Consider the following 72,089-nt stretch of genomic DNA (forward strand, 5'->3'; position numbering starts at 1 on the left):
ATCTCCAGAAGCCGCAAACATCCGAAATTCACCGCAGAGCGCGACTCAAGCACCCAGCCAGCCCTCACACCGTTTAACCGTGAGGTTGAGATGGCAGTGGACTTTGCGGCAGAGACCATGCCAGGTGAAGACACCGCAGGCATCTCAATCGTGCTCTGATCAAGTAGAGTTTTCCTCACCCAGCCCGAGAGCAGAGGCCTAGAAACTTCATTCCAGCCCTTTACTACCAGCTTTGAATGCCTAAAAATACAACAAAACCAAAGATGACGATGCACACATGGCAATGTACATAAACCTACTTCGAAGCGCTAAGCAGTGGTGCTGAGCCGTGGTCTCCTAAGAAGCGAGCTCCAAAATACGGAACGCTTCACGAATTTGCGTGTCATCCTTGCGCAGGGGCCATGCTAATCTTCTCTGTATCGTTCCAATTTTAGTATATGTGCTGCCGAAGCAAGCACAGCTAGTGGGGGCCGACTGGCCGTATAGGTGCCACGGCACCTGGGAGGTGTTCCCTTCCGTGGTGTGAGTTGTGTGTGGGAGGGTAATTTAAGCTATGTCTTCCGTATCAAACTTTTACCATCTGAATTCACTCTTCACGCCTTTGTCATAAGCAGCTGACTATTCAGAGTTGGTGGTGTTTGTCAAGGGCCGAATTTTTGAAAAGACATAGCTCTTGGTATGATGCAGAGGAGCACCCTGGGAAATGTCTGCGGCATCTGATTCAGCACACAGCCATTGGACGGCAAATGGCTAGGGACACAAAGAAGAAGGCGGGACTTCCCCTAAGCAAGCCAAGCTCTGAAAAAGGAGGGGGAAGGGAGCAAGTCACCGCTATGACCAAGGAACATAGAGTGACTGGCATAATGAAAGCCCTCTCGCAATTTACTTACATATGTTAATACATTTGTTTTAGGATTTTCTCCAATGTCTAACATTTTCTCTTTAAACACTTTTAATGGACCTTTAACAGTATGTCCGAATACAAGTTCTGCTTTACTAAAACCCAGAGATTCTTGTATAGATTCTCAGACCGCAAATAATATCAATGGAATGCCTTCATCCCAATCTTTTCCTGTTTCATAACAGTACTTTCTTAATATAGATTTCATTGTTTGATGAAATCTTTCAAGAGCTCCCTGACTTTCAGGATGGTATACACTTGACACCCGATGTATGATATCTAAAGACTGTAATACTTGTGCAAAAAGTCTAGATAAAAAATGTGTGCCTCGATCAGACTGTACTATTTTTGGTAAGCCAATCGTTGAAAAGAATTTAATGAGTGCCTTAACAACACTAGAAGCAGTAATTTTTCTAAGTGGAATTGCTTCTTGGAACCTTGTAGCAACACACATGATAGTTAACAAAAATTGATTTCCAGATTTAGATTTCGGTGATTTCCAACACAATCAACAATGACATGTTCAAAAGGTTCACCAATAACTGGAATTGGGTACAACGGAGCAGGTGGAATCACATGATTTGGTTTTCACAAAACTGAACAACGTCAGACTTCAAACCAGGCAAAAAGAAATGTCTAAGGATTCGATTGTATGTTTTCGTGATTCCCAAATGACCCAATAATTGGTGATCATGGGCGAGAGCAAGTATTTGTTTATGATAGCCTAATGATATCACTATCTGAAATACTACATTCCAGTCCAGGTCTACTGTAGTATTGGGACACCATTTTCGCATAAGCAACCCGTCTTCCATTAAATAAGCAGTTTTCTTCTCTTTAGCCTCCTCAAGTCTAATTACAGAAGAGAAACATTTAGCTAAAGAAGGATCCACTTTCTGAGCAGCTACTAACAGTTCCCGAGAATTTCCTCTTTATTTCATTATTCAGAACACGCAATCCTACATCTAGTCTTTTTGCTGGGGACTGTTTCTTGTCCTCATGTACTAAAAAAGATTCAGACAAATCTAAGTCACCTAGTTTCTTTGATTGAGCACGAGTAACTACACACGCGGGAAATGCATCAGGAAATTTTTCTACTAGTTCATCGTGAGCATGAGCTTCCGATTCATCCATTATTTCTAACAGTGGCTTAACCTTTCCACCAGCCAGGTCATTTCCCAGTATAAAGCTTACCCCTTTAAAGGGAAGCGAAGGACGTACCCCAACTCTAACAAATCCAGTAACTAAACCACATTGTAGATGTACATGGTGTAAAGGCACTTTCATAAAACCCATTGCGATGCCTTGAACTAATACACTCAAAACCACAAAAAGATTGATCAGACAAGGGCAGTGCATCCGCAACAATAAACGACTGGGCTGCTCCAGTATCTCTTTTAATATTTGTATTGGTTTCTGATCTATTTGTTTACCCGTTAGGGAAATGAATCCTTCCATAATAAATGGTTCATAACTAGGGTCAGGGAAATTGTTTTCGCTAGACAAAGGAATAGCAGAACGGGAAACAGTCTTAACAAACCCAGCACTCTTAGGATGTCGCTGTTGCTGCTGCTTACGTTTTAGGGCCAAACAGTCTGCAATTATATGACCTCTTTTGTGACAATAGAAACATTCACACTCCTCCTTAGGTCGTGAGGAACTAGTTTTTATTTGGGGAGACTGAGACTGGGAACTGGGAGTAGACAAAGTCTTCTCCGCACGCGCAGACATGAAAACGTTCTTGTGCGTGAGCACGAACTCATCTGCCAAAACAGCGGCTTGCACTAAAGTTGTTACGTTTTACTCATTCAAATACACAACAATGGGTTCAGGCAAACAGTTCTTAAATTCTTCTACGAGCATTAACTCACGCAATGAGTTAAAGTCACTCACTTTACTGGCTACAACCCATTTATCAAAGAGAGTGCCCTTCTCTCTCGCAAATTCAACAAATGTCTGGTCTGACACTTTACGATGATTTCGGAAGCGTTGTCTATAAGCCTCAGGAACTAATTCATAAGCCCGTAAGATAGCAGCTTTCACAGTATTGTAATTCAAACTTTCTTCTAAAGAAAGTGTAGAACAAACTTCCTGAGCTTTGCCCACTAATCTACACTGCAAAAGCAGTGACAAGACCTCCTTAGGCCAACGAAGTGATGTGGCAATTCGTTCGAATGGACCAAAGTACGAATCAACTTCCGTCTCCCTAAACAGGGGAACTAAAGCAATGTGCTTACTTACATCAAAGGTTGTAGAGAGTGGATCTTGCAAAGGAGACACACTAGAGGCCTCGGAGTGGGTCAGCTGCGCAACAGGAGCATTCTTTCGTGCTTTCCTTTTTGCTTCTAATTCAAGCTGACAGAGCTTTACTTCTTTCTCCGCCTCAATCTCCATCTTACGAATTGCAAGGCGCAATTCAAATTCTGCCTGGCGTACTTTGGCTTTTTCCTGCGCCTCCATGTGCAAGTGGGCCAACCGAACTTTCAGACGAGTATCGCTTTTTGACCCGGTGGAGACTGGAGAGAACGGTTCAAAGGGAGGCAGGGTGGCCTTGACCTCAGCCTCCCCCTGCACCTCGTCCTGTTCTTCTACAACCATAGCAGGTTTAGCACCAGCCCCAGGAGAACCGGCGTCCTTGCTCGCTAGTGCAAAGATCTCTAACTCCACCAACCTATCCATCACAGCTCTCTTGATGTCCCTTTTAAGAGCTTGGGTCGAAACCTGAATCCGGAAGTGATCTGCAATTTGGAACAATTTGTCCTTCCTACACCTATCCAGGTGCTCAAAGGAAGGTTCCTCCACAAACTTTCGCAAATCAAAAGTAGCCATAACTACAGTACCTTGCCAAAACACAATCCACAAATCAAAATCCTGTACCAGTCCTAAAATGCACAAAAGTTCTGCAACCAAACAATAATCTTTAGGACGGGAATTTGATATCAAATAATCATAAAGAAAATTAATGTTTTGTTCAACACCATATCTGTACTATAATTCCTTCAAGGAATTTTAAATTATGATGCGTTCCTAAAGGGTGGTTAACAGCTCATGATTGAAATGAGAAATAACAAAATACATTTTTATATGTAAAAGAGAGAAATGATATGATAATGTCTGAAACCTACAAACTGCTTTTAAGCATTTGTTTAACTAGTTATTTTTGGGTTTGTAAGGTTTGTAAGTTAAACTGTTGTGACTCATACTCAGATAATTGAAGGTGATGTTTACTATTTTATTTTACATAAAGGTTTAATCTTTATTTATGCTTCTCTATTCCTTCTCCTTCCCTGACCTTAGTCCCCTCTAGGTAAGAGGTCCAAAGTTCATCTTCTCCTTCATCTTTGCAGTAGAGTGTCAAATTCTTAAAAAACTTTAACTCTATCAGAGCAGAAGATTCAACTCACTTTCTTCACCTTTTTAGCTTTTGCTGGGATGTACTGTACTTACCCATTCCATGTGGTCTTGGAGATGAACATACTGTACTAAATACTATTCCTTCCCAAAATTTCTAGAACTGTATCATATTGTTATCACTGTTTGTCCTGCAAAAAATGTCAACAACAAAATTGACAGATCCACACTTTTTGAACCTTCTGAGATGCCTTACTTGGGTTCTATATTTGACCAGTTAAAATTAACTTGTAGCTCTCCATTATGTCCTTTTCCAAAAAGCTAGAAAATACTGCAGTAAGGCCCCATTCTGTCTTCTGTCTCATTCTGATTTAATTTCTCAGTGTCCCATCTCCCCATTTGCAGTTACCCCTTGAGAAGTCATTAGTTCTTCACTCTGCATGAGGGTCTTCATTCTATGGACAGTTGGTTGGCGCTCAGCCAAACAGGTTAAGCTTAGGTTCTCAATTAATATTGCTAAAGACATTTTATTATTAGGTGTTATTATTCCTTATTAATATGTTTTGTATTATGTAAATGTTTTGTGGGTTATCATTTGTGTTTGAAAGTTATTTATGGGGGGTTGCTTACATGGTACAGGGATGGAAACATTTATTTTGTTTGTACAGATGCAGCCATTCAAAAAGGGTGGGGTATTTCGCGGTTTACCGCTGTGGGCATGTCGCATCAAAACGCAGTATAACGCGGTGTATCGCGTCATTTGCCGTCATGCCGGAAAGTATCTGGAATCACCTTGTAAAATCGCCAGGAGGAGCCAATAAAGCTTAACCTCTCATGGACAGCATTTGAGTTTTTAAATTTAAACTGTGTATTACAGCATGTTAATCATCAGTCATTAAAAAGTTGGTATATTTTATGAAAGCAAGATTGCTCAGTTGGTAAAAGTACACAACCTACCTTTATCATAAATATTTTAATTATGCAGAAATATTTTATGCATCAAAGCCTTTACCAAAGATATTACCAATAGTATTAATAATGAATGACTTTGGACAAGCTGTAAACGCAAAGTATTATGCTGGTCCACATTCTTTCTAACCGTCATTTTAAATGAAAATACTTTTTTCTTTGACAAACACCACAGCATTTCGTTGATCTTAATAACGAGGACAGGACATTAGCTAGCCAATACGATAAAGGAATGACTTTTTTTGCTAATTTCTTTAGCACATTTGTACAAGCACTTGGAATCTGTCCAAGCCCTACTTTGTCAGGCATTTTCTTTTACTGTAATAGACATAAAAACTCCCTTGCTTTTAACAGAGCGTTTCATAATTTCTAACTACGAAAATTATTTAAACTGCGACACTTATCATTCAACCAGAGTTCAAAATATCACAAGGATCCTCAAGAGCACAGCAAAGACTGTATTAAAAGATACTTGTATCAGATACATGAGAATCCAAGCTTTTTTATCTACGCTTTCTTTTCTGTATACCAGATATTATGGTAGCACTTCAGAAGGGTGTCAGCCAGTAAGATTCCAGGAATCGGTACTTTAAAGAACAAATACACACCACTATTCCATTTCTCCCTAAACATTTTAAGCATTGAAGTCTTTAACTAACGTGAAATAGTGTGTAAAAAAGTGGTAAATTGATATCTTTGTCTTCTAAGTATCTTAATAAATTTTAAGCATAGCTTTCTCCCCGTTTAGATTTATTTTTCTTGGGATTTTGGAATCAAACGTGGAAAGATTAGATTGTAATCATTTTTATTTTTTAAATACATTTTAGAAAAGTGTAATCTATACTAAAAAGCTGTACACCACCTGCTATATAGATACATAGTGTAATACTTTCAGGTTCGGATAGGACGGACACAAGAACTCAGACTTGCGGAGTTAAAGCTGCCTTTATTTTTCTTCTCCGTCACCACCTGCCAGCCCGGCTGTCCCGCGCCCCCAACCAGAGACAGACAGCCCCTGCCCACCAACAGCGTGAGCAAACACACCGCCTGCGCGCTCGAGAGAGAGAGAGAGAGTAACACCCAGGTGTCCAGAAGCAGGATCCTCAAGAGATCAACAAAGACAACAGAAAAAGATATGGGTACTGTATAAGATACTGTCCATGGGAATCCAAGCTTTTTTATCCACGCTAAGTAGTCTTTAAAATTTCTACATTATACAGTGAAGTCAAAATTCCGGGATGTGCCTATATTAGTATGCTAGTCAAACGTTCAGAGGTAAAATTCTTCCAGCACGGGGGTACCTTTAAAGCGGAGACGACGGGACCGAAAATTTTTGGTGCTCCCTCTCTTTAAAGCCCTGGCCAAATATGAAGACAGTACGTACAGTTATAATTCAAACTGAATTAAAAACTACACATCCCAGTTACCATGGTGGTGCTTGTGATCATTGCGTTTAACAAACAAAACAGGGCGCAAAATCAGTCACATGACTTTGGGGCTGAGTTTCGAAAGCTTAACCTATCAGCAAGACAGCAAAGACATTTTTCCAAGAAAGTTTAGCCTTTGTCACTAATGAAACCACTAAATAAAGACATAAATATAGAAATGGACAATTAATTGACTTTTATATTTCTAAATATCACAACATGTTCGAATCCAAGTCATTTTTAATAACAATGGGTAAACTGGGTAAACTATTACAAAGCTTTAGAGAACTTAACATTTTTATTATAAACAAATTGTAAATACGACATTTACATTGGCGTTATTAATTTTTAACTTGAGTGTATGGAGGCTTGTGAGAGTAGACCCCCCCTCTTAGGCTGCGAAAACGATTTTTTACATTTTTATTAAGAAATGGAGGCTGTATGCGTTACAATATAAACATTTATTGTTAAACTTTAAATCAACAGTTGATTTAAAGACGATCTGTCAAAGTGCAATGAAATACAATATTGTTGTTGTTGTTATTGTTGTTTTTATCCTGTAAAGCGTTTTGAGAAGCCACCTTTAAAGGCGCTATATAAAGGCGCTGATTCTTATGGAATGTGTTTTCTTTCTTCTTTTTTTTCAGCATGGAATAAACCTATTACAGTACTTGATTCTTATGGATGCCCGGTTCCGCCGGGGATTCAAAATAAAACATGGAATCGCATGTCTAAGAAAATGGCAGTATAACTATATCCATGCACAAACAGTAGCATGTTACATTATTAATTTGGGTGTCTCTTCTTGCCAGAAAGCGCTAAATTGCATTTTGAGTGCGGTTTTTTACTTTTTTAAAATTACAACCCATACATAAGCTGATACTGTTTAGACTTTTAATTATTTAAAACTGTATTACAGCAGCACAATGTGCTTTATCATGAAACCTAGAGTAACGAAATGTCTTGCGTTGTACAGCTTTTCAGCTAAATATATTTATCGCTTACACCTGACACTTGAGGTGCCCGCTAAAAACCGGTTGAACAGCTCTGTTGGAGGTTTGCAGATCAGATCAGATTCCCTTCCCCCCACAGAAAGACAGACTTATTAGTCACTATTCACCGCGTGGCGAGCAGCTCCAATTTCAGGCGTAAGAGATAGATCCCAGTTTAACCGATCTTGTTACAACATATTACAGTTTACTATTATTAACCATATTAATTTTAAGTGCTTAATGCCATTTTTTGACCACGCACGAATATTCTTATGTCCATATCTTCGCAAGGGAATCAGTACGAATTGTAATACTAATTAAATGACTGCGGGCACTTTCCACCCCCTCTGACAGCAGGAACATAACCCATTCTCAGCTCAGCAGCTCATTACAATATAGGGTTTTCGAATCTTTTGCTGCCTTTTGCTGCTTCGCAAAGCTTTAGAGAACTTAACATTTCTATTATCAACAAATTGTAAATACGACGTTTACATTGGCATTATTAATTTTTCTCTTGAGTGTATGGAGGATTGTCAGCTGTCACTGAGAGCAGTTAATTAAATGTATTTTTTGATTCACAATCGGACAAATGCAACATAAATTGTTATCTTTGTCTTCTAAGTATCTTAATAAAGTTTCAGCATAGCTTTCTCCCAGTTTAGATTTATTTTTCTTGGGATTTTGGGATCAAACGTGGGAAGATTAGATTGTAATCGTTTTTATTTTTTAAATACATTTTAGAAAAGTGTAATCTATACTAAAAAGCTGTATTTATTTAATACCACTCGATACTTATATTAATGGAGTTTAGTTGATACTGTTTACATCCAATAATCAAAAATGACACAATAACCATAATAACCATAACAACCAACAAAAACAACCATATAAACATAATACCAACCAAAAACATAGATAACAACCACAATACATCAAATATATCAAACCATTAAAGCAAAACCTTCCTCCAATTATCAAAAAATCTCAATATGAATTACTTATCCAGTCTCTCAAAATAAAATTATTTTTCAAGCAATGTAACTAACGTCGGGCAATGTGTTTTTTTTTAATCCAACATTGACAGCCACATCTTAAATCTTGTCAGTCAGTTCTTTTTTCTCTATTTGAATTGTGGCAATTCAAACAACTTGGGATAACAAGTGGTCTCAAAGTCACCGAGCTCACAGAGCTTCAACAACAGATGACAACTTCCTTAGTCCTTTCTTAGTCTTCCTGAAATTGTCAGATTGAGTGAATAAAAGCATTTTATTAAAAACACATTTGCGTTTGTTTGGGAGCTACTGTATATTATGTATTTTTCATATGTAAGATATAATGATGTTTTCCTGCTTACACATCACACGACTCTAAAAGCTAGAAAAACAGGTTTCGATTCATGTCTTTTTCACATTATCTGGCTAGCCTTGTTTTGTCAAAGGACAGCACATACTTTGAAAAGACCGCAAATGTATTAGCAAGGGTTAATTGCACTATGGATCGCACAAAGAAATTTAAAATAGTCTTCTTTAGGCATGAGGGCAGGAGTGGATCGCAGCAGGCATAATCAGCAAATAACAAGAAAACAAAGAACAGGGCAGGTGAGACGAGTATTCAGACAGTGAGTGATCAGAAAAAGGAAACAATTTTTACGCCTGGGTTTTCGACGCAAATTTTTTTTAACTTGCTAATGCATCAGACACATTTCCTGGCGTTTTGTGTTTTAAATAAAATAGGAGTGTCTTTCCCTGGTATTAGCTCAACAGTATGGTGTAAGTTTTATCTGTACCATACTGTATACAGGTACAGACTTCAAGCTGCACCACTGTATCGCTTTGGTAAGGAGACGGACTATGGCCAAAATCACGAAGACTCTCTCACACCAAATAATGAAGATGAAAAGAAACGGGAAGTCAACATGAGACATTGTACAGCATTTGGCTTCGATGGACATCTTCGTTTGTGAAAGCACAGTGAGACGACATTATAAAGGGGAGAGGAGGCAAAGAGAATCTAAACCGAGGACAATTCAAAGGAAAATAACTTTCCAAAAATACTTTTCTTGCATGTAAATTCAACTACGCACATTGTTTTTAAAATAACTGTTGATCTCTTTTTTTTCAAGTCCTATTGTGCGAGCCATCGACAGACTGACGGATGAAAATGTTGTGCTACCGGCGATGCAAGTTCAAAGACGGCTATGGGCTGACCTCAGTGCGAGCTTTAGTCCGACATCGATAAGAAGAGTGCGCAGAAGGCTTGGATGGAGATACAGAAAAACCAACACAAAGAAAGAGGAAAGACTCAAACAAGTGCTCCAGTGGATTGAACAGGGGGAGGCATTTCATGATGTACTTTTCACCGACGAAACAACAGTGGCTCTGGAACAGTTTTCAACAATGTCATTTTGTAAAAAGGGGAGATATGTGGACAAGCCAAAGCCCAAACATCCACTGAAGGTTCACGTCTGGGGGGGTATATCTAGACGAGGCCCGGTTTAAAGACATTTAAATCTTTCTACGACAGACCAACGCACCACGAGTGCCCCTGTTGGTCAACCAATCACGTACCGCGATATTTTGCCTCATCGCGCGTCACAATGCACGAGGCCGTACGTAGCCAATTACCCCCGGTACGTGTCTGTGCTACGCACTTTGAATGGCTGCATCTATAAGTAATGCATCAAGATAGGCAGGATTGATTTCACTATATTAACAAAACATTGCCTCCTTTTCTTCTTTTTCTGTCGTTGGGGAAAGCTTCTCCTTTGATAGATGTGTTAATGTGAACATTAATAACAGATAAGACTATAATTAATTTGGCACATTTATTAGATGATGAGGTATAATTACAAAATGTTAAATGCTAAGAGACCATAAAGAGTATCATGCAGGTATGAAAGAGACTTCCAGGGCTTACAGAAGAGTTCTTAGTCTTTCACCTTGTGCTCTTATCTGAATTAGCATTACCTCAGCAGATGTACCTTTTACATTAATTCAAGCACAGTGAACACAAATGCTCTCTACTCTATAATTAATGATATGCATGATGACAGGAAGATTTTTTTCTCTTCAGTGCACTGTTTCTTTCAAAAGGCATGTGAAGCCACTAGAACTAGAAATAAAATACTGCATTAGGATTAGTATTAGGATTATATTTAATGTATTTTATATTTTCTAGTATTTATTTAAAGTGTTTTGCTTTATGAATACAGTATTTTATATATATAAATCTAGGAAAAAGTTTGTGTGTATGGAATTAAGTATAAATGAATGCTTATATTTTTAAAATACCTTCAGTTAATAAGTTTCTCCTTCTTATGTGCTGTTTGATTTATGTTTGATTTTAAAATGTTCTACTCTTACACAATATTTTCTTTCTATTGATTCATTTTTCCCCTTATGATCAGGCCACCTTAATGTCTGATTACTGAGACAGAAAAAATGTTTCAGAATGAGCTGTTAAGCTTTATATGATGTAACTGTTTCAATAACAAATGAACAGAAACCTCCCAAACATCTCTGTAAAGTGTATAAGGCAACAAAACTTAAGACCACAGACAGCGAATCATATGTGACCATAAGTAATACTGTAACTGAGATGGGGAGTATAACCATGGCAGGTAAAATGCCATAGTTTGTATCAATTAATGTAATGTTTAATGGTGATGTTAAAATGTATCCTGTGGTTATGCTTTTTAAAATCCAGAAAGTAAGTTGTGTAAAGTTTTGGATTTGGAAGAATTTATTATATGGTTTCCGTACTGGCAATGCTGGCAATGATACAATATGAGAGCAATATTGAGTTCAGTGTTTTGACACCAGAAATTGAATGCAAAGTTATGAGAGATTGGTAATAAAAAATATAACATTATTACATTCAATTCAAAGCCAATTTTTAGTTCTTATAGTACTTATAGCCAGCAGCCATATCACCCTGCAACTCACAACTGGCAACCCACTGAAGCTAAGCAGGTGTGAGCCTGGTCAGTACCTGGATGGGAGACCTCCTGGGAAAAACTAAGGTTGCTGCTGGAAGAGGTGTTAGTGGGGCCAGCGGGGGGCGCTCACCCTGCGGTCCATGTGGGTCCTAATGCCCCAGTATAGTGACGGGGACACTATACTGTAAACAGGCGCCGTCCTTCGGATGAGACGTAAAACCGAGGTCCTGACTCTCTGTGGTCATTAAAAATCCCAGGGCGCTTCTCGAAAAGAGTAGGGGTGTAACCCCGGTGTCCTGGCCAAATTTCCAATTGGCCCTTACTAATCATGGCCTCCTAATAATCCCCCTCTATGAATTGGCTACATTACTCTGCTCTCCTCCCCACTGATAGCTAATGTGTGGTGAGCGTTCTGGCGCACTATGGCTGCCGTCGCATCATCCAGGTGGATGCTGCACATTGGTGGTGGTGGAGGGGAGTCCCCATTACCTGTAAAGCGCTTTGAGTGGAGTGTCCAGAAAAGCGCTATATAAGTGTAAGCAATTATTATTATTATTATTATTATTTATCCACACATCAGTAATACGTTTTGCAAAATGCATCTTTTCATTCAGAAGAAAAAAGAGCAAAAAGTATGACATCCATCCATCCATCTTCCAACTGCTTCATCCAATTCCAGGGGAAAAGTACAACTGTGGAACACAAATTACCATTATATGTGTGCATTAACTACTATATTGCAAAGGATCTTAATATTAAAATACTATACTTTAGTTGGAATCAGTTGTGTCAAAGCACATTCTGTGTTCAGATTTAAATAAATTGTTTTCAGTATTTGTGGGGTTCCTGGAAGGGGTATGGGTTCCACAAGTAATTAAGCTTAGTAGTTACTTAGAATCCACCACCCACACACAAACACAAGCAACTTACATAATTAACCTTGGAACAACCAGCATAATTTGAAATTGTATAATTAGGAACACACAGAAATGCCTGGAGGTAAGAAGATCCCAGCTCATGAATAACTTTTTTAAGATACAGTAGCTAAATAACCATGCTGTATTTCTGAAAATTAACTCATAACCAATGAAGGGTTCTAAGTGGAATAGTGTGAGCACATAATCTAAGATTTGCATTCTGTTCAAGCAGGAGCATGTTAAGTTCACAAGATAACCAGGGAGTTTCAATAGTTCAGACAAGAGATCACAAAGGCAGTTACTGACATCTGTATGGAAGGGAAAAAAAATGTTTGCATGGATAAGTAACAGTAGGCGTTTTCTATCAGAACTTTCAAATAAAATGGTACATCCTTAGTTTGCATTTTGAATGTTTTGTTTTGTTTATGATGCATGCAGTATTAGTATTTAGTTCATAAAATAAAGTAACAAATGGGTGTGAAGAAAACTGTATAACATTTTATCATTTAGAGGACAATCTTTATGCTTATGTACTCTCCATAGTTTTCCATAGAAAACACTTGTTTAAATTTAAAACAGAATACCCCAAACAAAGAAGAATATAACAACATGCAGTGAAGGTGCAACAAAGTAGTAAAATGAAATGTTTATTTCTTAAGAGCATAAGAAATTATTGAAATTATTTCTGAAGAGTAATTCAGGCCTTGTTCCATGGAGTCCAAATAGATATATTTTTTATTGACCTGGAACCAGGCCCGAGATTTCAGCATGTGCAATAGGATTCATAGTGCAATGAGAGGGTAAATTAAATGCCATAAAGTAATGGTCTCAAAAGTTTTATTATATTAAAAATATATCAGGAAAAAAAAGTAAATATTAAAATGATTAAAAAACAGACTGTATTCATAGAAAGCATATAGAATGAATTGCAAGAACAAATAAAAGTCTATTTATAAATCCAGGAAGACACAGAAAGAAATATTACAAATAGTTGCTGAGAGTTTAGATGGTTGAGCCTAAACATGTCTCATATAATACTGTAAGTGAGATTATTATGGTGGTGTCAATTTCAAGCATTTTAAAATATGATGAGGAAATGACATTTTGAAGTACTGGTTTTGATGCTGCTTGAAGGTGCCTGACATGACAGTTTGAATCTTTGGTCTAAACACAAGAGCTGGTCTTGTTAGCCACCGTATGAGTTGAATTTACTCCCTGATTGAGGAAAGGTCATGCTGAAGAAGTGCATGAAATTGTTTTATAGCCAGACATAACAAACTGTATATACCACAGTAATTCAACTAAAGGGAGGTACAGTATTTATTTAGTTTGGGTGTATTTGTTACAATGGGTTTGGTAATCAAACTTTTGAGGATCAAAGATGGAAAATTAAGTGTGTTTCTAAATCAATGTATTTCAAGTATGTACAAAAAAGCATTCTTGAGTAAATATAGAGGGTAGATACAATGTTTAATGTAAGGCATACAGTATATACCGTACAGTATATCTAGGACCAGGTATGTATGACTTTGATAGTGTTTTTAAACCTTTTAAATACCTTGTAGTCTTCTTTGTTCAAAATGGATTAGTTATTTTAGCCTGTCGTTATTGGAAATTCCTTTAAGCCAAATATTTTATCTGGTTTATCTTGCCTGGATTAATTTCAGACCAGCAATATCTTTTTGTAATATGCTTACCAAAAGTGTATCTATACCAGTATTTTAAGATTCTTTTATCTATATATTTTTATTATTCCACATTCTGTCTATAAGTTGCACATGATATACCTGCATGAACACCTAGTATGTTTCCATAAGAAGCTTCTTCAGCTACCTTAGCAGTGTTTACTAATCATATGCTTTTGAAACATTTGCAATGTTCACTAGTTTAGTAAGTATATCAGATATACATATATACATATCCCAATATACTGTATAAATCTTTGTGATAGTCCATTAATTATGTGAACCCAATTTAAACATTCACCCCCACATCCATACTCTTTGATTCCTAACCTAATAAAATAGTGTGAGAGTAGAAAGTATCTGACAATGTAATGTGCAATGTAAAGTAGAAATCACCATTTCATGTCAGAAATCATTTATTTGACTTATGCTTAGAAAATATGAAAAGATACATTTACTGTATATGTATCGTGTACAAACACCTTTTAATGACTTCTTTCATGCAGTATTATAAATAATGATTTATTTTTACAGGTCCTTGGTGTTGATGTTGTTAATGATGCTAAAACTATTGTATGATGAGTCAATTCTAGTATCAATAAATACTCTAGAAAAAATATTATCTGGAAAAAACTTAAGTTTCATTAACATATTACAGTTAGTTCTTAATCTTTCTTATTTTATGTTATTTTTAATATAAACAGATTATGATTATATAAAGAAAATATTAAGAGAAGATTATCTTAAACTTACTTAATGACCTTCAAAAATTAATCTAAAATAAAAGTCATAATCTTTTACTCAGATTTTTATCACAATACAGTGCAATCTAGGTAAAGCTACTGCAGTCTCAATGGGTTTTTAAAATCAGTGAAAGCAGAGTATTTTTATTACCTAGACATAAGAATTTTTAGTGAGTAATTGGCTTCATTTAGAGAACCAAGTATTAAATCTGTGAGATGCTGTCATGAGCAAACACTACTTTATTGAACCAAGACTGATTTCTCAGATGAACCAATACTTCTTAATTTAGGCATTTCCATATCTTTACAGTCTTTACAGACTTTTGTGAAAGAAAGAGACATGAAATGGATGTTAAGTGTGTTGAGAGGACTCTTAAGCAGGACAATAATAGCTTTAACCTTCAAAGCAGTCATTACCACTAGTTAACAAGCAGAGTTCTAACTTTCAAACCACTAATTAACTGATTTAATTACTGCTTTAGGGGATATGGCAGCATTAGTCAAACCTCTCCTTAGAACATAACGTAACACCATGTTAAATGAAGGGGAAAAAATGTACTCTGTAATCGAGCTTAGTACTTTATATAAGAAGGGCAGAAAACAGGCATGTCCTCCGCAATGTACTGAGGTACAGTTTTACAAGCCTTTTAATTAAACAGCTGAGTTGTTTGTTCATCAGTTCTACTTATGCAATAAAGGGCCCTGTAGGTGTGCAGTTTGAAAAAAAGCTTGCATAATGCAGCACAAGCCTACGCATATCCTGTCCCTGATACATTTTGAATGTATGCAAATGTATATTTAATTCTTTTCAGAAAAGTAAAATATAATGTTCTGAAAGGTTACTTATTAGATGTATTTTATCTTGCCACTTTTGTATGAGGTTATGTCACAGAGTGAAAAAATGGGTGTGGGCCAACAGGTGTCAGGAGCTATGGTGACTTTAAGTTTGCTGAGAAAGGTCGGTGTCTTCATAACGATGGTGCATCTTTGTTGGATCTAGTACTACTACTTATGCCCCTACTAATTAAAGGTCCTTGCACAATTGCACAATAGGTAATTACCACACAGATCAGAAGACAACAGGGATTTTGAGACAGAACAAACTGGGGGATTATAGAACAGGGTGTGAATACCAAATACATTTTTACACCTGGCCAACTGCATACAACCAGCTGATCAATGACATCCAAGCAGTTATTTCTGCCCATGCCTGAGATTTCAATGGAACATTTTCACCTCTCTGAGAATGAGTCACGAGTGCTGGTTAAGGGAGGCAGTCATGAGAACTCATGAGCACACAGAGATAAAAGAAACTGGAGGAAACACAATTTGTACCACTGCACCCAGGAGAGTACCCAGAGCTGTGGAGAAAGGCTCCTTCTTAATCTCCCCTCCCAGCCAAAAGTAGACTCAGAGTCAAAGAGGTTGAGGGAGGAACATGAGGGACTGTTGCCTAAAAGTACACATTCTTCACTCATTTCTTCACTGTGGTGGAGGCACACCAGGTCACTGAGTAGAATTGGTTTTGGAGAATAATGCTTCTGGACCTTTCCTTTGGGATATTTGCTTTGGTAACTGGTGTCATCAGAGTTCTGGTGCTAATCTGGAAAACGTTTCCCTATGTGATAGATTTTTTGTCATGTGCCCTACAAGTTGTGTGGGCAGTCAGAAACATTATGTTATGGGATACTTTTGTGAGATTTGATGGGTAGATTGATAAACCTGTTGCGGGTCAAAAAGGGTCCTAGTATCCTTATCAATGTTAGGTGGCATACAAAACAAAACCAGTTCCTGCATTTAGGGGTAACATTATTTTTAGAAAAATGTTTTTTAAGAAACAGAAAACTACACACTATCTTTGGCTATGGAAAAAAGTAGAATAAAAGTGGAATGAATTGAAAACATACTTATGTGAAAGGGTATATTTCCTCCTGCTAACAAAGTGTTTTTTATTTCTCAAGATAGAGAAGTCCGACGGTGAATTTACTTTCAGTGTTGTAATTAGTGTTCTAAGAAGTGTTGTTTTCTTTTCCTTTTGACACTTCAACTTTCGCTGAATCAAGGAATTGGCAGTTTGTTGTAATGGAAGTACAATAGTAACATACTAATTCCCTGAAGGAAAAAAAAACTCTAAACACTGAACATTTTAGACAAAGGAACTAAACAACGGAACTGAGTAGAAATTCTTATGCCTATATTTGTCTAAAGCAACCAAAAATATCTAATGGATTCTGAGAATTGATATCAATTGATAATTGATATCTGGTTATTAATTAGCTCTTGCCATGTGTCATGAATCTTCCTCACGCAGGCAAGCGCTCCCACATTCCCACGAGCTCTCCCCGTACCAAACGTGCACGCGTCAATCAGTCCTCTACTTTAACCCACATCAGTCCCCCGTAAGTGCTCACGATTGAGATTCTCTCCCTGAGCTTACCTTCTATCTACGCCTTCGCCTTACTCTTGATTCTCCCCTGGACCTCGACCCTGCTTTTTCCGACTACCTCTTTGCCACTCGATTTTGTACCTTCGCCTCTAGAATGCTCTCTCTGATCCTGACCCCTGCCTGTCTCTTCGATTACGCCTCCGCCTTCCGAATCCACTCAGACGCCTCTTCTACACCTTCCCGGACTCCCACCCCTACCAGTCTCCTTGATTACACCTCCGCCTTCTGAATCCACTCCGATGCCTCTTCTACGCCTTCCCGGACTCCAACCCCAGCCTGCTTCCTCGATTGCGCCTACGCCTCTACTACGCCTTCCCGGACTCGGACCCCTGCCTGTTTACTCCAACTACGCCTACGTCTAGCGCCAACCCAACCTAGGGCACCGCATTGGATCCCTATCCTCCGCAGTCAGCCCCTGCGTGACACCATTTCACAATGCTTAACAGTAGAACTGTGTGAAAAGACTTCTATTATGAAGTCAAGTCCGGTACCAGTACAAAGAAAGTTGTATTGCCTTTATTAAAGCTCATATGTGACCAGTGAAATTGCAAAAGTATTCATCTTCCAATGATGTCCCATCTTTGTACATATATATATACAAGTGACTATATAAAAATGTATATGCACATGTGAATATTTTTTCATCAAAACTTCAATGCTCAACCTAAAAAGTTTTATGGGTACAATAAGCTGAATGTCAGCACATTTCCACTACCGAGAACAGGGAGAATTTATTTATACTTTAGACTTGCGAAAATATAGAAAAAGCCTAAAGCATAGAGAAAACAAGCCATGTTTTCAAAGCTGGCAACCTTTAAAGAAAAAGTTGAATGAAATACTGTACTTGGATTATTTAGCTGCTGTGAAAGATCCCTGATTCTGGTAGCCTACCTCCGGGATCTTTGCACATGAAAATATTCAACTTCTACACAGGTGTAAATAGGATATGGCTATATTCATACTTTTACAACAAAAAAGCCTGACACTTCATATTTCCCTATCATTATATCAGGGCAGCCAAGCTGCCTACCAGCTTTCCAAAAACAAAACTCTTTCCCTAAACAAACTTTTCTGAAAACTCACAATATAATGTTTATTGGCTCATTGACTGGTCACTTCTTTCTCTGCTCCCTTTTCCCCCTGATTCAAACACAAAACAGAGTAATGCAAGCGAAAACTATTCAACTTAAGATAATACAGTTGAAACAGTTTTGTCTTATAGTGCAAAAAGGACATATTGTAGGCATTCTCACACATCGCCTATGGGCCTGTGTCAGGCTATAAAAGTACAGGTGGGATGTCTCCCAGGAAATATTTTTTTTTTAGGAAATTCAGGTTGGTATTGACCTGGTGTCTCTCTTACTTGGCCTTCAAGTAGCCATATACTGTAAGCAATAACAATAAGAAAAGGTTCTACAATATGCTAACATTCTGTAAAAGGAAAAAGGACTCTGGCCTGTGGATCTCCGATGAGATGCCTAATATTGCGAGTATGCATAAGATTATACTGAAGTTTAATAAGGAGTATGTCCCTTTAGATCACTTAACTTGTCTATTACATTCAAAACTTAATGTCTTTTATAACGTGGGAAAACATTCTTAGCATACATTGGTCCAGACCTCCCGGCCATTTAGAAAGAGGATTGACACAATGGAATGACCTAACATGTTTGGATAATGTGTATGTCTGTCTCCGAAGGCCATGTACTGTATTCTGTATCTGTAAAAGAAACCCAAGTGTACTTTGTTTTTCTTTTTCTTCATTCCTTTTTTATATTGTGTATAAATAAATATGTTGTTATTAAGAAAAGAAAAGTAATAAACATAAACTGAAAAGAGTCACACTGTCTAATTTGTTGTTAAATCTTGGTGCTTTTTTTAATATGTGATTGTGGCATAATGCCAGGGCGTGTTCAGTGTGGAGGCGGAGCCCTGGATTAAGGGCATTGCATTGCCTTAGCAACCACAGCTGTCCTGGCTAATTAAGGGTGAGCCTCAGCAGTCGGGGCCCTTTAAGACATACTGAGCACTTCCCCAGAGGGATGAGTAACCCCCGCAAGGAGAGAACTTTCCAGTGACAGTCCTGGAGGGGATTGTAAAGTGATCTTAAGTACGTCGTTTTTGCATAGTTTTATTTTCTTTTCTTTTCTCCTGTCCTGCAGTGTATCTCCCACCGGGGCAGGTTGTGTTTTGGTTTTGCACTTCTTTTTTTCCAGACTGGACCCTGTTAGAGAGTGAAAGACCAGTCTGGATACTGCTGTGCAAACAGTACATTTTTCTTTTTCCCCTTTTTGTGTTTTTGTTTTTCCGATTTTCGCTAATCTCACAAACCTCACACTAGTGCTTCCGACTTAGATGGGGAGTCAACACTCTTGGATTGTTACATTTGGTGCCCAACATGGGGCAGAGATTGAAGACGTTAGCAAACCAACAATTTTTTGTTTATTTTCCCTCTCCACTGCCACTGAAGAATGTGGTAATAGCACTACAGCTGATGGCAATCACACCCAGCAAAAAAGCCCTCTCAATCTGGCTGTCCAGGGTTCAGACCTTTTTCTTTATTCCTGGTCCAGTCTGGATCCCTCTGTCAAAGGTGGTCCCCTCTTTTTCCACTGTCAGGTGCCTCCCCCTTTTCTGTCCAGTCTGGACAGGCTGTTAAAAGCAGCTTTTACTATTCTTTTTTGATTATTTTGGCCTGAACCCTGCAGTAAGGTGATGTTTGTTTGTTTTTTCTTTCTTTCCTTTTTCTGTCTAACATTTTTCTCCAAAAGGAGTATTGTTTTTTCTCATCACACACTCTCTCCCCTGGTTGTTGTTTGTCAGAAGGGGGAGTGGATTTGGAATTGTCCAGTGTTCGGTCAGCCGGTGGCCTCCCTCGTGAGGGGGTAGATATGTGGCGTAACGCGGGGGAGTGTTTATTGTGGAGGCGGAGCCCTGGACTATCGGCAACGTGTTACCTTAGCAAACACAGCTGTCCTGGCTAATTAAGGATGAGCAGCAGCTGTCGGGGCCCTTTAAGACACACTGAGCACTTCCCCAGAAGGACAAGCAACCCCCACAAGGGGAGAACCTGCGAGCAATAGTCCCAGAGGGGACTGTGACGAAAACATTGAGGTCTTTGTTATTCCTCTTTTTATTTTCTTTTTCGTTTCTCCTGTCCCATTATATATCTCCCACAGAGGCAGGCTAAACATTTCCTCCCCTGTTCCACCGTGTCCCACTGGGACAGGATGAGTTATTTTTTGTGTGTTTTTGCCTTGCACTCCTTTTCTTCCAGACAGGATTCTGTCAGATAAGGAAAGTCCAGTCTGGATATCGCTGTGCCAAGTGGTTCTTTTACTTAAGGCTGGATCCTGCTAAATACGGACAGTCCAGCCTGGATGACACTGTGCAAAACGGCACATTTTTCTTTTAGTTTTTCCCCTTTTCGTATTTTATTTTTTGTTTTTTGCTAACCTCACACCAATGCCTCCGCCTTCTTGATGGGGCATTGACTCTTACCAGTGTTGGCCATGGCTCATCCCACTCCCACATTGCTACAGATGTAATTAAGCATTTTAGTCATTCCTTTAACTAACTTGTAACCGCATTGCATGATCAGTGTTGCTGAGGTAATGTGAATGTTTTATTTTTCAACATTTGTTTCTTGTTTGAATTGAGACCATTAAATGGAATGTATTCATCTTCATTTCTCAGATAATCCTGAGATTTTCCCCACCTAAACATTATAAATATTATACATAATCCCCTTCTCTCTCTCACATACTTATTTTCCATCTCCCCTCCACCCCATCTCTGCTTCTGCAGCTAACTCTTGGTCACTCCTGCAAGAAACCTTTCAATAGGCTTAAGTCTTGGGTGATGTTTTGGGTGAGTTGGGTGAGTTGAATGCATTTAAAAAAAAGAGATGATAAAAATAAATGAATACCTATCTGACAAATCAAATTCTATTTAAAAAATAAAACTACATAAGTGGATACTATACAGTTTGAATCAATACATACAGTACATATGTAGATGATTGTTTGTTAATCAACCTGATGATCTAAGTTTTGAAAATCAGAAACTCTTTTCATGTCAAGGCCCATTTCCAAATATGAACATTTCCCATCAATAGTTTTGTTGTACAACAATGGGATGCCTTGAGAGGGTGTGCCCTCAATTTTCCCACTGCCAGTTTGTGAAGCAGAGCCAGAGACGCTCCTTACATAGCATCACAAAAATACTTTCTTTCCAAAGTACTGAGCGTAATCCCAGGAGTCCCACACCTGCCAGAATCAAAGCAGACTCCAAGCCTATACGGGCAGGGGGGATAAAATAGAGATGGTATTGTAGTATTTGATCTCCTGTCACAGCTTGAGGACAGATAGAGATCCAACAATAAAAATACAGATTTTATTATTATTATTATTTTTATTATTATTATTATTATTATTATTATTATTATTATTATTATTATTATTATTATTATTATTATTATTACAGCTTTAGGGAACTGAGAATGTCTCTTAGATTTTAGATAAAGTTTGTGACACTTGGCAGAAAAAATACTTCTCACTTCAAAGCAGAGAGGATGTTTGTTGAGATGTGGGGGTCCCTTGATCAGAAACCATTGTAAAGTCCAGTTTAGTTTACCTAGGTAAGTTGTGAGTTAATGATCGTCGATAAACAGTACAGAAACACACTATATAAGATCACATAAGGAGCCCGGAGAGTAAACAAGAAGAAGCAGGGATGAAGAGAGAGGAGAGGCAAGAGTCCAGTGGAGTTGGAACTTGAGGGTTGCGCCAGGAGAGAGCCAATACTTCATGATCATCCAAACACGACCTGACTTGAACTAAGTATATGAACCTTGTTAGAGAGAGCTTGTAAATCTGGATTTTTAGAGAACTTGGGTTTCCAGGGTACAAAAAAAACATTGTTTAAAAACATCTTTCCGGCTTAGGGTGCATCTTTAGATTAGGGAGATTCTCCCATTTATTTTGTGGCATCCAGGGTGCAGAGAGATTTAATGTTTTTAGAAGGCTGCTTATCTCTTATTTGGCCTATGTAGGCATTAATTAAGATGCCTTCATACTTAGTAGAAGTCTGGGGGGTTTTCTAGGTGGTTAGAATGCTAGCCCTCTGAAACACCTTGTCACTTAATACTGTACATAGAGTAAATTATGTCTTGTTGTGTTCTGTTGTGTTTAGAGTAGTTTGGGTTGTGTCATTGTATTTGTATTAGTACATATATTTGTATTTGGTTGGCCTAATAGATATTTAAAATACATAGCTGACATTTTGTCACTATATTTTAGAGTTTAAGCTAATTTAATATGTCTTAAATTATTATTATTGTTGTTGTTGTTAATGAATTTCATTAATAATATGTAATAATATGTAAGGTTTTGACATAAATGTCGACTAATTTATTTTTCTTATTATAATATATTTATTATTGTTTTGGAAACATTGTAAGTAATCAGTCATGTCATTAAAGCTTGCTGAATCTGAATTTGTATGTATGTAAACTGTTCCCTTATCTTATTTTGTCATCTGCTTAGTCATAGTTGCCAAGTGTTCCAGGTGTAACTCAGTCTAAAACCAATTGTTGTTCAAACATTAAGTCAGTCATTAAGTCTTAGTAGACCAATAGATGTGACAGCCTTCTTAAATGATATACAAACAGACATTCAAAAAATAGTGTAGAAAAGAAAAGACACAAGAGAGAAAATAAACTTTAGAACAGTACCTCTTTTGACTGACCAAGAGTCCAGAACTCATCCAGGTAATTTGAGCACTAAAAATAATGGACTTTGAAATTAAGTAAGGGACTGTTGTTTTATATTTGTTGGAGATACTGATTTTTAGCCACTAGGCTAAAAGAAATCTGATTGTTTAGTGATACATTAATTTTAAGACTAAAGAAGCTTCCCATTTTTAGCATCTGTTTAAGAGACATACAGTATATAGTCCTGAGTGGGATCTTTAATTTGATAAGATACATGTCCCTTCCCTTTTTTTTTCTCGTGTTGATTTTGTGTCTGAGATGCAGGGTAGGGTTTTGTGTTGTCAGAGTGTTTAAAAGGCAGGATTCTGATACTCACAGATATTGTATGTAAATATCTGTTAAAAATACTAACAAACATTGCTGGAGTATATTTTTTAAATTAATCATCTAAGTTTTATGCCTGGTTAGTACTTTGTAACCATGCTGTTCCAGAAAAACAAAGTGGTGGATAGCATTGCTGCCTCATAGCCATGGGGTCCAGGGTTCAATTCTAGGGTACTATCTTTGTGGAGTCTGTATGTGCTTTCTGTGTTTGTGTAGGTTTCCTCCATTTGCTCTGGTTATCTTCCATAGTCCAAAGACATACTCATACTGGAGATAACTTACCTACTGTATGTATGTTAATATGTATGTTTTTGTGCTTGTGTCTGCCCTGTGATGGACTGGTGTCCATTCGGGGAGTATCCTGCTGATAAAGTGATGGATTCAATGAAGTGGTTAAAAAAATGATTGATGGATAAAGGAGTTGTATACTTTTTACTTGTATTAATTTGTTTGCTTTGCAAGCTGGTATCTGGACTTGATCTTGATATATATTTTGTTCTGATTTGATTTTTTTTAAAGTTATGCATTACTCATTACAATACTTGTAGACAAGTGTTGCATATTAATTCACAGGAATGTCCCATTGCTCATGTTGCAAGTCAATTTACAGAATGAATACATTTGAGAGGAAGCTGTTTGCTCTACTTGCTGCACATTTAAAACTGCCTATTTTTTTGTAAGAATTTAAACATCTTACTTGCCATCAGAAAAACAGGTAAGAGTTTTTGGAGAATGGAATAAGCTACCCAGTCATTATGTTGATGTTGAAGTTGATACCTTGACTGGATGATATCTTTGGATCAATAAGCTACTAATTACTAAACAAGCTAGATGAATGAGTTCATTTAGTCTGCTATGTTCCCAAATGTTCAAATGCAGAAACAGAACATGTGATCATTCAGAGTGCAGGGTGGATCTAATAATCCTGATATTGTTGGTTTAAGCCTGAGCTATATTGCAACCATGTTACCCCAGAGAACAGGGCACAACTAGCTAACTCCCACTAAAACTTGGTGGGCTTGAACATAAGAACAGAAAAAGGTCATTTGAGTCATTTTTCACATTTGGCTGACATGTAACTTTCCAGGAGAGTATGAACTTTAACTGTTTTTACAGAGACCACTGTGTGGCCAACTCCATGTGTATTATAGGGTGCTTGGTACTATACATACATAATGATAAATGCTGGATTGCTTTGACACTGGAGTCCTAATGTGTGCTGGTACTGTATGAGGGTCACACTGGTGAATATGTGTTAATAATAACTAAACTGGAGGAATAAAAATAAAATTGGTGATTGCATCATTAAAAATTAATTTAAAATTGACAGATGTTTTTTTCTAAACCTGTATCTCTTACTTTCACAGCTATAATTGATATTCTTGTGCTTTGTAGCAGCTTAGTACTGCAGTACATACACAGCAAGAGCTATAAATCAAGCACAAGATCACATAAAAATGAATGCAGTCGAGACTGAAGTTTCAGTATCTCGTTATAAAGTAACATAAAAAGTAATGAGTCATAAGCTGTGAAAAATCAGTATACATATTGTCCTTTTTTGCTGCATGTTGTCAAGGTCCACATCCCAAATGCATGCTTCATGCCGGGGGGTAAGGTGACATAGTTGAATACAAGAAGAAATATTGGCTAGCGCTGCTCAGATAAAGTTTGAGTGTTGCAAATATATATTTACTACTTTGCCTCTCTCTCTTTAATGTCCATGGAAATATGCATTTTTTAAATGTGAATTATAAGCAACTGTTATTACATTAAGCATGGACTGGCTTTGCAGTAAAATTCTTAGATTAATAAATATAAATGCCACAGCCATGATATGAAAGAGGGTCTGATTATTCCTTTATAGCTTGTTATATCATGAAAAAGCATAGGAATTATTTTCAAGAGATACATACAAATTCAAGAGATATGTCTGCATTCATGCAGGATGCAGTTATTTTGTGATATGGCTCAGACTAGTATCAAACTAATTTTATGTTAAACATTTTGTGTTATGTTCTAGGTGCAAGTTCATAATGACAGCATGTTTTGTGAGAATATATGTGATGAAATTTCAGTAGTAGAAATATTAGAAATTCAGGGGAAGCTAATGTTGAATTAGTGGAACTCCAAAGATAATTTTATTAAATAAGGTGTTGAAAATAAATAAAAAATAATTCTAAAGTTATCTACAAACCCCAACGGTCTGAGAAACAGGCCACATATTTATTTTCATCTTCTATTTGGTGGTGTAGAAATAGACTAGTACTTAGGATAAATATGTATTAGAAAATCCTAAACCTACAAAACATAAACATTACGACTACAGTATGTATAATTATTTACAACACCAATGTGGTCTAGAGTCCAAAACCTTGTACTTTTCTTTTACTAGATCTTAATCACTCTTATACGCTCAGAAGAATACATGAAGTCTTTATAAAGGTAAACATGGCTGTTTTCATAAACCAATCAATTATCTACAGTTTAGCCCACCCTCTAAACTGGAGCTAAACAAGAGACACAAAAATATGGGCCTTTGGGCCCTAACATATACCCAATAAAATAGCAGACAAAATCAGCCTAATGGATTTCCAAAAGGAAACTGAAACAGGTCCACTAATATGAAAATACAGTACTTGGTTCTGATTTCACCTATATAACTGCTGTCTCTTTTTTAACACCTACTACTTAATTTCTTATCTGCTTAGTGATGTGCATTTGGTCTTCCCTAGATCAAGGTTTCTTTATCTTAGTAGGTAAGGAAAAGCTACTCAATACTAATACCCACACTCATCTGACACACTGGAGCCTGAAGTGGCAGGAAGGATGACCCCTTTCTTATATACTGTACAAGAAACTAATGAATAAAGAACTTTCAATAAAATAAAAAAAACAGGAATAAAATCAGGCATTATACTAATTTCCTCAGGATAATATGGCATAACACCTCTTACAACAGTGTTTATAAAAAAACAAGAACACATTATTGCTTTGATTAATTTAACAGGAATATGAATCTATAGTTAAGAGATGTTTTTATTATTACATACCCATCTGGTTAAATGTTAATGTATAATCAGGGTTGTCATGCTATACTATTTACAGAAAAACATTAACTCTGTGAGTTAGAGCAAAGAGATGCTGTAGATCCAAGAATATAGCCATGGCAATGGCTGTTTCTTTCTGACACTGCTAAATTGAGGGGAATAGCATGTCTTGTTAAAAACTGGAATGATTTTATCCATTTTTACTCAACCGTTATATGTATTTTCCTACTTGGTGCACAATGAGTTCTTAACAACTTCTGGGTTTACTTCTATAATGTCACACTTCATGACAATAATAACTGTGTTGCTATAGTAATCAGAAGTCACCACAGGAAGAAAATTTACACTGATGGCTAATTCTGCACTCCTGTGGTTTGAAAAAAAAATCAATTTCTGTCAGATAATGATAGTCCCTTTGTACGCAGTTGGCTGTTTCTTGTAAGCATAAAAGTGCATTTTTCTTTCAAGAAGCACACTGCTATTCTTATCTTTATAAATGTTGTAGTCACTCACTTTGAAACAAAATGTATTTATAAATGTTCTTTTTATTTTTTTAACAATTAAATGAAATGTTATTTTCACAATCTCCTTAATGTGTATATATTTTAAGTGACTTTTCCTAAACAGTTTAGATGAAGTAGAACTACTATGGAATATAAAGGTGAGTATTTATAGTGCTATTTCTTCTAATTATTTTGTTCATACTTTTATCAAATATTCCTTTTTATGCAATGAGAAGTCTGTGTCAAACTGTTCTTATGTAGAATAAAATATTCACGCTCTGTGTCTATTTAGTAATTCAGTAGAAACCATATCACCTATCTGAGTGTTCAGGAAACACAGATGATATAGGATTTTGAACTAAGTTTAGTTTGACAACGTTTATGCTTAAAAATACATTTTATACATTTGGATAATAATGGTGGTAATAATTATGTCTGGAACTATATGTGGATAATTGTATCTTGTCTTTGAGCAATTCAGCTTGTTGTGGTCCAATGACAGCTACCTGTACATTGATACATTAATTTTGTACTTCCTTTAGTTAACAATACCTTTGAGAACTTTTTCCAAACAGAAAACATGAAGATAAGTATTTTTTGGTTCTTACGTTGGTAAACAGCAATAGTATCTTGGTTACAGTGTTTTATTTTAAATGGACACACACCACACCACATAACATATAGTAATATATAGTACATCGATTGCAGTACACCAGTATTTGATGTACTTAGTTTGTGATGATTTTTACACTATACTATTTATCCATTCAGTGGGAGTGATCTGCATTGTAAAATGTGTTCTCCTCTTCCTGAACAAAGTTAGAAAAAAATGTTTACAATTGCTTTTAATTATTTCAATTCAGAGTTTCAATGAAATAATAATTTTGTGAGTATATAGTGGAAGGAATCTCGGAAAATGACCAATCATTCCAGACTTTATTAAAGCAATAATAGGTATAATTCTAAAAACTTTAATTATTATATTTATATCATATTTCACTCTTTTATTAATAACATATCTACCATATGGCATGCAAAATGGAAAAATAGTCAACTCAGCTACGGATGTAAAGTCATAGAATAAATAAAATTGTTAACAAAAAATAATGGCCTTGTTTCTTGTGATAACATTGTCAGGAATACATGTGTTATTCAAATATGAAAATCGGTCAAAGCCTATTATCAAAGGGTACAATTCTGACAAAATGATTATTTTCTTATCCCAGATAACTTTCCTCAAACATAATTAATTTGCATGATGTCTGGTGAAGGGCACCAATTGATTTATTAAACATATTGTGAAAGTTTGATTTAAGTTTTAAAAAGGTACGGTTGGACTTTTTAAATCAGAATCACCTTTATTCGCCATGTACATTTCATGTACAAGGAATTTGCTGTGGTGTTCTTGGTGCTGCAAAAACATTCTACATATACCTTACACAAACAAGACAAATATACATCATTATGATAGTGCACATACTGTATGACTAGGAATATTGTTTAAGCAAAAAGAAAGCCAAAGGAAAGTAGCTCATCAAATACTGTGTGTTTCTGGTTGTAATGGACCAGTAGAGTCTTCCTGAGAGCTGTTTATGAAACAGGTGGTCACCAGCAATCTTTCCTGCCTGTTTCTTTGATCTGAAATTGTACAAATCATTGATGCAGCGCAGATAACAGCCAACACATTGCCAAACCAAACATTTATAGAGGCAGTCAGAATGCTCTCAATAATGGCTCTCTTAAACTGATGAGAATTAGTTGATAGACACCAAAGTTTTTCAGCTGGTGCAAAAAGTACAGTATGTTTTCTGCTGTGTTTTTTTTTTGTGATACAGGTGATATTCAAGATTACCAGGGAGAGAGGTTTTGGAGAGTGTTTTTGGACATCAATCACCATTTCCACTGTTTTAAGGGTATTAAGCTCCAGGTGGTTGTTAGGTCACCATGATACCAATTGACTCACCTCCCTGCTGTACATGGTCTATTCATAATTAGTGCTGAGACCTACAAAGCTGATGTCATCCACAAAATTAATTAGTTTGATGGAAGAGTCACTGGAGGTGCAATCACTGGTGTACAAGGCACAGAGTAATGGGTTAAACACACATCCTTGAGGTAAACTGGTATTCACAAACAGACAGCGTGACAAGTAAGGGCCTAGCCATACCCATTGCCTTCTATCTGTGAGAAAGTTTAAAATCACTGGCAGATAGAAAGTGGAACATTTAACTGTAACAATTTATTGTAAATTAGTTCTGGAACAATTAAATGCAGAGCCAAAATCCACAAACAAAAAAGAATTTTGAACAGACACCTGAGGATTCTAGACATTGCACAGTGTAGCGAAGGCCCATATTAACAGCATTATCCACTGAGCTGTTGACCCTATATGCAAAGGATCAATATTTGAATGTGTAATAGTGTTAAGATAATGAAGTATCATAAGATCGTAAGATCAAATGTCTTCATTATGATGGAAGTAAGAGCAACTGCTGTATAGACATTAAGACAAGCTATTTTTCCATTCTGTAGTAGAGGAAAGGAACAATAATGGAAGATTTAAAGCAGGTGGGGATCTTAAACTAATCCAGAGACTGATTAAATATATCAGTGAACGCTGGGGCTAACAATTCTACACAATACTTCAATGTAACAGGGGTGACCGGGTCTGGTCCAGAAGCTTTCCATATTTCTGCATTGCAAAGAGCTTGTGATTTCCCTGTTTTGTGATAATTAGAGAAGGCTGAAGAGGAGAGGAGTAAATTGAGAAGTCAATGTTTTCTAGTTGCAGCTAAATGGAAAAGGTAGGCAATGAGGACAATGAGGTAGTTGAATTTGAGGAGGTCATTAGGATGCATGAACTAACTTCTGTTTTTTAAATCTACAATAAAACATGTAGTTAACTGTGGTTTTGAACGCAAGCCTACCAATCTAAAACAGATTGATATGAATCATGAGAAGTGTCACTGACATTAGATCAGAGGGATGTTGGCAGGGTCACAATGTATACAGCATCATACAGTTCTTTGCTCTTTTGTTCATCAGTAACCTTAGATGAAGACATTGGGCATTTGAATGATGGGATTTACAGTGCAGTTGTTATCAATTCTAATTAATGTGACAAAATAATAAAATATACATGTAAAGCATACTGTATTTGATATTTTAATATTTGAAATGAACTTGCCTGGTTGATGAAATGACAGCTTGGCCGTTTGGATGAGGCTGACAAAACTCCCTTCACTTGCTAGGAATTAACCAGGGAGGCTTAAATAGTGAAGATGCACCCTATCTTGCACCTAGGGATTCAAGATAAGATGCGCACCAAGTGTATTCAGCAGGCAGGATTAATAGGAGGACGGAAGTGTGAGATTAAAATTCAACCTCTTCCCAAACATCTGTTTAAAAAAATATTTTAGTGTACCTGTCCTTTACAACCACAGCAACTATCTAACCACAGTTTATAATAATAACGATGATGAGTGGTCAGTACCACATAAACTCCAGATCAAATATATGATTTGGGATGTTAAGCCTTGTAGTTGTTTGCATGACTTTGAAGGATTCTGAATGAAAGAAAATCATAAGTCCATATGCAATTATACATAGAAATGAAAAAAAAAAGATTTCTGTGAAAGCTGTTTAGGAATTAAAAATAATATTGCATAAACAGTATTTTTGGAGTTAATTGATTTTGCATTTTTGCATAGTATGTTTCATCCCAAAGGATCCCAATGCTTTATATATATAGGAGTGAACCCACTTCATCCACCATTAAAATGCAGCAAACACCCACCTGTGTGACCTGGGTGATTTGATAAGTAAAGTCTGAGAGAAAGACATACCACAATTTCCACAAATCATTGTCTCACTAGGGTATAAATATGAATTTTTATACCATTATTTTCAGCTAGTACCAAGCTGACACCCCCAGTGCCTCTGCCAATGCAGCAACAGTTTGACTGCAAAGTAATTTGACTCCATCATCCATATGGCCAAGCAGGTTAAAGTCAAACATCTATAAAAGCACTTTGTTTATCACAGTCTCAGTATTATTATTTGTGTCTTCTGAATTGCAGTTCGGTTCAGTTACTGCCAAGACATTTTAGCACTAGAATTATAAGTACAGTAAAAGGGTTGGAGAAAGATTTCAGAACCAGTACTAATAAAAACAAGAGGCACATGAGCAGGGCAATAAACCGATGGCTCTTTTAAACAGTAAGCTGAGAGCAGTGAGTTAAAATAGCTCCAGGAGAGTTTTGTATTTATCAGCCTCATTACTGATTTCAACTGATCACAATACCTCTATCAACTCCCCAGATCTCTAGATTTTATCTAGGTCTATCGCTCTTATTTTCCTCTTTTTTCATCTTTGAACTATTGGCTTTTTCCTTGCTGTAAATCCATTAAAACCACATTTATTTTAGCAGATTGGTTCAGACAAGGATTCTGGGATTATAGGTCCCAACATTTCATTTTGACTACTTGGTTCAAGTTTGTTCTTGCAATTTGCTACGGTGTTTATATTATATCTCATAGAACTTAGCTGCAAATGTGCACAAACTGGTTATTTTTTGGGTTCCTTTTGTTGTCACTGAGATATTACATGGAATTTGGTTTTCTTAATCCTTTTTATACCATTTTAGACTTCATACAGTATATCAAGCATTTTAAGGTTAACTATTGGAATCTGCAAGACATCCCATGAAGAATATTGCATATACACTTTTTCACCTTATGTTATTTAATGTGTATTCAACTTGTCTTATTCAGTAATGCTGCTGATTTTGTACAGTTCACAGGTTCTTCAAAAAACAAAACCTCAAAATAAAAGGTATAAAGTCAGTGTTTATGAACATTAATCCTAAAATGGTTAAAGCAATAATCACATGGAAGCTGCAACTGAAATTTGTTTTTGATGGCAACTGAAATACTACTGGAAGAAAATCACTTCATAAACTGAGTATTAAGTCTTTAATAAAAATGTATTACCTTATAGTAAAGAAAGAACAATATCAAAAAATAAATCTAGAATAACCTATTACACTTTTTTGCACACATTTTGATTTTCATTATCTTCAAATTATTTATATATTTCCCTAATTTGCATTAAGACTCTGTCATTAAGAAAGTAATACCGATTTTCTGACACAAAGTACAGTAAGTGAACAACAAATACATCCTAAAAATCTCATTGATGTAATACCTCCTAGTAATATAGGAACAATGTACTGTAAATGAGTTCACATTCAATTTGTACATTATATTACTTTCATATTGAAGCAGTATGGCAGGTCAATTTGTACCAGCAGCAAGGTGGTGGTGGACCTGCGCACGTTATTTACAAGTTAGTTGGGTCTTTGCACTAAAGCAAATTATAACCCTATGGGGAATTTCATGAGCTGGTGCTAAATGTATTCATTGGGTTTTGTGAGTTGCATTTATTCCTCCAAACCCTCCAGTTTTTTACCTGCTGGAAAATACAGTATACTATATTTGTATTATACTTAGTAAACCTGAGTCAACGAACACTGAAACTTCAGTACATATGTCACAGGGTCACAAAAGTTGGATTTATAAACTATAAAAGCATATAGTGTCTAGTTTTTTTGTCAGCGTTGATGTTTTTTTCTACTTTGCTACTGTTTCTCTGTATAACACAACAGACAAAAATCACCACTGATTCAACAATTAACTATTTGACTAGATACCCAACAGTTACCATACAGTCAGAGGTGGCATACTATATTAGATTGTGTGGAGGTGCTTAACAGGCGCTGGAATCAGATCTACAGTATAACAGGCAGACAGAGAAGATACAGGACAATGGAAGGATAGACAATGTACTGTGACACCTGCTCATCTGCATACAGTTAGTTCCTCAAATAGAATTTCACTCCTCATCCAAGCAGTGGAGTTCTGGCAATAAAGAGAATATATAAACAGAAAAGGCCAGGAGAGCGCATGGACAGGGATCTAAGGAGAGAAAGGCTTGGGTACTGTTCTCCTCCCCTCCTATCCTGTATCTGTTGTGGAAAGTTTGTTAGGGAGAGTGTAATAGAACATATTGTTTGGGACTCTTGGGACTGAAGAGAATGTTCGAGTTTTGGTGAAACAAGGAGGTATTACCAAGATATTGGACACAGCTGAAGCAAAATTTAGCCTTCTTTACCTCTCTGTGATAAATAATGGGTGATTTGACCCAAATAATATTGAAAAGAGACTCACATTCAGCACAGGAAATGTGAAGCTATTCTTAAAAAAACGAAATGCCTCATCCTTATCAATACTACTGTCTAAACTGATGATAAACTACAGGTCATCTTTCTTCATATATCAAATGCTTTATGATACAGCAAAATGTAGTTTCTTTTGCCTAGTCCCTCAAAAATGGAAATCAATATTTCTACAAATAAAAGAACACAAGCAATTTAATATCACTCCCAATCTGAATTACCTGGTACGTTTTCCTTCCTTCATGGAGAAGATGGAAGTGCTGCATGTCTGGCCTATGAAATATGGAATCCACTAACACTGTGATCATTTGTTTTTCATTATTGTTGGTAGAGAGAGAAATAATATGATGGTCAAATATCTGACATACTGAACTGGGAACTGAAATCAGTAATTTATCTCTTAGTTTGTGATTTCATTACTATATATTGGTTTAATCTATGTAGCCTACTGCTCTACTACTTCACACCTCTTTATTCTGTTTTGAAATGAATGATGATCAGACTGACTCTTCAGTAGCTAAGCAATAGTCCAAATAGCCATCATCACACCCTGTGTAGTGTGACAGTATGGAAACATGGCTTCTTCTGCAGTTTCCTGACCGTTTTTTTATGCTGGTTTCTGAAGCAGCACTTCTGCAGCGCTCCATTCCCTGAGTTCACTAACACCTTAGAATTCAGACATGAACTCATACATAAAGATGTGCTGGTCATTTTTGTTTAATTACCTCATTAATCCTGCCTAGCTCTAAACATAACAATGCACATGTCTAGACCATTGACTCAGTCTGGCACAAAGACAACATTTGCTCTTTTGTGTTCTGCTGTCTTTTATTTCTTTTGTGAAGAGCAGTAAGCTATCGGGGCAATAGAGTACAAGGGAAGTGTGCTCAGGTGTGCAAAATGTTTAAAGCCCAAGTGAATAAGACAACAATACAATAAGACTTCCAACAATAATATGCTTCAGTTTTATATTATGCATGGATTGAGATGACTTGTGAAGAAGTGCTTAATATTTTTAATAATAGCAAAGCATCATTTAAAATACAATTGTACAGCATATGATTAAAAATAGAAAAAACAGGATTAATTGTGTGATAATTTAGAAAATGTGCTTATAAAACTAAACAGTCTCACCACTATCTACTGTAACTTAGTTCTTCCCTTTTAGTAGTGAAGAATGCAAAATGTTTGCTTCACATCAATAGGAAGACCTGACATAAATGTTGCTGTGAGCACTTTTATACTACAAGCCAGTTATCTCTATGGTAACTTTTCTGACTCTTCCTGCTTAAAAACCCAAAAGCAAGGGTCACAAAGCCTTGCCTCAGTCTGTATTCATACTGCAAATAAGTATCAAACAATATTTGGCCCTTTTGCTCTGCAGTGGTAGGCATGAAGTTGTTTGTTCATACTGGTATCTATTAATGTTTTTGTTTGTATATAATACAAAGATTAAACATAATGGTGAAGGTGAAAAATTACTGTACAACTGCATTGTTAAAGTTTGATATAACAAAGTGTGCATGAGCACATTTCTTCGGAAACAATAAATTATAATTAATAATAAATAATAAACATACTTATTCAAATGCATAAAAACAATTAAAGATTATATTGCAGAAGTGGGGTTATATACCCAGTGAAAGAAAAAATAGTCATACAGTTGCATACAGAGATGACCTCTCCATTTATTAATGTGGTTTTCTGCTAGTTAACATAGCACAGTTTGTCTTTCTGCAAAGTACTATCCATGGATCACTCAAATTGCTGAAAATGCCAATAATATAGGGCTCCTATATAGATTATAACACACTAAGTGGCTGGGTGTGTTTTCAAGGCATGTTTCAAAAAATAATTCAAATGTGTCAATTAAGTAACAATAAAATCTGTTAAAATCCAATCCATTTGAGATTTTGTAACTTGTATCCAGTTCAGGCTTTTAATTCAACCTGATTGTGTTCCTTCGTCAGATCGAGTTCAAAATTGCTTCCAGATTCTCTTCCAACATAGTAGCATGCCTAAAAAGTCATCTTCATTTGTTTACTCTGTACTAACACCCTCCTTGCCTATCTTGTGTTATTTAATGTAAAGATTAACAGTGGTTTTCTTTCTCTTCCTCAAAAACTCAAGGTATGTATTTTATTCTCTATGTGTGTTAAATGCTTTTAATTTTTTATTCTTTTCCATTCTCCTAGAGGGCTTTGGTGCTTATAGATTTATGGCCTTCCAGCCATCCCTCCTTAATTCTACAGTATATCCTTTAGTTTTTATACTGGGGAAATACTGTACCTGTTTTTGGTATGTTGTAGCTGCCACCTCAGAGTGCTACAATATTACTGGTGAATTCCCTACATATTTAGTAGAGTCACTAGTTGTCTTATTTATGCCCGTAATCCAATAGCATGAAGTTTGATAGCTATAGGCTCCAGTCTGCCTGGCTAACATAGTGAATAATGCAAATTCCCTCATTGAGGAGATTGTGAGCCTGCAAAATTGGACTGAATCAGTTTAGAGGTTTTGTAATCATTACGTGTACATAGCAAATGCTAAAGACTTTTACAAAGTAAAGACTTTTTAAAAGTCAACATACAGAAACAAAGGTCATACATTAACATAGACATTAATAATTCTTAGCAAATAAAACACATATTGAAAATTACATTAAAATAACAGACTGAAAAAAACGTTTTTTATTTGACAAAGATTCATGTATATTATTTTATTTAAATGAAAAGAAAGCAGTGACATTTTTAATCCTTATGGTATGTCACCGTGGTTCTAAGAGTTAATGCCTAACTTTAAGAAGCTTATTAAGATGTGTATTTTCTGTATTTCTCTTTGATCTAAAAGTTATAGCTCAGGATTAGAATAAAATGAACCTCAATCTCATTGGTATTAAGGACCTACTATTTTGCTGGGCACACACACAGAAATTGGAAAAAGTAAAATAAAGAAAAATATGCGAAATCCAAAGAAAAACTAAATATGCTGTCAAAATAAGAATGACAGTAGCCCACTATAACAGTACAAAGACCAGGGCTGTTTCCTAGGTTACTACAGATACTGCCTTGTGACTTGGTGGTTAGGCAGAATTTGGAAAAATATGTGTTTTGGTTGTAACACAGAGGATAGAAAAGAAGCAGAAAAAAAGAGATGGGGAAAAAACAGTAAATCAGAGAATATTCAAACTGTGTAATTTTACACCATAGCAAAACATTCATCAGGCAAATTCAAGTTTGCAGACTGTGAAATATAGCTCCAACAACACTTTATGTAAGCATGTGGTAACTGGAGACAAAGAAAATATTAAACTAATAATTATTTACCATGAAGGACTTATACTGGTGTTGTTATATGGACCTGTATAAAGAATGAACTGTTCCTGAGTGACTGGCTTATTTTTTTCTTATCTTATTTGTTTTGAATTGTTTACCCTGAAATTGAATTGGTGCAAAAATAAATAAAGAAAAGGTTCAGTACTTTAGATTTTAATGAAGGGAGGAAAGTTCAGTAGTGCCCAAATGCAAAGACAAGTGGTAGCATTAAGTGGTAGCATTAACTCCCCTGGTGTTCTGGATTATAGACTATCTGACCCGCAAGCCACAGTATGTACAGCTACAGAGCTGTGTGTCCGGACAGGTTGTTAGCAGTACTGGGGCTCCACAGGGGATTGTCCTTTCTCCATTCCTGTTTACCTTTTACACCTCTGACTTCAGGTACATCTCTGAGGCATGTCATCTGCAGAAGTTTTCGGATGACTCTGCAATTGTGGGGTGTATTAGAGAGGGGAGGGAGGAGGAATATAGGAGCTTGATTACCAACTTTGTGGAGTGGTGTCATCTTAACCATCTCCAGCTAAACACCAGCAAGACCAAAGAAATGGTCATGGACTTTTGAAGGAATAAGTCTCTGCTGAACCCTGTTTCCATCCAGGGTGAAGACGTAGAGGGGGTGCAGTCCTACAGGTACTTAGGGGTACACCTGGATGATAAGCTGGAGTGGTCTGGTAACACTGACGCCCTGTACAAGAAAGGTCAGAGACGACTCTATTTTCTTAGGAGGCTCAGGTCCTTTGGTGTGTGTGAAACACTGCTACACATTTTTTTATGAATCAGTGGTGGCAGCGGGCATCTTCTACGCTGTTGTGTGCTGTGGCAGCAGCAGCATGACAAGAGATGAAAAATAGGCTCAATAAACTTATCAAGAAGGCTGGCTCTGTGGGGCTGAGCCTTGACCCCCTGGAGGTGGTGGCTGAGAGGAGAATGCTGACCAAGCTCACAGCCATAATGAACAACGTCTCTCATCCGCTTCATGGGACTATTATTGGGCAGCGGAGCACTTTTAGCAACAGACTGCTCCAGATACGGTGCTCAAGAGAACGTTTCCGCAGGTCTTTCCCCCCGGCGGCTGTCAGGGTGTATAATGCTGCCCTAGGCTAGGACTGTTAGCCCTTCATTTGCTCATCTTTGGACAACATGTTTGCTCCAATGTACTTTTTTTGGACACTCAATCTGTATACACCTATGCACATTTTGCACATATTTTATTGTTTTTACAGTGACTATGATCATATTTTGCATACACCTTTTTTTATTTTATATTTATTTTGTATTACTGTACGTATTCTAATTTTTCATCTATTCTGATGTCTGTTTTTTTGCTTGTCTTGGGCTGGACTGCTATAAAAAATCAATTTCCCTTCGGGATCAATAAAGTGTTATCTATCTATCTAAGATTTAAACGTAAAAAAATACATGGCACATATTATTTTGATAAAAACAATAAAACATTATTGGACATTATTATTAGGGAGATAGAGACTAAATATTACTACCAGTCTGAAAACATACATTTGTTCATTTTATTTCTCATGATGAGAACTGATTAATACTGTCCTGGAGTCTGAAGCTTTTGTTAAAGAATGAGGTAGTGTCACATTTCATTTTGCTCCGCTTTATATATTAAACCGAGTGTAGACTCAGCAATAGGAAAAAATGAAAGAGAAAGTACTTTCATAAAGATCGAAGACCTGTGGTTTTATACTACTGTATATATACAAAAGCTTATTAATGCCACAGAGAAAAAAAACTCGTTTATATGAGAAAAGTATCTCATTTATACGAGAAAATTATTGAATTATTGCGTTTAAATGAGATAAGTATCTCGCTTATATGAGAAAATTATTCTGTCTAAACACAATAGTTAATTTGTCAACAATGTTGCATACTATATTAATACTGTAAATTCCATTATACTGCATAATAACATTGTCCCATGCACAGTAGTAAAACTGTACATTTGGAAAGCTGTGTCATTTCATAAACAATACACGTTTAACCTGGAAATGCTTGCTGACACAGTGTTGTACTTCATGTACAATATGCAAAAGACAGAACACATACTCCTTTAGATTATTTTTTTTCCAAAAAAGAGGAGTGTGACGATATTCTGCTGTTGTTAAGATCAATGCTACCCTGTACTTTACACGGGACAATATTATTGCATATACACTACAGCACAATGCAATTTACGTATAAACGTATATCTCGTATAAACAAGATCCCATCTCGTATAAACAGGATCCTTTTCTCGTATAAACAAGATCCTATCTCGTATAAACAGGATCCTTTTCTCGTATAAACGAAATACTATCTCACATAAACAAGTTTTTTTTCTCTGTGGCGCTAATAAGCTTCCATATACTGTATATACATGATAACAATAAAAACAATCAGGTTCTAAACAACATAAACAGAAGAAGTAACAGAAGAAAACATAGATTTGAGTAGGAAAGGAAAAGCAATGCAAACATGTTTTTTTTTATCAAATTAAATGATGAATTTTCCCAGACAGAAAATATTGCAGGAATTAGTTTGAATCAGTACCCGTTGTTATGGGAAGTTATAATTCATGGGATACATTCTTCGAGATGTAAAATGTAATTATTTCTTCCACTGTCTCAAGACAATCAGCTTTTAAAATTGTACACAGCGCTAATTGTTTTCATGAAAATAGGTTGTTTGTATGACTTAAAACATAATCATTTGCATATTAATTTATTTTTACTTGACGAATATTGAAGAATTGTTTAATGCAATATGAATACCCAATATCTCCATCTTGTACTTTTGGATAATTTATTCATTATATAGTTTTATCCCTATCGTCACGATATTCTTCCCTCCTCTAGAGGGCGCTCCTACCCTTTTGTATTCCAGTTACTTTAAGTTCCTACAACTGTGTCTCATTTCCTTTTCCACTATTTAAGCCTGGCGTCTCCGCTATTCTGGGCTCAGTATTGGAAGACGGACGCCCGTAGGCCTACAGGCCGGCATATCAGTTGCCCCACATCTGCGGCTTGAGGGCATAGGCTTTCGAACGGCGTCCTGACCATCTGAGTCCGGGGCTAGGAGCACCTTGCTCCGTTATAGCTTTACCTTCTATGTTCCTGGATCCCTTTTTCCCGTGTTCATCTGGACGGATCTCCCGGTACCTGGATCTTGGACTGCAACCTAATTCCTCTTTCTGGACACACTTCCGGACTAGTTTGCTACGCCCCCCCCCGAACACCAGTTCACTGCTATCACCGCCCCCTTTTCTGTCTTCCCATCCTGATCCTCGCTATGTCTTCCCTTCTCCAGCCACTTCCGGATTATACCATCCGCATAGGGTCTTTACTACGCATTTCACAGGAGTCAGGACCGGCTCCCATGATTCCTATTTCAGAAACTAGCAGTTGCAGTGGATATCCATCTTTAATTTAGGTGACAATAAATGGAAATGAAGTCCCCATTACCGTTTACACGTGCAGTAAAATGTAATTTTTCTCTTATACTTTATGCCAGTTCAGAACCATATTCTCTATCAGACAGTATCTTGGCATGATAGTGAAGGGAATTATGACAAAAAATAAATAAAATTGTTTTTTTTTCAAGTACAAGATACAATATAAGTTATTGTATTTGATCAAATAAATGACTTTATCTGACTGTTAATCATCTGCATTCTGTTAAAAAAAATATTTGGTCTTACTTATATACAGTATAACTTCCCTAGATGACAATACTTTTTATGACAGAAGGAGGCAGAACATGAAACGTTAGTGTGGAACACAACAAATTCTTACTGTTAACTTAATTGTCACAAAAACATCATTATTGAAAACAAGTCACAAATCTCCTTCTTGAAATGACTTGATTCCTGTTTATTTTGCAGACTGAATAGTTACAAATATGATAGATGGGAACCCATGAGATCTTTAACACTTGAATCATGTCCTTTTGCAAGTGAAGACATCGCATTTTTACCAATTAGGGGTAAATATGCATGCTGATAGGACAAAGAGTGCACATTGCTGTTCTGCAGATCTAATAAGAGGTGCAGGCTTATTGATTTAACAGCCAACCTATAAACAGCAAATTATATCATACAGCCTTGTCGCAGAGCAGTATGTGTGAAGAGTATGGATGATTACCATAAAATCAATGCTGAGTCACCTTAGTAAGGTTTGTCTTACCCTTTTCCAGATATAAATAAGCTTTATCTTCCTTCCTTTATCCTCTGAGTGGCTGTGTTGGCCTCATAAGAGAAATAATAGGGGATACACTATATGTACTTAAAAAATAAGGTGTCAGTTTGAGATAACAAAGCTATGAATTAAACTAATTCAAATTTTATTTGAGAAAAAAAATAAAAAGGCAGCATGAAATTGCTTGTGGTATACTCAGGTTTAAGTAAATGTCCACAGGGAGAGGTTAAATATTTACAAATTTAAATAATATTTCATTATAGGATGGGATAAATACGATTTACAAGCATTAAAACAAATTACTGTAACTCACTGTGTTTTTTAATAAACCTTAATTTTTAATGTACAATCATTTAGTTAACAGGGAAACTACCTTTAGCACAAAAATACCATTAAAGACATTAATTCAAAGAACGACTTGATTCATGTTTTACAAGGAGTTACATAAATCGTGAATCGTAAATCTTGAAGTAAAATTTGGTATCAGTAGCTTATAAATCATGCTGTATTGTGTATATATTAAACATAACTATATTCTCTTTCATTAAAAATAAAAGCTTAGCTTTGATTATGAAAATACCGTGACTTCCACTCTTCACTGAAGCATAAATACACTTAGTCCATCATTTTTTTAGAAAGATGGCTTGTCATAGCCTGAATCTCTCAATTGTTATTTGCCTCTGTTGTAATTCCTTTAAGATGCATATTCTCTGAGACCTTTAGAAAATAAACATAAACCTGCTCTAATGCATTAATTTCCTTAATACCTGCATGACTAACTTTGTACTGAATGACTCAGCTGCCATTAGTTTCTTTCAGGAAAAAGTTATCTTGACCTTTGAAATGACTGTCATTAACTTGATCACCTCATTTGAAGAAGAATAACAAGGAGTTATTATCATTCAGGTTTGTTATTGGTGTATTCATGTTTAAATATACTCAGGGACTAGAAGTTAGATAGCATAATCATGGTAGTCAATGTAAATTGTGATAGAATTACTAGGTCTTAGCATTATTTGGAACAGGACTGAAATTTAAAATTTAAGATTAAAATGTGTAAGAAATGTCCTCAAGCACCGTAACACTGTTCCTTGTTATTCTTCTTAGGCCAGAAGCCTATTTAGGCTCATTCTGAACTTTTTCTAAGGATATAATATCTTTTTTGTGGTATGGTGACAGCAGAAAGCAAGATACCTCTCAGGACACAGGAATATGGAACATTTACTGCAATTGTAGAGGCAGCTTAACTGGCTTTCACCCCTAAACTTCTTTTGAAGCAATTACTACTCATTTCTAAATCTTTACAAGTAAAACAAGTCATACTTAATCAGACATATTTTCTTGGATCAGTTATTTTCTACAAATTGGTACTACATCTGCAATTCTTCAATCTAAAGGTTGAAATGAAAGATGAAAGATCCTAGCATAAAATTCCTAATTTAATTTAGTATGTCTGAGATACTCAATACTAGCAGGATGATTTTTACATACTCTAGCTAATTTTAGTGCAGGTTATATGAAAATTACTGAATACTAATGGAGTATTCAGTACTTCACTTTCTGTGAAGTATTTTTGGCATCTCCTGTTATAAATACCTGTATAAAATATTCCATTGCATGTTTATTACATCTTTATTGTATCTAAGTATTAATTTCCTATTAACACATCAAGCATTTAATACTGTTTTTATAATCTGTTTGCTGTTGCAATACTGAAAAATAAAAAATGCTTTGCATTATTTCTTTGCCTCCATTGCAATATTTTCTTTTCAGTCTCTGTCTTGACAATTCTAATATTTTTCTAGCTGTAACTGTAACTCAGTATACTGTTTTTCTATATTTGAATCTAGGTTCCTTTTGTGAGTTTGAAGAACTCTCTCTTCTTTATTATTGTTTTCTTAATATTTTAATTAAACCATGTATAACATATTTTCATATAATTTCACACATATAATTATGACATTTGCTGGTTGTTTGAAAACATTAGGTCACTGAGAGTACCCACCCAGTGCTTTTACAGGCTAGTTTAATAATCATCATTAATTATATCATGCAAATAAATCACTGTGGTCAGATCAGATTCTGTTCATTAATAGGAAGGTTCAGGATGAAAACCACAGAACCTATGATAAACATTGGCCTGATTACAAACAGAAACAACAGGCAAAGTGACAGTGCAGAATGTTGTGTTCATTGGTTGGTCATATTTATATCTGTTCTGGCATAACGGTAGACACAGAATGTAGGTGTCAGGAGGCATGCCATATATTTTGTGTTGCACAAGTGGTCTAGTTTGGAGGTGGACCTGTGCAGGGGGTTGAGTAGAGCTGTAGGTGTCACCGGATTGATTATTAGCATTCTGTAGAAGATGACTGTGAGGAAATTAAAGATCCTATTTAACATGAGCTTGTGAGGTTCCAAGGGAGGATATGATCTCTCTGAAAGAGAAGAGCAAAAATGCATCTTGGCTCGAGAGCCGAAGACATGGTTCTGTGATAGACGGAGACTACCTTATACTACTGCTCCTCAGAGTGATGTGCATTTTGCTGGGAATCATGACCTTGTAAAACATTCTCAGCTCACTAGAATTCTCTCTGGAAATTGTATTTCAATTTCTACTTTCACTTAAGTAGAATACAATTTCTAGAGAGAAATAAATGTTCCTGTAATGTTAATAATAAAAAGCACATGATCATTGCTAACAGCAAACGGAGAAGACAACCTATTAAATGTTTGCATTGACAAAATTGGATTGACAAATACTCTTGGTATTTATCCAACTTTGATTTCTTAATGGGCTTGAGGATTAATGTGTAATAAGTGTAGAATAGAGGAGTTTATTGCCATATGTAATAAACATTGGAAGTCTTATTAGCTCTGTACTCTATGGACATACTGTACAGTACAACCGATAACACCACACAATGTACAGAATACATTACAAACATAATAAATAACTACTGGAACTATAAATATGTTGTGGGAAAATATATGCTAAACTCATTTGGTGTGTTTTTAATGCTCCTCTCTATATATTATATTCATATACTGGCTTTACTTTTTCACCTTTTTAAGTGCTATATTTCAGTAATTTGTGAAACCACAGAATACTTTATATGTCTGAAGAGAGGAAGTCTACAGAGAGGCTCTTCTGAACTTTCAGAAACTATTGAACTACTTTATAATGTGAAAATATGCATATTCAAAGTATAAAAATAATTATGTAAAATTGATAGTAATACTTGACCTAATCCTTTGGATGACTAACATTTTTCTGTGAAAACAGAAAGCTTTTTTGTTGAGGGAGCATTGGTTTAGTCACCTGGGGGGAAATGTCTTCATTATCTGCAGACAAGAAAAGATAAAAATGGCAAAAAAAAACTCTTCACAGTAAAGAAAAAGAAAGGGAGCAGGACTGCTGTGAAAATCAATATAATTTTCTCTGACAGACAAAATCAATGTAATTATTGACAGTTAAGCTTATTCAGACAAACTAAAAATCTGGCTTGCAAGGGAAAAGACAGTTAAGAGCAATATCTGAATATATATATATTCTTTTTTTCTAGAGCAGGTCATTCTGCTTTGTCAAGACAGTCATTAGCTCATCCCTTCACTCAAAGATATACAGTGAAAATACTTAATACAATGCCTTGAAAAAATATGCAGACCCTTAGTATGGTGTCCTATTTTGTGAATTTCAAAAACATTTTTTTTCCAAACCTACGTGCTCAAACTGAAGACTCCTAATGGTTAGATAGTCGAGTAGGTAGCTGTGTCAGCATGCGTAGGCTGCAAAGGAACTTATAAAGGTTAATTCCATGCTGAAAGGAAAATAAAAGACAGAGCATTTTGGCTATGAAGAAGGATCCACGGCTAAATGTTTACCTGTTCCTAATGGTAGGATAAGTTACAGTAAATTCATCAATCCATTTTCTAACTACTTTAACCAATGCAGGATTGTGGGGGAACCATAGCCTATCACTGCAAGCAATGGGTGCAAGGCAGAATACACTCTGGACAGGATGCCAATACATTGTTGGACACACAGACACAGACACAACATACTCACAGCAGGACCAATTTTCCCAGAAACATATTTGCCTACCAGTATAGTATATATTTTAAATGTGGGAGGAAGCTGGAGTACCCAGAGCAAACCCATGCAGACACTGGGAATACATTGGGTATAGAAAGTCACCACCCCCTTTCAAAATGTTCACCTTTTTTTGCCCTGAAGCCCAAAAATACGCTGGGCAAACGTCCCGAGATCGAATTCTTCCGCGACAGGGGTACCTTTAAAGCGGAGACGACGGCACCGAAAATTTTTGGCGCGCCCTCTCTTTAAAGCCCTGGCCAAATACGAAGACAGTACGTACAGTTATTATTCAAACGGAATTAAAAACTACACATCCCAGTTACCATGGTGGTGCTTGTGATCATTGCGTTTAACCAACGAAACAGGGCGAAAAATCAGTCACATGACTTTGGGGCAGAGTTTCGAAAGCTTAACCTATCAGCAACAAAGTGAAATTTACACGATAGGCTACCTCAAACTGTCAGTTACACGACTGTGTATGTCGCTTAAGCCACTCCTATTTGGCATTTTAGTTATGGAGGCGAGAAGACGCCCCCCCCCCCCTCTCTGGGTGTCTGATTTGCCGCCATGTTTAACCGTCCGTGTCCGAATCGCAGTAGCTACGCGTATCAAATAAAGTTCATCCCAGCTACAAAACATATATATTTTTGTGGTAAGAGGGCGCAAAACATCAGTATTTACTGCTATTAATTACTGTACGATTTATAGTTGAAATCTGAGCCTAGATATAAAGTTAGATATAAAGTTAAAATCTCGACAAAGCAATGTAGGAAATACAGAGAAAAGAAATCCTTTCTGACATCTAAAATCAGTTTCGATCAAGGTCTCTAAAACGAACAAGAAAAAGAGGATTTTCGGAGGGCAGTTACGCTGTGTTTATATAGGATAAGTGATCTATGAGCAATCTAATTTCTTGTTCGTTTAAAACAGTGAAATGTCAGCTGCAAAAGATCGCACCAGAAACAGCACTCTCTCTGCCTGTCATAGACGTTCAGGAAAGGCTGAATGAAGTCATGTCAAGAACAATAATTCGGTGATCAATAATAACAGTTGTAGGACAAGAAACAAAAGATAATGAAAACTTCTTTAGGCTAAAACTCAAGTTCATTCTACAAATTAAGGCAAATGAAAATTCAGGATGTTAAAGTGCTAGAGGTGTAAAAAATACAAAAATGCACATGAGTAAAAAGTTTTAGAAATGGAGCAGGTGTTGCTTTGAAATAAGCAAACAGAAAAAAAGCCATGACTAAAGTGCAGAAGAGGGATGCAGGAACACTTGCTTAGATATACAAAACAAATCACAAAAAGGTGTATGTTACAAAAGAACATGCAAACATGTTCATCATGTACATCAATTTCCCTTCACGATCAATAAAGTCTTATCTATAAACATGAAACAGAGTGAGGAATCAGAAAATTAGCATGCATAAAAAACAGCAATTCTGTCAATAAGCCCTAAATGAATTAATAGCAACCATGGTTTCATGGAGGGCTTCTCAGATAGTTGGGCATTCAGGTAGATTGCCAGGTGAAAGGATTTGTAAACATACTTTGTTAAAGCAAGTCAGTTTTTTCTGCAACACATAAAATACATTTTTCCAAGAAAGTTTAGCCTTTGTCACTAATGAAACCACTAAATAAAGACATAAATATAGAAATCTTAAGATTTTGTTATTCAATGTTGGTAGCAGGATGAACTGTGCTAAGTGTATATTTTGTCGCAGCTTTGCTGCAAGATGTTAACAGTGAAAAAAGGTATTTAGAAATGAGTTATTTCAAGAAGAAAATGTTCAGAATAATTGCAAATCTAGCAGGATAGAGAAAGCACAGAAAACAGGCAGTTAGATTGATCAGATTAGTATGAAAAGTTATTTAGCAAAGGGAATGAGAAGAGTGACAAACTAGTATGCTTTAGATCTTTTTATCTGAACCAGGGAAAACTGATCATGTTTCTCTATAACAATAATAAAAAACTTTATTTTATATATCACCTTTAAAAGTGGCATCTCAAAGCAATACAGTAGATATAAAAACAGATATAAGAAAGACAAGCAGTTAGAGGTGCTACCAAAATTAGAAAATGAAGCAGATACAGACACTAAGTCTTCTGAAAAGAAAGGTTCTGAGGTTAGATTTAAATGCACTCAGGGTACGTGACTGATATCACTGGGAATACAAATTGAGAGCTCTGGGGTGCAGCTAGAGAAGACCCTGTCACCCACAGAATGTAGATGTTCTTGAGGACAGCTAGAAGACCAGAGTCAGACGGACAAAGGTGGGGAGTAGACAGATAATAAGCCATATACTGTAGGTACTGAATGAGGATGAGGATTTTGAAGTTGACTCGAAACCTGATAGGTAACCAATGCAAGGACTTGAAAACAGGTGTAATGCATCCCTGATAGGATTCTCGCTGTCATATTCTGAACATATTGAAGATTGCTCAGTGTGGATTTAATTTCCCCAGTGAACAGGATGTGCATTTATTAATTCTAGAAAAAAAAGCCTTTCTTGATTTCTCTAGTTCTTAGTTTCTCTAGTTCCCTTTAAAATAAACTATTATTCCACAATGCAGAGTATTATATGGACAGTATTTACACATGATATTGTGATTTAAAGAAATGAACACAAGCAGCTTTTCGAGATTTAAGTGTTGGCTGAGTTATTGCAGGATAAAAAACTAGAGATGTTGGTAAGAAGATAATTTTGGGATAGCTGAGGAATACACTGATAACAAGAACACTTCCTAATGGGGTTAGGCATACTTTTGATGAAGATGATGAAGTTAACAGACTGTATGTTTACATAGATACTGAAATGAGGATTGTATTTTAGATTTTGTGTAGTTGCTAGCATTGAACTGTGTGTTGGATGCACATGAATTGAAGGAATGGGCAAACATCGCTGATGCGGATCCACAGAGCCAGCATATTAAGATGTTTATAATTAGAGGCAATTTGTTTAAATAACTAGGTATGGATACTGATGTGCAAGAGAGGTGGAAAGGCTGTTTACTTAAGCCAGCACTATAAAATATTTTATTCTCAGTGAGATGCTGCCATTTCATAGTGGGTTTCTAACACTATGTATAGTTCAATCCACACAGTGCCTTTACTTCCATCCATTTCTAATCTCTTTATCCAGTACAGAGGATTAGGAGCCTATCCCAGTAAGCAACGGACACAAGGCAGAATACACCCTGGACATAGCGCCAGTCCATCACAGGACAGACAGACACAAACACACACACACCAGGGCCAGTTTTCCCATAAACCAATTAACTTACCAGTATGTTTTGGAGTGCGAGAGGGAGTCATATCACACATATGGAGAAAAACCATGTAACCCAGAGAGAACATGCAAACCCCACACACACAGGATGGCAGGAATTGAATGTAGGACCCCAGTGCTCCAAGATAGCAATGCTAACCACTTTGCCACCATTATAAATGGATGGATATCTTAGTTATCTTTCTAGTTCACAGGTTTGCATGCATAATTTAATTTTGAAAGGCGCCGAGACATCAGGTACTACTGTTGTATTTATGAAAAAGAAACAAAACAAAAAGCATACTAACAACTGTGCCATCCTACTCTTTAGTTAATACAATTTATTATTTATAAACAGTTAACATTGTTAGCAAAATATTTTGAATTATATTTAGTCAGATTTAATGTATATTTGAACAATGAAAATATATTTTTACAAGATGCGGGGGAAAGTGCAACAACTTATTACAGTGCTAAATTTAATATTGATTGCTAATAGTTTATGCTAACACCTAACTTTCTTAATTAGGTGTAATTAAAACAGTGAACTAAGTGTAACATACCATTCAGAAATACAATCGAGAATAGTTTTGTGGTGTTTGTATGGAAGAAACGTTTCTAAAATGTATAACGTAACAAATTTAAAGACGATTAAATTCTGTAATCTTTCCACTTGTAATGTCATTAGACAGAACAAGAAGTTTCTGCTTTGTCTAAGGATGGTATCAAAAAGTAGTCTAGGTGGTGAGAAAGCTGTGCTTAATGATAATTAAGTGACTTAAAAGTAAAAAGAGATGGTTCATATTGCTTGATTAATTTTAAAAACTAAGTTATAAATGCAGACGCGACCGCTGCCATAAGCGCTCCAGGCAGCAGAACGTTCGTTCTGTACTGCTGAGCTCCGCGCCTCCTCCCTCTCTCGGTGCCGCGCCCCTCTCTGACGGAGCGCAGTGGGCGGTACGCTATTTTCAGAGCCTCTGATTGGGAAAAAAAGACCTGCTGATGAGTTTCACACAACAGGAAGAGAAAAGAATGGGATTTTTTCTCTTCGAAACGTGTGTTGTCTTTATGAAATTCGTGTATTTTAAACGTTTAATTAAGAAGTAAAAACCTTACAGCGTACACAGAGATTCTGAGCTGATCACGAGGAAGAAAAATCACCAATTTTTCGCGCATAAAAAGTGGTTTTTAACTCTCGTAACCCATTTTTATAGGTTTTAAAGTCGTGCAATGTCTAAGTTAAGCAGGAACACATCATTATATCTCATTTTTTATTTCTTTTTAAAAAATTTTAAAAATCGTTTGCCCAGCCTACCAAAAAGAAGACGAATAAAATCAGACTTTTTCCAGTTTATTTAGAAATTGTACCTTGCAACATCCAAGTGAAAAAAGAAAGAAAAATTTCTAAAGAAATATAAATAGTAGAATAACTGGATTGGATAAGAGAACACCCCCTGAGTTAATACTTGGTGGAAGCACCTTTTGCTTGAATTACAGCCTTGGATCTGTTTGGGTACATGTTATAATCAAAAAGTGTGAGCAAATAAAACATGATCAGTGCATAAACAGACACAAATCATAACACAAGAACAAAAACTCGATTAGAAAATACCCTTTGAATCCTGTACCTGTACTGAATTTCCATTGCATTAAAGAGCCATATGCTTTAGGAGTTATTTGTAAGCTTAAATGGCTAAACTCACAAGATTTTATGTAGGTTTTGAAATTCTAACCAGGGTATGTCACTGTTGGGTGTGTGTGTGGGCTGGGGGGAAGACGACATTTAGATTTGAATGAACATTTGCAATTAGGGTTTGGTTTACCCTCTAGAATGTGCTGCAAATGCAAATCCATGAAATCTTTAATGCAAGAGGAGATGAGACCTAGTTTTACATTCGCAGCACTGTACTGTATCTCTTTTTCATCATTTCAGGTTCTTTCTGGGTTTTTCTCTTTTGCCTTGGAGACACTTTATTATACGAAGTCTCCAACACTGTAGTTTAAATTAGTACTTTATTTTGTGAGAAAGCGACACTGCTTTCCAACTATCCCCTAATCCCTTAGAGAATACAGAGATAGTAAATGTCAGCATTGTTTCAAATAGCATATACTGTAACTATACTGTTAACTAGATGCAATCCTGTGGGGTTTACGGTCCCATGTATAGCATGATTCTGACAAGAAAGAGAAAGAGAAAAAAAGTTTTGTCTTTAACAAACACAAAGAACAAAAGTTATTTGAGTTATTTGAGTTATTTGAACTATTAACTTAACTTTAATAGTTAAGTTAGGGCTCTAGACTTTAAGCCAGAAAGGTTGTAGGTTAAAATTCTGGGTGGGATATTACTTTTGTACCCCGGAGCAAGTATATAAATGGGTAGAACTGTAACTCACTTTAGAGAAATACATTGATTACACAATAATAATTTCATGAGAAAAATGAACTGTCCACATAGATGCCACAATATTTTATTTCCTGTTGTGTCAGACCTGTTTGTATATAAATAACAATTTGAACATTGGAGGTGACATTTACTATTCTTTGGAAAAGGTCTAGATCTTGAATTGTTGGGTGAAACAACAATAAAATAATACAGTGTGTTCTCCTGCTACAGCTTGAGGAACAATGACATTGAAAATTGTATGTACAGTATGTACTGTAAATGCCCAATAACACTGTAGATATATTTAGTATAAAATATACTGTATACAATATAAACAGAACTATATATATTACCATGGTATGTATTGGGAAAGTTTCTAAATGTTGTGATAATTGTATACTGTAAGCTTTTGGTAACACAGATTTCAAACAGATAATTGCTCACATCTGAAGCCGTAGAGTGTAATGAGACCTGCATACTCTTCTCACACAATTACTGACATTTAAATATCGTCTCTAGAATAAAAGGTGTATAAACAATAAGGTGAAGGTTATAGAAAAATTCACTAACAATAAAACAATTCTCTAACAGTAAAATAATTTGTGAACTACAGTATATTCACATTTCTGAATATTAAGTAATAACATAAATTAACCTCCAGACCTCCAGAGGTTCTCCAGAACCTCCAGACCAGCAATCTCTAAGTTCCTATGAAACAGTAAGAAAATTTAAACATTTCTTTAGACAGAATTTGCAGTTTTTTATGTGTATGCAGCATTTTTAAATACAAATTTTAATGCCACTATAAATTTTAAAATCTAAATTCTTGTTTTTATACTTGCTTTATTGCTGAAATTTTTTCTTCCTAGTAGTTCATATAATTATATCAGTTATATACCGTATTATTACATAAGTAGTTTTAATAATCAAAGTTGTTAGGAATAGTTGTTAGAAATACACGAGAACAACAAAATTGCAAAAGTTGTACTTATTTCAGCTTAACTTTTCTGATGTAGAACTGGCTACAATCGGAATTTGCACTCTCTTGTTCTTGTCTGAAGAAGGCTTTGGAGCAGCTTGCAACCATTTTTTTGTGATGCAATTTTGAAGTACAATGGCAAATGAAACCAATTATAAATAAAATGACTGCTAGATCAGCTACAGTGATTAAATTTAATAAATATTGTAATCTAACATGTTCTTTTCAGTTTGAAGAGTCTCATTTGTTTTTATCATTAGAATCTTAAATTCACTCATTCTCTAACAATAACAACAATTATTATGACATTAACTGACATTTTTTAATTTTATATATCACAGTAAATTAAATATTCACTTTACATTCAGATCAGATCAGTATCAGATATCAGGGAGACGGCCCCATTAAACACCTCTAGTTGAGCAGCATTTATGCAATAAGCACATTGTTTAATCGCGGTATCCAGTGTTCCGCTTAGAGCCACATCAAATTACTTAGTCTATAGCAACAGTTGTACTAACTAACCCCATACTTCAGTATCCATTAGAGGGCAGCAGTTGCTACTTTGGGTTCATTGCAATGGAATATTTTTGGTACAAAGTTGGTGACTAATTTCAGCAGCCATGTTCATTGCAATTGGTATTAACCTAACATACAGAGCTGTGTTCTAATCCCAGGATGATTCCCAGTTAGTTGTTATTGAGACTTTATTACAAAAATAATTCTATAAAATCTGTATTCATTTGTATAAGTTGGTCTTTTTGTTAATTGTTTTATTGTAAAATACCTAGAGATGATGTATAATGAAAAGCATTCTTATTATTCTTATTCTTTTGATCTTTAATCAATGGTAATACAATTATCTTTCCCATTAAATTCATCCAGGAAATTTACTCTTTGCTAATTAAAAACTTGTTCAACAATAAATAGGTCCCATAATGAGAAAACACCCGATTTAATCACTTTTTATCACACTGTTGCTTCAAAACAAAGGTTTTACTGCTTTGATATTGGCTTTCTCTTTAATTGTGTCACAAAATTCATCAAGCATTGGATTGTTAACCAATTAAATAGAGTTTATAATGACAGTCTGGGAGGGATGACAACAGTGAAGTTCAATCAGCCTGAGCTGTCAGCAATTTGCCATCATTCTTGATGTCATTTACTGACATTAATTATGGACATAATACATAACCCCCCTTTTCTGCCTCACATTTGTCTTTTGTGTCCCTCTGCCAACCATGTCCACCTTAACACCTGCCCTTTGGTCAGTCCTTATTCCACATGGGGTCCTCCTATGACTAGGAGGTTAGCCCTCTGACAGCCATATCAAGCCAATTTTACTTGACTAAAGCATTCAATAAACCTTTTCAATAGTCCTATTTCTTAATTCTTTTTATTGGATGTTTTTATTCCTAGTGTATATGGAATGTGAGCTGGATTCAGACTGCCATGAAAAACATGGATTTTACTCTTCTGATGATGGAACAAGTAATAGGTTTATTTCATGCTCAAAAGAGAAGAGAGAAAACACAACGTTTCGGCTGTGGAGCCTTCTTCAGGTGTTTTCTTTCTTCTCTTTTCAGCATGGAATAAACCTATTACTTGTTACTTTGCAGCTGACGCAGCTACCCACCTGCTCTGCTGATAATGTTGTGTTGTAATCATAATCCTGCTCATTAAGAGAGGAAACAGGTTCAGATATTTGGTTCTGTACTTGGCTGATGAGCTGAAGAGCTAATGGATCAAATCTATAGTCTAGATAGATAGATAATACTTTATTAATCCCGTAGGGAAATTGATGTGTTACAGCAGTCCAGCCCAAGACAAGCAAAAACAGACATCAGAATAGTTATAAAACAAAAGACAACAAAATAAAAAAAATAAAATAAATACATAGGTGTGTGCAAAATGTGATGACCATAGTCACTGTAAAATCAATAAAATATGTGCAAAATGTGCATAGGTTTATACAGACTGATTGTCCAAAAAGTACAATGGAGCAAACATGCCGTCCATAGACGAGCAAATGAAGGGCTAACAGTCCTAGCCTAGGGCAGCGTTATACAGCCTGACAGCCGCCGGGAGGAAAGACCTGCAGAAATGTTCCCTTGAACACCGTAGCTGGAGCAGTCTGTTGCTAAAAGTGCTCTGCTACCCAGTAAAAGTCCCATGAAGTGGATGAGAGGTGTTGTTCATGATGGCTGTGAGCTTGGTCAGCATTCTCCCCTCAGCCACCACCTCCATGGGATCAAGGCTCATCCCCAACACAGAGCTAGCGGTCTTGATAAGTTTATTGAACCTATTTGCATCTTTCGTCATGATGCTGCTGCCCCAGCACACAACAGTGTAGAAGATGGCCGCCGCCACCACTGATTCATAAAAAAATGTGTAGCAGTGTTCCACACACACCAAAGGACCTGAGCCTCCTAAGAAAATAGAGTCGTCTCTGACCTTTCTTGTACAGGGCGTCAGTGTTACCAGACCACTCCATCTTATCATCCAGGTGTACACCTAAATACTTGTAGGAATGTACGCCCTCTATGTCCTCACCCTGGATGGAAACAGGGTTCAGCGGAGACTTATTCCTTCAAAAGTCCAAGATCATTTCTTTGACACCACTCCACGAAGTTGGAAATCAAGCTCCTATATACTTCCTCCCTCCCCTCTCTAATACACCCCACAATTGCAGAGTCATCCGAAAACTTCTGCAGATGACATGTCTCAGAGTTGTACCTGAAGTCAGAGGTGTAAAAGGTGAACAGGAATGGAGCAAGGACAGTCCCCTGTGGAGCCCCAGTACTGCTAACAACCTGTTCGGACACACAGCTCTGTAGCTGTACATACTGTGGCCTGCAGGTCAGATAGTCTATAATCCAGGACACCAGGGAAGTGTCCACCTGCGCAGCCCTTAGCTTATCTCTCAGTAAAGGTGGATGGATGGTGTTAAAGGCACTGGAGAAGTCAAAGAACATAACTCTCACAATGCTCCCCGTCTTCTCCAGGTGAGAGTTAGCTCTGTGTAGCAGATAGATGACTGCATCCTCCACTCCCAAGTGTGACAGGTAGGCGAACTGCAGGGGGTCCAGTGCTGTACTCACCAGGGTTCTGAGGTGGTCCAGTACAAGCCTTTCCAGAGTTGTCATTAGGTGTGATGTAAGTGCCACTGGTCTGTGGCCATTCAAGACTTTAGGGTATATTCCCACATATTCCCACAGACTTTAACACCTCTAAACACAAAAAGGTGCATTGATCATTACTTTAACCATTTCCAAATTTTAAAATAGTTTTCTGTATTTTGTTTTAGCAACCAGAAATGCACAATTGTTGTCATTTTATGTCATGATCAGAAATCCACCAGCATCTAAAATCACATTATGAAGTCTTTCCAAAAATCTTGGATTACAACTTCTATATTTGCAATAATCAACAAATTGATAAGGAAAGAGAATCAGATTTGAAAACATAAAATTACGTACATTATATTTTTAGTAACATTTCAGTTACTAAACAACCAATTTCAGTTCCATTATGAGCCTTCATCGTCAAAAGTCTGATTCCTATCATTTATAAGAACCTCAACCGTAGTTTTGCAGACACACTCTGCTAGAACTTAAGTGAGAAATGGGGGGCTTTACCCTGACAGAACATAATCATTTTTCAAAAATAGAATTAATTTCTTGTTTGTCTTCCCTTTTCTTTATTTTCGTTTATAAATAATATCTTCTGAATTGTCTTTTTGAGAGATTGTGAAAGATTTTCTTTTTTTTTCCTTTCTGTGTTTATTGAATGTAAACTGTATATAGGTTTAATGGATTGACAAGACCTGATTCACAAGAACTTGAAAGCATATTTTCCTAACTCAGAAAGGCAGGCAAATTGTAATTAATAATACTACTAATAATACTTCCTGAAAGCTAACTGAATTAGATGCAGTAAGAGCTTCCAAGTAGCTCAAATAATAATGGTGCTCACTCAATAGATCTCTACTGTTCAAGTGTTCAGACAATGGGCTTAAGACTAAATTGCCATTAAAAGTCACATAATGACTTCAGTCTTTGTTCTAGCTGTACCGAACCACCCTTTAGTACTCGCAGTGTTGAGCAGAGCAGTAGGGGGGCAGTTCTAGTTTTCCAAATACTGGTGCAATGGATGTAGATTAAGAATTAACTATGCCACAATGCAAAGGTTTTCATTATATATTATATTTTTTAAAATAACATAATCAAGAGGAGACACATTTGGAGTGGCAAAATAGAGACAGTACCTCTTGCCTCTAAAACATGTAAAAAAATTCAATCAACATCAATTTGTCCTGAAAAGGCTGAACTCTAGTGTTTACATCTGGACAGAAATCAGGGCTGCTTAGAACACAACAGCTAACCACTGTCTCTGATTTATTTACTTTTCCAATCAAGCGTGGCCTGTCTCCTTTCTGTTTTTAACCACAGCATTAATAGTGGCAGACTATAATTGTAGCTGAGCTTTTAAGTGATGAAAGGAAGATAATTATTTTTCCATCAAGGGATACAAGTTCACAATGTAAACTACTGACTGCTATTAACCAGTTTTAGCAGTAGCAGATGATGCTGTCTGTGTCCTGGATTTAGTGAGTGGATATATTATTTTCCTAAGAGAAAATAAGCCTGCTCTGAACTGATTCTACTCTACTACTGCACTGAGTATGTGTAAGCATTATTAAAGTTATGAATAAACTAAATTAATATTTTTTCTGAAGTTTTAAAAGTGCTCAAATAAAGAAAAAAATCAATCACAAGGGTAAAAAAATTGAAAACAACTTATTTCCTCATATTAACCTTGGTCTCCATGGCAGCATTGTAAAAGATAGGAAAATAACAATTTGCTAAGTAACTGATTAACACTTTTTCAGCATTGCTAAATTGTAAAATGATATAGAATCAGACTGATGCCACTGTAAAATCCTTACATTAATTGTTACAGATGTAAATGGAGTTAAATATAGATCAGAGGGGACTGAGTGATTGTAGCTATATTATAATAACTGCCTTTATTTTAAGTTTGCTATTTGGTAATTTTAATAATTTATTCAAGAACAGATCTCATTTTCTTGACTGATTTTAAGCTCATGAAAACTGAGAGAGCATGTCATTGCTAAACATTAAAGATGTAAAAGATAAACACATACAAAACCTGCAAAATGAAGTTGAAAGGACCTGTTTATACAGTGCTAATAAATCAAGTTCACTTTTAAAAACATTTGAAATTTCAATAATAATGCCTATTCACATTACCATTTTACAAAGCCAAAACAAAAACAGAAATTACATGCTTCAAAGCAGATGCAGCAAGGAAAAAATGGTGGGCTAATTTCAAAATGTTCCCCATACTATGGTCATTTTAGACCAATGTTTGTTAAATAATCTTATTACAATAAAATGAAACTCACCATTAAAAATTACATTTTAAAAACTCACCTTGATGATTAGCACCGTAGTTTTAATTAACTGGATATTGTTATAATATATTATTTTTTATATTAAAAAACATAATTAATGTATTATGTACAGTATATATAATACCCTAATCACTTATGGCTGCATTACAGACCCAGCTTGATAACAGCAATGCACACACGGATACTAACACACGACAATATATTTATTAATACATAAAATGTGCATATAAACATAACAGATCTTATTGTGAGGGTTAGCAGAATACAAAAGGTATATATTCAATCACAAAGAGTTACAAACCAAGAGGGACATACATTCAGTATACCGTTCATTTAGACCATTTCGTAAATGAACCTGGATTACAACTTCTACACTAGATACTCAAAAGCAAATACATGACTCAACTGGTATTGAGGTAACAATTTAATTCTCGAGCTGTAATGCAGAAGGTTGAATACTCATCCAATCTGTGGGGATTCAGATCTCCTGCAGACACAAAGAAGCAGTGGCAGGCTGTTGCTGTGTCCAATCGGCGCTCTCTGGCCAAGCCTGTGCTGGTTCAGCATGCGATGTGGGAGAGATTTCTGCTGCGATGCTCTAGCAGTGGACTCTCTGAAGACCGGCTAGTTAGTTCTGGCTTTACTAGCGAGAGTTTGTACTCGGAAAGTGACTGCAGGTTCAAGCAGGTCACACTCTTTACACAGGAAGAAGACCGGTTCGTTCCTGATGAATCCTGAGATTCAGCTGTCCACAGTTCCAACCGTAGTTCATTTGTTGATCAGATGAGTGTTTGTGGTGGGTTCACGAGGCTTGCTGCTGGGTTAACCTCGGGTGGATCCTTTGGTTACGCGATGGCGACCTCCATTCTTGACTCTTAGAACAAAGATAAAGTCCTGGCACTCGGACACACTGGCCGTTATGTGATTGTCCGAGCTGAGTCTGAGGATGTCCAGGAGGAGCCCTGAGGGAGCCCTGTGCTGCCTGTTTTACCTGGAGGAACAACGATCGTTCATTGGTTGAAAGTTTCGTGGGCATCCGAGACCCACGTGGGGTTTACCCTGCCCTACCAGTTCCTGATTGGCCGATTGAGGTGGAAGATGAGTAACCATGCTCTCTGACCTTAGGGTTGTAAACAACCTGGGATGAGACTCTCCCTTAGAATCTCCCAGACAGTAAGGCACCAGAGATGACCATTCATTAGGGTGGCTGATGTGTCTCAGCTTTGGGAGTCGTTCCTTATCATGAAACTCTATCAGCTAGAAAAACACCTTAATTGTGAACCAAATGGAATGGTCTCTCTGTATCCAGCACCAGTGAGATGAAAGAGAGAAGGACTGGCCTTAAGCCTTACCACTACAATGGTAATGGATATATATTTAGCAAGTTCTGAAAATGCCTGTTGTGGGTGATTGCTAAGGGTAGTTAAGGGAGCTGTGAACAAGAAGGTTACGCAGATTAAGGGGTCAGCAATATAAGATGATGGGGCGGCCAGAAAAAAGGATACCAGTGGAGGGATCATCCGGTAAGATGGGGAAGTTGTTGATGGTCCTGGGGCGTTAATGAAAGGGCGTTAATGGTAGGAAAGCACCAATGGAATGCGGTTGTAGGGCCAGGAGCCTGAGGAACTGTGAGAAAGGGAGAGAATTTTTAATATGTGTGGGTTGAATTGAGCTGTAAAGGACATACTGTAGATGTGTGAATCTGTTGGTTTGTTATAGACAGAAGTAGAGAGTCATGGGTGGTTAATGGATAGATTCATATTCAGAGACATTTCTGGACATAAACATAGTTTCATTAATGACAACTTACCCATCTTACAGGATGCTGCATTATCTGGCAAACATTCTGAAATGCTGGATCTGTAGCTTGTCTCTTGTGCTAGTATGCTTCAGTCCTACTTGAAAGTAGTGGCTTTTCATTGTCTTTTGGTCATTATTGGTGGGGATGGAAAGAAAACAGAAATTTGGAGCTGACCATCTGTGAGAAAACTCATATTTCTGTGCAGGATCTACAGTATATACTCAGAAAGGAACATGCAACCCAATTACTACTACTACTGTTGTAACGGAAGCCGGTCCAGGCTCCCATGAAGCGTAGTTAGGAACCTATGCAGACGGTATAATTCGGAAGTGGAGAAGGACAACAGGGAAAACACGTTGAGGAGTAGAAGAGATGGCGAACAGTGGGTGGTGCCGACAGTAATCATGTGCAAGGGGGGAGCACAGGCAAACAAGTCCAAAATTGTCCAAGGGGGAAATCCGGGCACAGTCCAAAATCCCAAAACCGGGTGATCCATCCAAGACGAGACAAGGTTAAAATCCATAAAGGGATCCGGAACAGGAACAGGGGGTTAAAAACAGAATGACGAGGCCTAGCGCTCTAAGCCCTGGAGCTAGGTCAGGATGCCAATCAGAAGCCTAAACCCTCACACTGCGGACGTAGGGTGACTTGATGCTATGCTAGCCCTGAGCTTCCGGAGCACCAGGTTTAAATAATATGGTGAATCCAGGGACAGGTGTACATGATAATGAAACTAAACCACAAAAGGGTCGGAGCGCCCTCTATAGGAGGGATGATGATCGTGACAACTGTATACCAAGTCTTTATTTCTTTGTTATTCTGCACACCTAGAATGTCTATTATCAAATTAAAGGGGTTGGCATTAGTCAGGCATTTTTTTACCTCTGTTGTCAAAGATCATATTTTAATTTTTTCTTTCACTATCTTACCACAATGAATTTAAAGAAACACAGATGTATCTACAAATAACTTTATTACTGGCAGATTCCTGTCCCAGAAATTACTATGATACAAAGTAGTATAACAAATAATTTGAAGGTCCTCTGACTATGATTCCAAATGGGGTGTCACACAATTGGCCAGGTAACAAGATTTAAAACAAAATATGTGCATTCCTCTGCTAAGTGTGTCTTTAGTCTTTTTATCAATCCCCATCTTCCCTGTAATGGTACAAGGGTTGGTGTACTGCACCAAGTTGATTAAGAGTTTTTGTTAAACCAAAAGATAATTAAAGTTATTAAAGATAAAAAATGATCATGTACTTTAAAATAGTGAACAAATGATTACTTGTTGCTTTAACTTTACATTACATGTAACCAGAATTTTGAATAAGTACATGCTTTTTCTATGGAAAAATGTTGCCCTCTGCTCAAACTCTATGATTTGTTCCACAAGTTTTAACAGTAGTGCCATCTCACAAACTTAGAAGTCACCAGCTGCCACTTGTGCACTTGCACAAGTCTTTGTTAATTAGGATTCAGAAGCACATATAGATTGAGTAGATCATTTCAGAGAATAAAATTGCCTGAACAGCAATTCAAGTTTCAAGTTTCAAGTTTCAAGTTTCAAGTTTCAAGTTTCAAGTTTCAAGTTTCAAGTTTCAAGTTTCAAGTTTCAAGTTTATTGTCATTACACTCATAAACATGGTATATGGTATAACGAAATGCTATTTAGCTTGCTCTCGGACATAAGTAGTACAAAGAGAAAAAAAAAACAACAACAACAACAACAACAACAACAATACAATTGTGTAGCAAAAGAAAGACAGAGACAACAGGCAGTGTGCAAAAAACAACAACAGACGATGTGCAAAAAAACAACAACAGGCAATGTGCAAAACAACAAAAAGGTAACAGGTTATGTGCAAAAATATGCATCAACAGAATAAAATAAAGGGATAGAAATTATGGAGAGTGAGCTTTTGACATGTATGGTAGAGGTAGAAAGGAAGAAGGCACTGTGAGGTTCAGATCATAGGTGAGAGGTGAGGTGAGAGTGAGAGAGGCTGGGAATTTAACAGTTTGATAGTGCGGGGGTAAAAACTGTCTCCGAGTCTGGTAGTCCGGGCCCGAATGCTCCGGTACCGTTTTCCAGATGGTAGCAGATCATAAAGTCTGTAGCTGGGGTGTGTGGGGTCTTTGATTATGCTTAGAGCTTTCCTCAAGCATCGTCTGTCATAAATGTCCTGGATAGATGGGAGGGTAACCTCAGTGATGGACTGGGCAGTTTTCACCACCCGCTGCAGGGCTTTGTGGTCAGCAGCACTGCAGTTGCCATACCACACTGTGATGCAGCCTGTCAGTGTGCTTTCTGTAGTGCATCTGTAAAAGTTAGTGAGGATCTGGGGACATATCTTAGCCTTCTTCAACCGTCTTAGGAAGTACAGGCGCTGTTGCGCTTTCTTGATCAGACAGGTGGTGTTGAGAGACCACGTGAGGTCCTCGGTGATATGGACACCAAGGAATTTAAAGTTACTGACCCTTTCCACTTCAGTCCCATTGATGTGGATAGGGGCATGTCCGGTTTGCAGTTTCCAGAAATCAACGATCAGCTCCTTGGTTTTGCTGACGTTGAGGGTGAGGTTGTTGTCATCACACCATGTTGTAAGGAGATTGACCTCCTCCCTGTAGGCCCTCTCATCATTGTCTGTGATCAGACCTACAACTGTGGTGTCTTCGGCAAACTTGATGATAGAGTTGGTGTTGTGTTTGGCCTTACAGTCGTGGGTATAGAGGGAGTAGAGCAATGGACTAAGCACACACCCCTGGGGGACCCCAGTGTTAAGAGTTAGTGTGCCGGAGGTGTGGTTTCCAAGCCTGACAGCCTGAGGTCTGCCTGTCAGAAAGTCCCAAATCCAGTTGCAGAGGGTGGTGTTGAGACCCAGTGCACTGAGTTTCTTGACTAGTTTCTCTGGGATGATAGTGTTAAAAGCTGAGCTGAAGTCGATGAATAGAAGTCTTGTGTATGTGTTCTTTTTGTCCAGATGGGATAGGGCCGTGTGTGTGGCAATGGAGATTGCATCATCTGTGGATCTGTTGGACCGGTAGGCAAACTGGTACGGGTCCACTGTGTTTGGGATGGTGTCCTTAATGTGCTTCATGTGCTTAATGTAATTCCACTCTTGTGTGCTGTCCTCAAAAGAAATAAATTATTTGCATTTAAAGCAGATAGGCTAAGTCATTCCTAGACTGAGTCTGCATAAGAAACTGATAGAAGTTGACATATGTTATTTATGTAATGTGCACTTCATTACAAATACTGAAAAGCCTGCTTTACAGCCATATATATTTTGAGAAAAAATGAAAGCCTGGAAAGAATTGATGTGAGATGAGTAATAAAACATTGGGTGTACTACAAAATATATATTTAGAGGATTGAAACTGGATGTATCACATTGAATACATCACATTCCTTTAATCTTTTATTTCTGAAGGTGACTTCAAATTGGAAAATCACTTGTAAAATATGTTACAGAAACTCTGATATTGAGGTCTAATGTTATACATCACAAATCTTTTCACTTCTTTCTTTTATATTATATGGTTTCCACCACAATATTCTGGCTTTGAGGAAATGACTGAGATCCTCAGATAAATTAATGGCTAGAAGCCAAATAGCCTCCTTTCATTTATAACATTTCTTGTAAGCTTATTTTTGCTTTATAGACAAGCAGTTTGTATTTGGATTTTGTGTATAATATGAATAGGTACAATATAATACCCATCCATTAAATTTCTAACCTTCTCTTCCAAGGTCAAGGGGGAGCTGGAGCCTATCCCAGCAAGTAATGGGCACAAAGCAGGGTACAGCCTGGATAGGATGCCCCATACCAGGGCAGATGCACAGACACAAACACATATACTGTACGCACATATTCACACCTAGGGCAATTTTTCCCAGAAGCCAGTTAACCAACCAGTATATTTTTGCAATGTGGGAAGAAACCAGACCACACAGAGAAAACCCACAAGAACACAGAAAGTACGAACAACCTGCCCACACATAGCAGCCCAGATTCAGAATTGAACCCAGGGGCCCAGTGCTTGAAAGGCAGCAATATTAACAACTGTGCCACCATGCCTACCACAACATATGTTTTATTTTTGGGTAATTACACACATATATTTTATCTTGTTAGAACAAAAACAAACTGTGTTTAACTCATGTTTCATGTAACTATAAATTTTGGGATAATCTCTTTAAGTACATTTAAGAATGCAAATTCAGTATTTGGTTACATATCTCTTTAACGCAATAACTGTATGAAGTCTGTGACTCACTGAGCTCACCAGTCTCTTTCTATAATCATTTGAAATGCTTTGCTAGGCCTTTACTGCAGCACTTTGATTTTTCTTCTATTATTGGGGTGTTATGACTTCAATTTTGTCTTCAGTTTGTGAAATACATGCTCAATTGAATATAAATCTGCAGATTAACTTGGTCAACCTATTTTTTTCAATTTCTTCTTCTGTAGATCTCCTTGGGTTTGGGTGAAGCCGCATGATGAAGTGCCACCCAGTAAGTATTAAAGAGTTTATTTTTCTATAAAAGAGGATAAAACAGTTTAAGTGTTACATCATTAATCAACATAATCAATTCAGTACCAGAGGAGACCATGCACGACATGGCCTCTAACATATTTCACATATGAGTTGGTGTTCTTTAGGGTATCTTTTTTTTTCCTTTCAAGTCCTTTATTTCTCTATACTTTAACCTTTCCATCACATTGTTCCAAAACACACAGTTCTGAGCAAATTCTAATCTGGGTCGTCTTATTTTGATGGGAATAAGAAGTTTATATGTTGTGGTGTAGGTTTAGGTTTTATATGCTGTGGTCTCACTCTTCTGCAAAGGGCAGTTTTTGATACCTTCACCTCTGCCTTTTGTAAGTTGCTGATGATTTAGCTGAAATTTGTTTTAGATTTCATTTTGAGTGTCTACTACATTCCTCAATACAGGTTGATAGAATGTTCACTGATTTTTTTATTCATGCTTAATTATCCAACAAAGAATACCTGACCAACAACAGCTGTCAGCCAATCATCCCAATACGTCTGCTCCTTCAACATGAAGAGGTTCAACACTATCAAATGGAAGTTATTAACTGAAGTTTGAGAGGGATAACAACAATAAGTCAGTTTCACCCAGCTGTTCTTAATCAAATTATAGAATATAGCCCTATATATATCTAAAAGAAACACCTCCTTTCATATTTGTCTCATGAATAACTCAACGCGTGACCGTGCTCCTACTAACAACTAAGGAAGGAATAAAAGAAACAAAATCTTCTTCCATTCAAAATGGCTATCTACCCAATGCTTTAACAAAATCAAAAATACATCCAATATGACAGAAGGAAAGCTTCAACTTGCAATACAAAAGGAAAGCAACTTTACTTTCACTGCTGTAACTTTGTACATAATCCTCTCTTCACCATGGGTATCCAGATCTGCCTTACAGATGAAGAACTTTTAAACTGTAGGAAGAATCTTTAGCTTCTCACAAACAACCTGCTGTTTCGTCTCCATCTGTCTGCTGTTTTGCCACTTCCACATTCTTAATCAGTTTCAACACTGGATTTAAATTATCTCGCTTCCCAATCTGCACCTGTTATTCACCCCCTTGTGGAATGAATACCTGTGTAGCCATAACCTGCAGTTTCTCATTCAAATCCCTGTGTCAATCAATGCCATGTGCTGCAGTCCCCACATCACTACTCCTGCAGCTTCTAATGTTGCAGCCCACAACATAAAAAATGGATGTTGGCTAAACTGCATAATACTCTGTATAATCATAATCTGTATAAACTCTTTTTTCTCTAAATCAGTATCTTAGAAATAAAAAGCAAGCTGCTGTCATTCAGCACACTTTTGCAACTGGCAACAATGCAGCTTACAAATATCTTTGTTCATTTCTCTCTGAAAACAAAATGAAGTTGTGTATTTGTTGTGTAGTAATTGAGACATGCAATAGAAAACTATAAATAAAGGCCTCTCAGAAAAGAACCCCTCTGCCACTGCTACTAGAAACCCTAGAACTATCCATTCTACCTTCTTCCCTTGTTTTTGTTTCTTCTTTTAATATTCTTTCTTCTCAGTCTATATGGGTTTTCCTAATTTGGCTTTCATTCCTTTTTCTCCAATTGAGCATATACTCTTACTATGTGACCTGACCCTTAACCCTGCTTTCTGTTTTTGTAACTAAGGATTACTCCCTTGATATTGCCATTCCAGTACCTTATACAGTAGCTCCTTGATGTTTGCTCCAGATCCCATTTTCACTTTTTCTTTTCCAGCAAATCTTATTAAGTACAGATGTTTACCTCGCCCAGCTCTTTACTCACTCCATTTATTCTTTCCAAGACAGAAATGTCAAATGTGGTACTGTCTCCGTCTCATTTTCTTCCATCTTGATGATTTCAGAATTTTGTGTTGCTTCTACAGAGACATCTCATGCCTGTAGAAGCAAGACTATCCCAGCTACATCACTCTGAATATGTCCATTCATTTAGGAGGCATTTTTACAAATGTCATAAACAATTCTCTGCTAAACCTGCAGCCCTTCTGCTTAAGGGGAACCAATACTGCTATTTAGGAGCTATAGATAATGATCTTTACTGCCTATACCAGGGGTGGGGAACCTTTTTTTTGCCAAGGGCCATTTGGATATTTATAACGTCATTCGCGGGCCATACAAAATTATCAATTTAAAAATTAGCCTGCTATATTTGTTCAAACATTTAATTAACTCACACCTAATGTGATGGCTGGAACTGCCTCTCTTTGGTGACAGGTTTTCCCTTCACCTCCATGAACTACTTGACTTCATCCCGCAGTTCGTAAAACACAGTGTGTTAACACTTTCGCAACGTGTACACTCCCAGCCTGCCTGGCACTGACTGCCCTCTGAGTCACCGCAATACAGGCAGACGGGCCGCGAGCAGCCGGCGAGAAGCATGTCACGTCATGTACTCGTATGTGTCCTGTCTATCCCGTAATGGACGTTCCTTGCTTGTCCCTCAAAATTAACGTTATTATTATGATTCACTTAATATAAATTTATGTTGCTATGAAAAAAGCTCCTAGATTTATTGAATTTCAAGTCCCGCCTGCGTAGGGCTGGGCGATATGGCCAAAAACATTATCACAATAAAAAATTTCATATCAGTTGATATAGATAATTATCACGATAAATGTCAAATCATTATTTCTTTCAAGTTTAAAGGCAGATTTTTTTCTCCTGAGTGAAAGTTGAAGAAACCAGACAGTTAATTGATGAATTAAACAACTCTTCATTTTAAGAACACAGCAGAACAGCAGAAACATTAAACAAATCTGTTAGCTGCCCGGTCTGCAACACGCATGCGTACTCGCGCGGTATTTAGTGCGCATGCGCTTACCACACGTAAAGCATGAACATTTATCGAACTTTTCTTAAAATTATATTGAGGAAAATTATATCACGATAATTATCGTTATCGAATTATCGCCAGGCTCTACGCCTGCGGTTGCCTTGGCAGGGCCAGACCAAATTATTTCGCGGGCCGGACGTTCCCCACCCCTGGCCTATATCATGAGAGACTAAACCCATTTCTGCCCAAAGTTGCCTCTGAAGTAAAAGTAAAGATGGGGTTTAAATTAAGTCCTTTCTGCTGGAAGATTAGACTTCTAAGCAACAGGAGTTTATGGCAGGAAAGGGTGAACTGATAAGGATTCCAGATGCGAGCTAGGAGAGCCAGGGAACCCCCTGGGGACTTAATTCCTGATCATTTGGCCAAAAAGCTGTAAACTGGCCAAACACGTGACCTCCCCCCTTTACCATAATAACGAATGACCTCAGGAGCAGCAAGGAAGGACTATATAAACCTAAAGTTTCTACCAGCACCAGCACAATATTTCGGTTTTGTTGTTTCTTGCGGGAAACAAGACTTCGGTTTTATTGTTCCTTGCATGCAATAAACTCATCTGTTTAACTTCATCTCGGGATCCAGAACCTTATTCTTTCTGTTACAACACCTCTAAGGCTGATAACTTTTAACTTAACTTTCTTCTCATTTTGACTTTAAGCAACAAGACAGCTTTAAACCTCAACATTCTAAAGACCTCCACAATCTTCCCATAGTATTATTTTGTGGTCATTAAGCTTGTGACAATTTCAATTAATCATCTTGCTCTTATTCATCCAGTCGACAGTCGCTACCTACACATTTGCAGCTACTATGGGGGCTAACAAAGTGAATGTTGGCCTTGCATGCCACTAATTGACTACTGGTCCATCTTTGTACCCTCATTCATATCCATGATCTCACCATTGATATATAGCCCCACCCTGAACCCAGTTTTACTCATTTGGTTTTTCTGCAATTTTGTCTAAAATTCCTTCTTTTTCCGTTACTGTAACAATTGATAACAATGGCCATATAATTGCCACCTTCCATTCCACTCCACTTCCTGTTTATCACATTAGTCCCATTGGGATCACATTCTGGAAATATTCCGGAAAGTAATGTAATCAATCTGCAAATAATCTGTTCCTCATAATTCATTTATTCTAAGCATTCATATCTTGATTCTTATTGAAGTTTTTTCTCTTTACTATGCCACCATAGGTCATGCCATTTCCACAATTAAGCAAGCAGGCTTAGGAGCCTGTTTTAAAATAGACATCTACAGTATAATGCATTCAAATTCATGTTTCTTGATCCTCTGACATCTTTTTTGGCATAATAAATTTTACTTTGAGTCTGTTTAACATTTGGCTGCAGAAGTAGCCCAGACATTTTCAATACTGTAGCTGTTACGAAGCGTTCATCAGGACTCTATGCAGAGGATACAATCCGGAAGGGAGTGAACACACACAGGGAGGAGACGAGGAACTGGGCTGGTAGAAGAACTGGGGGGGTGGCGTGACGAAGGTGCTCTGGGGGGCGTGGTCCAGGTGAAAAGTCCAAAAGGGAGTCCAAAGGGAAGTCCAGTGCAGGCAAAGGTCCAGAGCCGGGTGATAAATCCAAGACGAACTAAACAAAGTAAAAAGCCGGAGTGGAATCCGGCGAGGGGTTGTAGACAGACATGACAAAGTTAAAAACTGGAGCGGGATCCACCGAAGGGTCGGGAGGAAAAATGGGGAACGGAACCAGGTGCTCCAGGTCCCGGACTCGGCTGGTTCAGGAAACCAATGCAGAGCCCGGAACAGAGTGAGCGTCTGGCTTTTGTAGGGAGACAGAAACGGGGAGCAGGTGCACAAAATCAACTAAAAAGTGAATGAGCCAGAGCGCCCTTAAGGGGGAGGGACTACAATCGTGATAGTAGCTAGAGCTCATATTGGAGAACAGGAATGGGTTGTCTTTCTTCCATAAAGTTCCCAAATTCAGAAATTCAAGACTTATTCTCCAGATACCAATCCAGTCTTTGCCCAATTCCCTCTTATTTGTATCTAATCTTCCTACACATCATCATTTCGACATTACATTCAGACAGTCCAAAATGCCACCAACTTGGGAATCAAACCTCACTCACTTAGCTCATTTTGGACCGCACGAAAGTGTTTTTGATAATTTCATCTCTTTAACCACACTAACATCCCGTCTTTTATATGTTTCAATCTTCCAAGCACTCTTGTCGCTTTATATATACATCTCAAATCACTGTTTTCCTTCTGTTTTTGTTTCTGCACTGGTGATTTTAGGTCTGTTTGTTTCTTTTTGGAGTCCAAACCTACCTATAGCAATGAGACTGCTCCTTTAGCCAAAACTATCCTACCTGAGAATACTCAAGCCTTAACAAAGCATCTGATCTTGAATATTGCTGTCCCTCATGAATGTGTTTAATTAACCTAAGAGGTTAGAACTAAATTGACTTCATCTAAATTAAACACTTATTATCTGGCATGTTTTTAACATGAGAAAATTTGTATTAATGTTCATAGTGAAAATCCCAGTGTGGAGTTTATTTTCCTAACATGTTTGTTAAGTCTCTGTAAGTCCCTGTCTGTAAATGAATGAGACAGAAGATCTGGAAGAATAATGATTATGTTTTTTTTCTTCTCTTCTTAGTACCAATTATGGAATATCACAACTGGATAGATAAGACTAGCAGAGATATGAAAAAACATAGGCAGCTTTCATGGCATTTCTTTAATGTTCTATTTTATAAATATACAGATATGGTTGAAATTCAAACATTTCCAGTGGAAAAAATATAACTTTCATATTTTTTAATAACTGAATATTTGCTTTTCTTAACTTGTTGCCTGCAGTACATCAGATTTAAGTGATCCTTGTTCCAATAAATTCCCTGAAAAATAAAGTCCTATTTTCTAGGAATATTTCTTGATTTTCTTCATGTCCTCAGTAAATCCTGACATGAGTCAGCACAACTGTTTGAAGGAGTAAACTCCAGCAATATAGAGCTGACAGGCATAGCTTTTCATCAGATATAGGAACTGGACTTTATGAACATCATGAATCACATAATATCTGTGCCATATTAGATTATCTAGTTTTTCCTTATTACAATCATGTGGACTTGTAGATATGAAAATATAAAAAAATAGTCCTACTTAAAAATGAGTTGATTTCAAACGCATATCTGCTTTCAGAAGTACACAACCAGTGGAAAGTGGTTTGATACACACAGTCCTGGCACAGTACATTTGGAAAATGTTCAATTTAGTATAATTTCATTGTACATGTAGAGATGACTGGAGAGGTCCTGCATATCATAGAAATGTTAAACAATATGTGGTCGGTATCTGTGTATTCAGCTGTGCCTAAACTGTTCGGATTAGCATAGCAAAAATATATTGCAATTCACTCACCATGCAAAATAAATCAGCCTTTGAACACTGTTCAACACTTGAACACTGGCTTTTAACTTACCACTGAGTCTGTTTATTTTCTGGGATAGCAGCTGATCCACTTCCAGCTGATACAAGGATTGAATGCAAAACAACATGAGCAAGACACAGGTTTGATCTCAGATCCACTGCTGCAGTAACTATAAGAATAATGGCAAAAGAAATTAGCTTTAAACAGACAACAAATGAATATATTTAAATGTAGAATGAATTTCATGTCATTTTCAAGAATTTATTCAATTACAAATTTTACCAATATTCTTTTTTAGAGATTGAATTGCTCACAAAGTAAACAAATACATTTTATTTTTCACAAACATATCGGTTTGTAATTTGCTAAGTGTACTGTATGTGCCCTTTCTAAAGCAACAACTTAATTTGATATCTCTCCTGTAATATCTCAGTTTAATTTCCAGGAGTGACGGCTGTGATCTGGTGCTCAGGAGGTGTGGCACAGGCGAACAAGTCCAAGGTAGTCCAAAAAGGGAAACCAGGGTGCAGTCCAGGGTCCAGGAGCCGGGAGATTCAATAGGGACAGGGAACCAGGAGGATAAAAACAGTTACAAGGCCAGGCGCTCTGAGCCCTGGACTCAGCAGGTCAGGATGCCGTGATGACGCCTATGCCATCGGGTCTCTCCAGTACCCGCTGGTAGGCGGGCTTCCGGGCATCCGTTTTTCAATGCAGAGCCGGGAATAGCGAGAATGCCAGGCTTAAATAAACAGACAAAACAGGGGACAGGTGCATGTACTTAACTAAAATACAAAAGGGCCGGAGCGCTCTCAAGAGGAGGATCATGACACTTTGAAGGACCTGATTTCTGAAGTAAGTCAAAGTACTGTATATGTTCTGTGATGGACCTTCATTAATATTCTATTAACTTTTTGTCTGTTATGTTCTCTTTTTTATTTTTATACTATTTGTTGGACTGTGTTTGCTAATAAACAACCCTTGGTTGTCAATGTCAACACTGAATTGAGTCCACAATTACTTATTAAAGACAAATAATTACAAATATATAGTTTTGGTTATTAAGTGTGGCAGCGGTGAAAGACGGTCTTCAGTCTTTTTATTCAGTGTATATGAATATTTATACTTTAAATATATTTTCATCAAATGCCTATGACAACACTCTTATACTGTTAATCTATTTAAAGGCTTTATGTTTGTTTTACAGAACTTCTGTGCAGACTTGATTGTCTAAACTCTGTTGTTTGCGTCTTTGTTTTTTCTGAATGCAAGACATTCCTTAGTTCTCAAAATACTCTTCTGTTATTGGGTCTTTTTCTCCACACTATGGCAGGATGTCTCAGCTGTTAAGCTTTATTCTATTTCTCATCTAATGCAGCGTACTTGGAAAGTTACAATTGCTTATGTTACTGTAATTGTAATTTGTGCCAGTAATATTTCATTCTTGTCTGGACTGTTTAGCAGGCAGCTCTGGACATGGCCAGCCTGTGAGAGCCATTGCACAAGTGCTTGACTTTCCCTCTGAAGGCAGTGATTGGATTTCACGACACTAACTGTTTCTCTAGGACTCCTTTGTGTCACGGAAGCCAGAGGCTAGCCGTGGAGAGAGACCGGCAAGACAAGAAGACCCTGCAAAGCGGCAGGAATGGAGCAAACACAGGGGTTCAGTCTGGGCTCAAGGTATCAGGCGGAGTCGGGGATGAGACATAAGCCCTCAGGTAGTGGATGTGGGGCGACCTGGTGAGGCAAGCCTCTCGACAACCAATCTCAATGCCGAGCAAAGAGGACAGGACAGATATAGCAAACTAGAAATAAATAGCAATCCTCTACCAGACGCACTGGAAGCACAAGAACAGGCACATGAAGGCAAGGTACAGGACAGAAAGGTGGAGTGCCCTCTAGGGGTAGGAAGAAGGTCGTGACACTCTGCTCATAATTTCAGTAGACTTATGGCTTTTCTAGGTGCGCTTTAGCAAACATGACATGGGCAGAAGAAACCATAATGTGTTCAGTTTAGAGAGCAATAGTTTCTACCTGGCTATCCTCCCACGGAAACATTGCTGATCTACAGTAAGAATGAATACTGACTTTAATTTAGGGAAAGTTCTGTAGATCCTTAGATGTTATTAAGTGGATGTTTGTTTCTTCCTGGATGATTCTCCAGGTTCGTCTTGGAACACAAAACAGTCTTGGATTGTCACCATGGTCATGAAAACTTTCCATACGTAGACTATGTCTGACAGTGGATGGATGGAGTCACAATGGTAAGAAAAATTTTTGTAAACCTCTCCAGACTGATGAACTGTCACACCAAATGGCAACTCCATAAAGCTCAAACTTAATAAAGCATTAATAAGAATTTATAAGGCTATATTATGGATCCCTTTCCAAAGACTCTAACATTAGTGTTTGCTCCGTATTCTCCTATAAAACTGGTACAGTGCCAGTGTGTAATGATATTAATGATATTGTTACAGCTATAGGTGAAGTGTCTCTTAGAGTTCAGATAAAGTGTGTGACAC

General features: G+C 37.0%; 1 non-coding gene across 1 annotated transcript; it reads right to left on the reverse strand.

The window, feature by feature from the left end:
* Positions 1 to 351: 351 nt before the first annotated feature.
* Positions 352 to 458, reverse strand: LOC148678196 (U6 spliceosomal RNA). Its single transcript, XR_015940431.1, has one exon. It is a non-coding gene; the product is annotated as a U6 spliceosomal RNA (small nuclear RNA).
* Between the last annotated feature and the right edge of the window lie 71,631 nt (positions 459 to 72,089).

Source organism: Lepisosteus platostomus, chromosome 1 (genome assembly GCF_059453375.1).
Source record: "Lepisosteus platostomus isolate fLepPlt1 chromosome 1, fLepPlt1.hap1, whole genome shotgun sequence".
Taxonomy (NCBI): domain Eukaryota; kingdom Metazoa; phylum Chordata; class Actinopteri; order Semionotiformes; family Lepisosteidae; genus Lepisosteus; species Lepisosteus platostomus.